Here is a 67,507-nt window from a genome sequence, read left to right as displayed (position 1 = left end):
TCGGTCCACGAATCCCCCTGTTTTTCACCCCAAGTACCAGCCTTACTCAGGCCCCATCCTGCCACATCGCTCGGATGAACATGACCTCATGATGCTGAAGCTGAGCAGTCCTGTGGTACTGACGGCCAGTGTGCATCCCGTGCAACTGCCCTTCCGGTGTGCTCAGCCAGGGCAGGAGTGCCAGGTCGCAGGCTGGGGGACCACAGCATCCCGGAGAGGCAAGAGCTGGACTGGAGGAGTGTACTTTAGGGATGAGGGCGGGACTCCTGGGTTTAAGGGAGGACGCTGTGGCCCGGGTTTCTTGGTCTGGAGGAGAAGGTCGAGCGAGAGCTGGGTTGGGGGGAGGGGGCTGGGGCCAGATCCCCGAGTCTGAGATTAGACGGCTGGAGTTTGTACCCCTGGGTCTGGGGAAGAGGGCTACAGTGTAGACACCTCCGTGTGAGGTCGGAAGGCTGGGGCTGGACTCTGGGGTCCGGAGGGGAGGGCTACCTGGTCCCTGTGTGACTGGCCTCGCCTTCTCAGTGAAGTACAACAGGAGTCTGAGCTGCTCCAGGGTAACTCTGCTCAGCCAGAGGCAGTGTGAGGTCTTCTACCCCGGCGTGATCACCAACAACATGATTTGTGCGGGGCTGGACAGAAACCAGGATTCTTGCCAGGTAAGGGCAAATCAGGAAGCGTGTCTGTCTCCTGGATAGGATGGCAGGAAGACAGTGACAGAGCTGGCTCTGCCTCCCCCTTCCTTTCTCCCTAATCGGCAGTCCCCCCTACTCTTTACCCCCTTTCTCAACCCACTTCCTCAGTCCATTTCATGCCTGGCCAACCCCTATCCCCTGAGCCTCTCAGTCTCCTCGCCACTGATAAGCCACAGTGCCAGCTGCAAACCCATCACATCTCCACTGTCACCCTCCGACTTGACCCCCAATGCCAACATTACTTCTGCCTGCGTCTCCTTAGTACCCCAACCTCTATCTAACATCACCCCAGCCCCATGGGGCATCTGCGGCATTGTCCAGCAGTAGCCCTCCAGACAGTGACAGCTCACCCACTTCATGGTATCTCCCTCCTCCCACCTTCAGAGTGACTCTGGGGGCCCTCTGGTGTGCGACGACACCCTGCATGGCATCCTCTCATGGGGCGTCTACCCATGCGGTGCTGCCCTCCACCCGGCTGTCTTCACGGAGATCTGCAAATACGTCCCTTGGATCCGGAGAGTCATTCGTTCCAAATGACCAGCCTCTCACGCCCTTCATCCCACTCCACCTGCCCACCCCCTCTCCTCCCCTCATGCCCGCCCACACCCCTGAGCATGTATCCTCTTCCCTCACCCCCTGACCACTCCTGTTCTCTGCTCACAATGGCAGAAAATGGTGGCTGAGAAAGTTCTAGTAACTCAAGGAAGCTGGCAGTCTCCCAGTCTCTAAGAGAGTCATTTAACCCGGCTTCCTCTACCTCGCTCCTCTGTGTGACTGGGACGAGCCTGGTACTCTCTCTGAGCCTTGGTTTCTTTGTCTGGAAAATGGGGACAATGAATTGTCTACCTCTTACATATGCAGTATGGAGACCATGATGGGATGTGCGTGTGCGTGGATTTTTACGGTAATTGTCATGGAGACATGAACACAGTCTGGTGAGCACTGATTAAACACTGCCTGATCTGACCTCCAGTGTGTGTGCCTCCGTCTGGGATCAGAGCCGGTGAGGATGCAGAGGGCAGCCTTCCTGTATGTCAGCAACAAGGAAGGGGCAGGCCCCACGCTGCCACCCACAGCTTCCTCCAAGTTCTTTCGTCTTTTAGGGACCTCAGTTCAGGTAAAACTTGATCTCACGACAACACAGAATGCAGTGGCGTTGGAGGCTTTTTTGCTTTTTAAAATCACATTTATTTTATGTGCATGCACACACACACCCACACACACGCACGCACGCACGCACGCACGCACGCACACAGCATGGTACTTGTGCGGAAGTCAGAGGCAGTTGGTTCTTCCCTTCTACCATGCGGGCCCCAGAGTTTGAACTCGGGTCATCCGGCTCAACAGTAAACACCTTTATCACTGAGTGGCTCACCTACCCCGGGAGTGTGGGCTCCTAACTCAGCTCGCTGCTTTTCGCAGCAGGCAGATGGGGTGTTCAATGGGGTTGAAAGTTACCGTCATGTACCAATACGATTGTGTCGTTGCATCTAAATGAGATCACGGGGTGGCTCCCGGGGCATCTGGTGGGGTTACAGCAGAGGGGTGCCACTCCAGATCAGACCTTCCTGAGTTCCCCCGATCTGGAGTCGAACCTTCACTGTTCACGGTCAACAGTCTTGTCTCCGAGGATCCCAGAAAATTCTTAGGAGAGGCGCGAGGCCCCACCCCAGGTCAGATTCTCTCAGGCCTTTGGCCTGGATGGCTGTGATCTCAGAATTCTTTTCTGAAAATATTTCTACACAAAAGAAATACTGGACCAGCCAGTTAGCTCCATGGGTCGCACAGGTGGAAGGAGGAAGCAGACAGATGCAATTTGTTCTCTGACCACCACACGTACACTGTGGCACACTCGTGCATGACCATGCACAAAGTAAGTAAATGTTAAAGCTGAAAGAAGAAAAGAAAAGTCTGGAGAGAGGTTTCAACAGTCAAGAGTATGGGCTGCTCTTCCAGAGGACCTGGACTCAACTCCTAGCATACAAAAGGCAGTTCGTGATGAGCTGTAATTCCTGTTTCAGGGGATCTGACGCTCTCTTCTGGTCCCCAGTCATACATGTGCTGCGCTGACATACATGCAGGCAAAACAACAAAACGCATAAAATTCCAAACATTTAAAATATGGCTGGTGTCTTAGTTAGAGTTTCTATGGCTGCAATGAATCACCATGGCCAAAAAGCAAGTTGAAGCAAAAAGGGTTTATTTGTCTTACACTTCTGAAATATTGCTGTCCATCACCAAAGGAAGTCAGGACAGGAACTCAAGCAGGGCAGGGACCTGGAGGCAGGAGCTGATGCAGAGGCCATGGAGGGGTGCTGCTGACTGGCTTGCCCCCCTCATGGCTTGCTCAGCCTGCTTTCTTATAGAACCCAGGGCTACCAGCCCGGGAATGGCCCCACCCACAATGGGCTGGGCCTTCCCTATTGATCACTAATTGAGAAAATGCCTTAGAGCTGGAGCTCATGGAGGCATTTCCTCATGGAGGCTCCTTCCTCTCTGATGACTCTAGCTTGTGTCAAGTTGACACAAAACCAGTCAGCACAGCTGGAGAGATGGCTCAGTGGTTAAGAGTGTGTACTGCTCTTGCAGAGAAACCTGAGTTTGGTCCCCAGTACACAAGGGGTCAGATGCAGCTGGCCTCTTCAGGCACCTGCACTCATATCCATGTACTCACAGACAGACACACAAATATACATAAGTGAAATAAATAAGCATCACCCTGACCAACAAAAACTAAGACAGAGAAACAAACCAACTAAAACAACTTAGTTAATTGTGCTGGAATCCCTGACTCTTAGCTGGCGAGAACCTTCAGCTAGACTCTGGAGTCAGGAAGTCCTCTTCCATCATTTTCCCTTTCTCTCCTGCCTCTCCTGCCACTACATCCTCAGGACTGATGGGAAAATCAGATTCTCCATTCCTCCAAAGCTTCCAAAAGTGTCTTTTAATCACTTCCTCTTCCTCTCCCATTAGGTCTCATTTCTAGGTCTACCTAGCACTAGTTTTTCCTGCCTTGGCAGGAACCTGACTTTGGGTCACCTGGCACATTCTCTGTCTTCCTAGGGACCCTGGAACTCAGGGGTCCCCATGCATCCCCACCCACTCCCAGCTTCAGCAGAGAGCCCCCATTGCTGAACTCCCATGAAGCCACTGTGAGGTTTAGGGTAAATTGTGTTGTACGTTACAGGGCTGAGGGTTTTGTCAGACAGATTATTTTCCCATCTTGATGTGGCCTGTGGAAAAAATGTTTCTATTTTGAAAGGTGAATGGAGCTCTTCACAGAAGGCCCATGAAATGGAAATGTGTTTGAGCATCCTGACTTAGCCTAGACCTAAATAAAGGGAACACAGAAATCTTGGCAGAGGGGCATTTAGTTTGGGCTTAAAGGATGAATAAGAGTTCATCAGAAGAAGGCTATAGAGAAAGGTATTCACTTATTCAATCGGTGCTTTTTCCTTTCAAGCACCAACTAATTGTGTCCCTGTTACACGCCAGGCCCAGTGTGGGAAGTGTGAGAAATAATGAGGTGGAAAGATCCCTGTTCCCAGCAAAGCCCATGGAGTGTTGCTGCCCAAGTCAGAACATGGGGCCTGACCTACAGCTCCCTTCCGTCAGCATTTTCCCCACCCCGCACCACTAGCACACCCAGGAAATGTCAGACCTGTGTGTCACATGAGGCTCTGAAGCATAGTATGTGGGGTCTTGCAGACTGGCCTCATGTTTGGAGGTAATACATCCATGTCCTCTGCCAGGCCCCAAAGATGACTCCAACCAAACCCTACCCCCCAGGAAGCTGCTCATCAGGTCGGGAGACAGGCAAGTCTCACATTCCTATCATTCAGGTCTCTGTGAGGTCACCTACTCCAGGAGGCCTTCCTGGATTGCCCTAGACAAAGTGTCTCATGTTGGTTGCCAATCTCCATGGCTCAACCCATTTCCTGTGGGATATCTGTGACAGCTGCTGTCATATTGTGTCTTAATAACATCCTCCCATCACTCTCTATGTTAGCCCTACCCTGAAACAGAGATATATGCTACATCAGACGCGTGCATATTAAATGAGATAGGAGAAAGAAACTTATTTCAGTCCAGGCTATCGAGGAGCTGGAGACGGCTCAGTGCTGAAGAGCTCTGGGTGAGCACAGAGAACGCAGGCTCAGTTCCCAGCACGGTGGCCCACAGCCATCTGTCACCACAATTCCAGGGGACCCAAGACCTTCCCTGACCTCCGCAGATGCCAGCTCTGCACGTGCACACACACATCCGGGAAAAAATGTTCATTCGTATAACATAAAATTCTAGAATCTACCTTCTATCATCTGTCTGTCTGTCTGTCTGTCTATCTACCTTCCTGCCTGTTTGCCTATATGAAACCCCGCTCTGGATGACTGACTGGGTTGGAGAGATGGCTCAGTGGACAGAGCTGCCAACGCTGTTGAGCTGAGTCTGATCCCCAGGACCCCATAGTGATGGAGAGAAAGGAAGTTGTCCTTTGACCTCCACATGCATTTCCTATCATACACATACAATAAATCAAATAAATGTACTTTTAAAAAGATAGCCGTTAGAGCACTTTTTAACTGCTTGGCATGAGGACTGCGGTTCATGCCCAGCACGAACACCTGTGACACATGAATACAATAAATCTTTTACTAGAAAGTGTGGCTATTAACATGCATTTTTAAAAGATTAAAAAAAGTTTGTGTGTGTGGATGAGCAAGTACCCTCGGATGCCAGGAGAGGGCATGAGATCCCCGGGATCTGGAACTTACAGAGGCTGCAGCCAGCCACCTGGTGAGGATGTTGAGAACTGAACTCAGGTCCTCTGGAGGAGCAGCACACGCTCGTTATCAATGAGCCACCATCCTCTAACCCCTAAACGGCATTCTTAAAGCATGTAATGTGGTCCTTAGCACAGCGCGTCTACTCCCAGCTTCAGAGACTCCCGCATCCGCACAGGGAGTCATTGTGTCCTTGGCTGACGCGCGCTTTAAGACTGCGGAGCTCTGTGGGGGATGAAGACCGCTTTCTGAGTATTCTTCACGTAGCAGGCACTTCTTTTTGGAATGTGTGTGTTTGTGTTCCATGGGGAGCACGGAGGTCCACATCAATTGTTCCCCTCTACTGATCCCCACCCTTTCTTCTTTCATCTATTCTTCTTCATCCTATCATTCTTTCACCTTTTAAAAAACTGTATTCGTTTATTTAATTTGTATAGGCATTTTGCCTTCTGTGGGTCTGTGCACCATGTGCATGTAGTGCCCAAGAAGGCCAGCAGAGGGCGTCAGAGCCCCTGGAGCTGGGGTTAACAGCTGCGAGCCATCTTCTGGAAGAGCAGCCAGCGCTCTTAACCCCTGAGCTGCCTTCCCAACCCCCTCACCTTTTCTTATTACATTTTATTATTTTTAATTCATGTACATGTGATGGGGGCTGAGAGGTAGTCATGCCACAGTACACACGTAAAAGTCAAAGGTCAACTCACAAAATTCTTTTTTTTTTTTTCCTTCCACCATGTGGGTCCTGGGGATCAAATTCAGGTCAGGTTTGTTAACAAGTGTCTTTACACACTGATCCTTCTCACTTTTGAGACAGGGCTCTCACTGAAACTGGACCTCAAAGACCCCAGCGCACCATCTCTCTAGTGCTGGGTCTAAAAGCCCATGAACCACTGTGCATGTTTCGTTTTGTTGTTGTTGTTGGTGGTGGTGGTATGAGTGGGTGTGTTTTAGACAGGGGACTCGGGTCCTCGGATTTGTACAGCAAGTACTTTACGCACTGAACCATCGCCCCAGCACTCTTAGGAGAGTATTATCTGTTATGAGTGCCGTCTGCCCCCTCACAGCTCTGGTTATTATTGCCGTTTAACAGAACCAGCTACTAAGTCACACATCTGTCTCATCTCTACTCCCAAGAGACTTGGGCACAGATGGTCCAGTGCTGTACCGGGCTCTGCTTCTCCTCAGGAATATCCAGGCACTGTTGTGTATAGATTCTGGACTTGAGGGAATGAAGCTTAGCTGGGCAGGCAGGTGGGTTAGCAAGCTCTCTGTTCAGTGGTGAGTGTGGGGTGGAGTGTTCTTTCCTGGGGAGCATAAGGACTATATAAACCTTGGGGGAGTGGACAGTGGAGTGAGCGTACATCATTGGCTGGGGCTGAGGTGCTGGAAATGCTTCATTTGCATGGAGATGAACTCCAGGTGCCAGCTGGACATGTCCCGAAACCTTGCCACCAAGCTACATGACTACCTCAAGCGTGGCAGAGGTGGGGGTCACAAGGCTACGTGCACCAGGGCACAGAGGCCCAGATCAGGAAGGGAGCAATCCTTACTCGAGATGAGATTTTCAGGGTTTGGACATGCCCGACCTCATTCTTGCTCCAGGCCGGTTCCCCAGGTCCCACAGTCCAGCTCACACTGTAACACCATAGGGAAGGGGTGTTCCAGGGAGCAGATCTCAACTTGACATTCAGGCTCCTGGGCATCAGAAAGCGGACATTCTGGTCAGAGCCAAGTGAGCCTTGGCCTGAAGAAATCACAGAAGGCATGTCAGCAGAGGGGCATTTGGCTTAGATGAGTAAGACTTTATCAAAAAAAAAGAGGGCCATGGAGGAAGACATTCACTCACTCACTAACACCTTTGGAGGACTCCAGAGAGCCCCACCCAGAACAGGGTGATATTGGGGACAGGGATGAGTCAGACCCAGGCTGGGCTCTCCCAGGGGATTCACCCCATGCTGCGGGGGGGGAGGGATGGCTAAGAACATTACAACAGGTGCGAGGTGCTGGGAGTGAAGGTGTCGGGAGACGGGCTTGATTCCGCACCTCCACTGGCGTCCTTTGGGGGACTCTGAGGAAGGGGACAGGTCATGACACGAGTGGGTTAATCCAGATGGGACCAGATTTCTCAACACTAAAGGAGAGGCACGAGGGAAGAAACCCTGATCCCAGTCCCAGAACAGGTTTGGTTTGGTGCAGAGAGCTTCACTGAGAGATTCATTCTCATTCATATATTTATATTCTCTCTCTCTGTCCTCCTTCTCTTCCTCCTTCTCTTCCTTCTCCTCCTCCAAACTACAGAACATTCTGGACCTAGACCTCGCAGCCTGAGGAGACGGGAAGTGAACTCCCACCTTCTTAAGTCACTGACAGAAACTCCCCAAAGCCCGGTACCCTCCCCCCATTTAGCCCATTCTGCTGAACTAGGAGGCTCCATGGAAGTCCCCTTGTGGCCCCCTCCCCTCCCAGAGGACCCTGGCATCAGGCCTTCCCCCTCCCCCGGGGACATTTCCCAACCCTGATTAATCACAGGGGCGGCCCCAGGGAGGAGGAAGGAAGATCTCCTATGGCTTACCATAAAGAAGGCCAGGCACCCAACTGCAGGCCGCTGGACTCGTGCCCGAGGCCATGAAGCTGGGACTCACCTTGGTGTTGCTCTCTCTGTTGGCAGGTGAGAAGCTTAGCCCCACGCTCTCTAATCCCAGGTCCCCTATAAGGTGTCCTCTGCCTTTATCCTTGGTATCCTCCTCCCTGAGCTCTCACCACCCCTCTGGCTCTGACCCCTGTGTCCTCCACCGCACCCCAGGTCACTGTGGAGCTGACACCCGTGCCGTGGGAGCCCGGGAATGCCAGCGCAACTCTCAGCCCTGGCAGGCTGGCCTCTTCTACCTCACCCAGCAGATCTGCGGAGCCACGCTCATCAGTGACCGATGGCTGCTCACAGCTGCTCATTGCCACAAGCCGTGAGTGTCCAGAGCTGGCCAGGCCCAGCAGGGGCTGGAAAAATGGAAGGAGGGGAAGGGCAGGTCTGTGTTTGGGGTAATTGGGGTTGGAGGCAGGAGAGGGCTGACACCAGGCCAAGGCTCTTAGAATCGGAGACCAGATTCTGAGACTCAACACATAGGCTCTTCAGGGTCTCACTGTGTAGTCGTGGCTATCCTGGAACTTGCAATGTAAACCAGACTGACTTGGAGCACAGAGATCTACAGACATCTGCCTCCTCAGAGTTCTGGGGTTAGGGGCATCCTGACCCAACCAGAAATCCAAGATCACCCTCAGTTACATAGAGTTCTAGGCCATCTGAGATACATGTGACTCTGCCTCAAGAATAAAACAAGAGAAAAAAAGGAAAGACTGATAGAGGGAACACAAAAAAAGAGAGAGGATGGGAATAGGAGAGAAAGAGGGGTGAGAGAGGAGAGGCAGAGGGAAGAAAGAAGGATAGAAAAAGACCAAGAGAAAGACAGACAAACATGGAGAGAGAGAGGGAGGAAGGGAGGGAGAGAAAGAGTGGGAAGAAGAAAGGAAGGGAAAAAAATCTAGAAGCCTACAGTCAGAAATTATTAGATTTTCAGCCACAGTGTTTAGAATATAGAGAATTCTAGAAGCTTAGACTGGTGAACCAGTAAAATCTGAGAGGTTTAATATCCCAGAATCCTACGATTACAGTCTTATGGACCAAGAAGGCTTGTCTCAGAGGCCTTTGAACTGTTGATGCTTAACATTTTCTAAATCAAATGTTTACAGATACCTAGAGCCATAAAACTCTTGTCTTGCTGACCTAGAATATTGGGTTTCTAGACTCTTTGAGTGTGAGATCTAATGGAGACAATCTTAAAATCCTGGAGTTTATTTTTGAGACAGGGTTTCACATAGCCCAAGCTGACCTTGAACCTGCCATGTAGCCTACAATGGCCTTAAACACCTATTCTTTTTCCCTCCTCCTGAGTGCTGGGATGATGGGTTTTCAGAATCACGGCACTAAAATCTTGGGCTTTTTGACAAAACGAAATGCAGGATGCTGGAATCATGGCTCTATACAGTTCCCTAAGTTGAAGTTCTTGAATCCCAGAATGCACCCGCAACAAAGTGTTAGACTCTTAGAATTCTAGGATCCTGATTCTGGGTGTTCTAGAGTTCTGGACCCCATGAGGCGAAAGGATCCTTTGTACATTGTCCTCAGACAAGGTCACATAGGTTGTTCCAGTGTTCTCTCCAGGAATTTCCCAACATGCATCACTCTAATATGGACACCATCTTGGGCTGAGGGGTGTTTTGATTTTGCCCCCAAGCTAAGAGGAGAAAAAGCAAGGCTGTAAAAGTGGAGGAGGAGTCAGGGAGGCTAGATGAGGGGCTAGCTTCCCCATCTCCAGGTTGTCAGAGAGGGAGAGACATAGAAATAACACCACATACTCCCCAAGCCTGGAGACCTTAGGAAGTCTCCAAGTGTCCACAGCATGAACTCAGACTAGAACAAGTTTTCTGGGGATGCAGTAAGAGTACCTGAGGTTAGATCTGAGTAAGAAATGCCTGGGCAATAAAGTATATTACAGGTGGGAGTGGCTTAAGGCCTCTTGGAAAACTTGGAAGTTTTCCAGATCCTACCCCTTCCATACACACATTGACAGTACTTAAAGCCGCTCCCACAGAGGCCACCAGACCTGTTGGGAGCGGGGGCGGGGATGTTTTTGTGTGGTAGGTGGGGTCCCCGTGCATCCACAAGGTTCCAATGGACCCAGGTCACCACTGAGGCCTCAGGTGGGATGTGGAAGAAGATGGCTGACTTTGGAAAGTAGGCTGCAAGAAGCAGAGCCTCAGAGAGCGTGTGTGGGTGAGCAGAGGCACACAGTACCTTGGGTGACCTGAGTTCCCCATCCCCAGCCTGACCTCTGAAGTCTATCCTCACAGGTACCTGTGGGTCCGTCTCGGGGAGCATCACCTGTGGCGGTGGGAGGGCCCCGAGAAGCTGTTTCTGGCCACAGACTTCTTCCCCCATCCCGGGTTCAATTCGGATCTCTCTGCCAATGACCACAATGATGATATTATGCTGATCCGGCTACCTAAGAAGGTCCAGTTGAATGCAGCTGTGCAGCCGCTCAACCTCAGCCAGAGCCTGCCGGCCGTGGGCTCCCAATGCCTTATCTCTGGCTGGGGCAGTGTGTCCAGCTCCAAATGTATGGACTTGCCCTTAATCCTTGCTCATCTCGTACTGTCTCCCCTCTCTTCTTGTTCTCTTCCTCCTCCATCATCCTTCTTTCTCCTCCCCCTCTTCCTCCTCTTTCTCCTTTTCTCCCCTTCCTCCTCCTCCTCTCCTCCCCGGGGCCTCCTCCCTAGGATGTTAGCTCCCAGCCTAGCTCCAGGTTCAGCGAGAGACCTTGGTCAAGGGATTATTGAGCAGAGTGCCAGAGCAGGAGACCCAGTGGCCTCCCCTGGCTTCTCTATACAGACACCCGCCAAGCACACAAGTTGCGTTCCACATACATACACAGAATATTCAGGACAGGGTGTGGTGGTGCCTGTCTTTTAATCCCCACACTTGGAAGGCAGAGGCAGACAGATCTCTAGGAACCTGAAGCTAGCCTGGTCAATATAGTAAGTTCTAGGTCAGCCAAGGCTCTATAGTGAGATTCTCTCTTTCTCTCTGTGTGTAAGAATGGGCAAAATGGTACTTACACTCTCAAAATAGTTTCCACTTGGCAGGATCAGTAACACAGGCTACTCCTCAGAGTAGTAGTAGAGGCTACACCCAAGGGCTGTGTATCCACAAGACACCATGTACCCACCCACACTGTGTTATCCAGTTCCTGTTAACATCTCTGGACCCTTTTCTCGGCATGTCTGTCTTGCCATTTGCCTCTGACAGTGGTTTTTCCCACAGAGATGTCTATTCCCTTCCTGGTCTCTATGAGTTACACACACACACACACACACACACACACACACCTTCCTGTTTCTCTTCCTTTCCTTGGCCTTCTGTACGGAAGGTTCTGGGGGTGCTGCCTGGGATTCTGGGGACATCCTCCATCCTCTGCCTTCTTCCCCCACAGTACAGTACCCAATGACGCTGCAGTGTGCCAACATCAGCATCCTGGACCACAAGCTCTGTCGCTGGGCATACCCAGGACACATCAACGAGAAGATGCTGTGTGCTGGCCTGTGGGAGGGTGGCCGGGGCTCCTGCCAGGTGAGGCACCCTGCAGTTTTCTAGACCTTAGGGCAGGAGACGGCTGGAGCCACAGACTCCAGGACCTAGGGATGCTAGCTGGTGGGATGGAGGGTGAGGTCTCTGAGCTTTTATTCCTGGTTCTGAGGGAGGAGAGACTGCAGGTCAGGCCTCCTGGGTGCTGAACGGCAGGACACAGAAGGCTTTCTCAGAAGGAGGAAGCTTCAATTCTCCTGAACAGACCCGGCTAACAGCTCTGCTCTTCACCACCACAGGGTGACTCCGGGGGACCTCTGGTGTGCAACAGAACCCTGGCAGGGATAGTGTCTGGGGGATCTGAGCCTTGTTCCAGACCCCAGAGACCGGCTGTCTACACCAGCGTATCCCACTATGTGGACTGGGTTGAAAGAACCATGGAAGAAAACTGAGTCCCCGCTAAGGACAGACTGGAGAGGAAGATGCTGCAGAACGAGAAGATACTGCAGGGCTCCACAGCCCTGGCTTCCTTCGTCCTAAGACCTCCAGCCCCTGTGTCTCAGTCCTGGACGATGAAACTTCGCCCCCTCAGGCTCTGCCCCTCAGACTTCACTCCTGAGGCTCTGCCTCAAGACTCCACCCACTTAGGTCATCTACCCAATTGGGTTCTGCTCCCAGGCAAATTCGTTATACTAAGACCACGCTCCTTCAGACCCAACTGAGACACTCCTTAGCTCCTGGCATGATTTTAATCACCACCCTCCGGTGTAGCCCAACCCTCAGGATCACCGCCAAGAAAATATCTTTCACGAAACAGCTGCATCCCTCCAAATTTCATCCAATGGGATTTCTTCCCTGTACTCCATCCCGTCTGTCCCCACTCCTAGTTATCTCAGAGCTGCGTTTCCAGCGCCCATGTGGACTTCCGCTGTGTCGTGGCTTTGACTCTTGAGAGAGGACGAAGGGGGGCATTGATTGATCTTACCAGAAGCACTGGATGAATCAGAATAAACCATAGGAGCGGTGACTTCCTATCGTCTGTGGTGTGGGAGGAAGGGTGCGCACGGGAGGGAAGGAAAGGGTAAAGGAAGGAACGGGCACGGGCCGAATTTATTGCAGCACCTTGGGACTTAAGCCAGGGCTGGTCCCGCCGCCCTGGGGGGAAGGGGAAAACAGGTCACAGCGCCACCCGAACCTGCCTACCCACATGCCCCGGGCCGGCTGCCGATCCACCCTCAAAGTCCCCAACCAGAACACACGCCTTCCTTACTTTCCACAAAACCCAGTTCCAAGCCCATCCTTCACGGCGAGCAGAGAACCGCTCCCTGAGACCCTGGGGAACATCCCAGCCCTCCTCCTTCAGATGCAGCCTCCACCCTCAGACTCAGGGCCCCCGATCTTAACCCTCCTCCCGCAGATCCAGAGGTTCAGATGAGGTATTCAAACCCCAACTCACTTCCCTCGGACTCAGGACTCAGGCTTCCACTTTCTTCCCTCAGACTTGGGTCCAGGCTCTGGTTCTCCTCTCAGACCAAAATATCCCAATCCCTCCTCGCCCAGGCCCAGGGGCTCCGACTGCAGCTGCCTCCCTCCGAGGTGGATCCGTGCCTTGCCCCTCAGTCCTCGTCTCGGCTTCCGGGACTCCAGCCCCTCCTCCTAAAGCCTCTCCAGCTCCCGCCCCTCCTCGAGCGTTAGCGGGTTCAGCCGCACCGCGGAGAGGTGCGGGCAGAAGGCGGAGCCGTGGGCGGGGCTTCCTAGTTATAAGGCTGCAAAATCGTGTATCCGACACGCGAAGGGCAGTCCGGGGGCCTCTTCCACCGAGTGCGAGTGACCCCGCCCCCTGCATTCTGGAAGGTGAGGCGCAGAGGTCCCCAGACACTGACCTCAGACGTAGGGACCTCCCCCTCCCCTGAGCCCAGGATCCCCAGCCTCACATCCTTTTCCTCAGGATCTTCAAGTGGATCTCCTAGCACCGTCCTCCCGAGGACACCTCAGATCTTTCTCGCCAATCCCACGAGAAGGCCCGAGCTCCTTCCTTTAGAATGTTGGTGTCTCCGCCAGCAAGCTACTCCGCACACCAAAGTTCCGGAATCTGGAGCTCTGTCCCAGCTTCCTCAGACCCCAACTCCATCCAGCAAGACTCAGGGAGGCTCCGGAAATACCTCCTTCCCCTAGTTCCCAAACCTACAAGATCTCAGGCTCCTCCCTCGGACGTCCTCTCAGTTCCACCCTCTTCCTCACAGGCCACCATGGGACGCCCCCCACCCAGTGCAACCCAGATGTGGATCCTTCTGTTTCTGCTAATGGGAGCGTGGGCAGGTGAGGGGGATAGGCGGCAGCACCCAGGGCCTTCAGTGGGGTGGGGGTGACTGGAGGTGAGCTCCTGCTGATCTGTGGGTGCATGTTGTGGTCTTGTGGACCGGGGAGCTTTCTTGGGATTGGGTAGAGCTAGCAACACATGGTGGGGGGCAAGGGTTGAGTTTCCTATGGGTGCACGGCTGCCCGTCAGGCGAGGGATGGAATTAGAGTATGGGGATGTGTAAGAACCCACCTAGATGTGTGCGGGAGCACGCTGGGGTCTGTGCCTAGTGCTGATTATTAACAGGTTTCAGTGAGCTCACTTGCGTGGCCATGTGGCCATGTTCCAATGGATGCCAGGACTTCATCTGCTGAAGTCCTAAGAGATGGCGCGCAGACGAACTGGCCCGCGTGTCCATTTGAACCCACAGTGGCTTTCCCGGCAGGGGCTCTGCCACCGAGGATGGCGACCCACCGTTCTCCCTCCTGATGCAGGACTCACCAGCGCTCAGGGCTCCAAAATCCTGGGGGGTCAGGAGTGCAAACCGCACTCCCAGCCTTGGCAGGCAGCCTTGTTCCAGGGCGAGAGACTGATCTGCGGGGGTGTCCTGGTGGGAGACAGATGGGTCCTCACTGCGGCCCACTGCAAAAAACCGTGAGTGGAGGGCTGCACAGATGGGTGGAACTGGAGGGAAGAAGGTGAGGGCTCTGTTTGAGGAAGTTGGAGCCCTGGGTCTGAGCGGGGAGGGCTGGGTGAGGGTGACTGGGTCTGAGGCAGGCCCCAACTCCTGGGCTTGGTGGAAATGATCCGTTCTGAGGGAGAAGGGTTGGAGAGAACCCCCATGTAGCTCCAACTCCTGCCTGGGTTCCAGCCTCAACACAGCCCCCACTCTTCCTCGTGCAGAAAGTACTCGGTGCGCCTGGGCGATCATAGCCTGCACAGTAGAGATGAGCCGGAACAGGAGATGCAGGTGGCTCAGTCTATCCAGCATCCTTGCTTCAACAGCAGCAACCCAGAGGATCACAGTCACGACGTAATGCTCATTCGAATGCAGAACTCAGCCGACCTCGGGGACAAAGTGCAGCCCATTAGACTTCCCAATCAGTGTTCCAAAGCTGGCCAGAAGTGTACCATATCAGGCTGGGGCACCGTCACCAGCCCTCGAGGTAAAGGGTAACAGGGTGAAGAGAAGACAGTCAGTCCAGTAGATAGTCAGTCCAGTGGACCCAAGCCACTGCAGATCCCACCCCCAACATACACTGACTTACATCCTAAGAGAAGATAATCAAAGAGGAAAGTGACCACCACAGTGAGTTTTAGGAGGAGGAAATGCTTGGGGAAGGGTTCTGTAAGTAAATGGCTTGCTTAGCAAGTGTGAGGGCCTTGCGTTCAGATTCCTAGCATACACGTCAAAGCCAAGAGGGGCAGCATGCATTAGTAACCCCATTGCCGGGAGGTGGAGATGAGCATAGGTGCAAGCCCCAGCACCCATGCAAAGGTCAGAGGACTGTCTGCTTCCTTCCACCCTTCGGGTCCCAGGGGTGGAGGTCACGTTGTGCCTCTTGGCAGCAAGACCTTCACCAGAGGAGCAGCCCCTGGTATGCACTTGTGACCACAGCTCTGTGGGTTCCTGGGTCTTTCTAGCCAGATGGCTAGCTGAATGGACAGGACACACACACACACACACACACACACACACACACACACAGTCCATGTTAGAAACCTTGAATGCTAGATAATAAATGGGAAAGAGATTAAACAGGTTGTTAACGTTAAGCAGAATTCAAAGAGCGTGGGGGAAAGCCTTTCCTTTATTTTATATGCACTTCTATTGTATAGAGCTTTATATGAACCTCCTAACAGACTTGGGCACAAGCTCCAACCTGAGCTGTCCTTCTTCTCATGCCCTTGGGCTCCAGAATCTTCTTCATCACAGCCTTGACAATCCAAGGGGGCCCAAACCTCCTTCTTACTCATGAGCCCAACACCAGTCTGTTCGGGATTTTGGTCTGTTTGGAATGTTTTGCAGCTTATGACTTCACGGCGGTAACAAGTGGGACTCGGCTCAGGGAAACAATGGGGCCCTCCAGGGATTGCCATGCCAGCAATCAGGTCCCTACATGTCTGACTTCTACTGAGACAGTGTGGCTTGGAAACGCACGCTGAGGAATTGGGTGGATCTTTCCCTCAGCTCTGGGGAGCCACATCCCATCCCCCAGCCTTGCTTTCCTCAGTCATGTCCAAGAAGTCAGCATCCAATGGGCAATAACTTCATGAGGGTTCTGCTTTCTTTAGTTTTTTTTTTTATTACATTTTGTTTATTGTTTGTGTTTGTACAGTGCACAGGTGGAGGCTGGGGAAAATCTGTGGGAATTAGTTCTCTCTTTCCATCTTGATATCCCAAGGCTCAAAGTCAGGCTTTCTTTCTGGGACTCATCTGTTTTCGTCTTTTAGACTTGTTTTTCTTTTATGTGTTTGAGTACACAGATGTCTGTGTGGCCCGTGCGCGTGGGTCAGAAGAAATCCTGGAACTGGAGTTATAGATGGTTTTAAATCACCATGGGATTGCTGGGAACAGAACCTTGGTGCTTTTAGCCACTAAGCACCTCTCTAGACCCCAATCTGACTCTCTAGTGTGTAGCCTTGGCTGTCATGGAACTATGCAGACAAGGCTGGCTTTGAACTCCCAGAGATTTGCCTGCCGCCGCTTCCCAAGTGCGGGGCTTAGAGGTGTTTGCCTCCACTCCTGACCCCATCTGTCGACTTAATGATGTGTTCTTGGTGCTTGGAAGTTACCTGGAATCCTGGAAATGCTTTGTAAATTTTCCTGCATGGATGAATGAGTGATAAAATGAATGAATGCACCCTGACCTCTTCAAAGAGCTTTTGTGAGGGTCACATGAGATTGTGAGCAGACAGATTCTGGATCTTTCCGTCTTCTCCTTAAAGGGGATTGATAGCAAAGCTAACTCTAATTTCAGTCATTAATCTTTTGTCAGTATTAGAGATTGAGCAGAGGGCCTTTCATTGGTCAGGCAGATGCTCTATCACTGAACCACACCCCTGGGCCCTCTCTGGGGATTCTATGCAGGGATTCTACCTCTGAGCCACGCCCACAGTCAGTCATTAGTGTGTATTAAACACGCAGGATGCCCACCACACTGTGTTCAACACGGGCACAACCATAAACTCATAAGCAAATGTGAAGTCTTTCCTGTGATGCTCACGGTAGTTGGGGGAAATAGACAGTCAACAGATGCAAGTAACAAAGCATCAGATAGAGGCAGAAAGTAGTGACGGGTAAAAGGCTATGAAATCCCGAGAGCTAGCACAGACTATCATCCCAGGTACTCAGAAGGCTGAGACAGGAGGATCTCAAGGTCAAGGTCAGTCGAAGCAGTTTAATGAGAGTCATGCCTCAAAACACAAAGTATAATGTGACACCGCAACATTTGGATGGTGGAGGTGGGAGGATCAGGAGTTCAAGCTCACTCAGCGGCAGAGCTGGAAACCAACCTTGGCTACATGAGACCACCTCAAAAGACAAAAATAATGAAAAAGAGGGCTGGGACTGCAACTCAGTTACACAGTGCCTGTCTAGTATGTATGAAGGCTTGAATTCAATCTCAGTTTCTGTCTCTCTCTCTGCCTCCTCCCACAGGTGTGGACAGATAGATGTACTTTAATAGAGTGGTCAGGAAGGGCTTTTAGGAGGAGATTATATTTGGGAAAAGGAGAACGTAGATGAAATTATGAACCTGGTGGCCTAGTGACAAGAAAGCTGGGAGGAGGGCAGGGGCATGTCGCAGAGAAGTATTCCAAAATCTCCCCCCACCCCATCATCTGTCCCTAGATTTAAAGTTAGCTAAAGGCAACAAAAGAAAGGTAAGACTTGAGGGCTCTTGTCTAGACAGAGAAAGATGTGCTGGTGTGAGAAGTCATGGGCCCTGTGAAATGTCAAGTCAACAGACAGAAGGAAGGTTCGGTACCGATGGGATGGAGAGAAAAGGTTCCTGTCTCTTCCTGATTCTCTCTCCCCAGAGAACTTTCCAGACACCCTCAACTGTGCACAAGTGAAAATCTTTTCCCAGAACAAGTGTGAGAGGGCCTACCCGGGGAAGATCAATGACGTCATGATCTGTGCCGGTAGCAGCAATGGGGCTGACACTTGCCAGGTGAGTGACCTCTGAAATAGCCTCTCGTGGTGTGCTGTGGATGACGATGACCCCAAAGATTTAGTAGATAGAGAAGTTGTGCTATCCTGGCAGAGTTCAGAGAAAGCTAGCTACCCCCAGAAGGTCACATAGCAGGGCTGGGGAGCTCAGGAGCCTTGCTGGTCGCTTTCTTGTCAGTCTTTGTCTACAAAATAAGCTGTGGAAAGGTGACCGAGGGTTTGGAGGACAATCTGAAGCTAAGGATTAGGCAATGCTTTACTCCCCACGGTGGCTCTTTGAACTGGTGTGGTTTCTGCTACTGGGTTCCCACTGAAGGCTTCCTTCTGTCATTGCATCCTTGGGGACCAACATTGCCTTCTCAGTCAACTCCCATCCTGCCCTCATGGAACTTTTTTCACAGATGTAATATTCTCTTTCCTGTCAACTTCAGTGCATCTGTGTCCTTAGGACCTCCCCTGGCTTTGACCCCTCGCTCCAGTCCAATCACTAATGATTAGACCCCAAAGGCAGATCTTTCTTCTTCATTGGCCAAGGATGTTGTCGTTCCCATCACTGACAGGCAAGCCTTCCTTAGAGACCCCAATATGTTCTGCATGGATTCCTGCTATTGCCTCGTGGGGGCTGGCTCTGTGCTTGAGTGAGCTATCTTTCAGCCTGTCTCTACAAGGATCCTGTTATTTCTTCTGTGCTCCCCAACTGGAGTCTTCAGCTGAGCCCCATCTTTGAAAGCCTGGTGTCTTCTCTATGAATTACACGTTGGACATTTCACTCTTTTCCCTCATTGGTCGGAAATTTACCTGTCACCCTTTGACCTTTGTCTGCATTGGAAACTCTACTTTCTCCCTCTGGACCACTGAGTCTTATTCCCATTTACTATAAGAAACCAACCGCTCCACCATGTGGAAGACTTGGTTAAAGGACCAGGGATGTGGCAGAGTTGGTAGAGTGCTTGCCTACCACACAAAAATCCCTGGGCTCCACTGACAGCACTTCAGAAACTGGGTGTGGTGGTGCATGTCTGTCATCCTTGTACTTGGGAGGCAGAGGCAGGAGAATCAGAAATTCGAAGTCGACCTCTGCTGCACAGTGGGTTTGAGGCACCTGGCCTACATCCCTCAATGCCGAGGGGTTCAATGCAAAGGTAGCCGATACTCAAGCCCTTCAACCTGAGTTTGATCCCCAGGACCCTCACAGAAGAAAAGAACTGACTCTTGCATGCTTCCCTCTGATCTTCACCTACCACACAAGATAGTGAAATGTAACCCAAAGCTTTAAACGCCTAGTGCAGAAGGGAGGGAGATGTGGGCATTTTAAAGCAAACACCACTCCGCTCCTTCTTAGGGTGACTCGGGCGGTCCTCTGGTGTGCAACGGCATGCTCCAAGGCATCACATCGTGGGGCTCAGACCCCTGCGGGAAGCCGCAGAAGCCGGGCGTCTACACCAACATTTGCCGCTACACTGACTGGATCAGGACGACCATGGACAACAGGGACTGATCCTGCTGGCGGGGGGTCAATAAACCCCACCTTTGGCCAACTCTTTGTGTTTTGGACTGTGTTGAGGGAGAAGGGATAGAGGAGGGGGAAGAATTACACCCTGCTAACAGACTTGGTGGGAGGCACGAAGGGACCCGTGGCTTCGGTGTCCATCACACTGACTGTACAAGGACTTGAAAGACCTTGTCTCTCAGGCACGCGTCTGTCATCCTAGCATTCAGGGGGGAGAGGTTGGAGGATCGAGGGTTTAGGGCCAGCCTTAAGTGACATCGTGAGTTCAGGGCCAGCCTGGGCTATGTGAGACCTTGCTTTAAGAAGGAGGAGGGAAAAGAGGAGGAGAAAAATCAACCTTGATTAGTGGGGGGGGGGGGGGTTGTTTCAAAGGATAAAAATTTAATAATTTCCAAACATCCAGGGTTCTGGTCTATGAAAAAAAAAGTGCTTTTTTTTTTTTCCCTTCCCCTCCTCCTTGTTTTATTTGCTTGTTGTTCTTTTTGGGTTTTGGTTTTTCGAGACAGGGTTTCTCTGTGTAGCCCTGGCTGTCCTGGGCTCACTTTGTAGACCAGGCTGGCCTTGAACACACAGAGATCTATCTGCCTCTGGCTCCTATGCACCACCATGCCCAGCCCCCACTTCTTTCCACAGAGGACCTCCTGTGAGACAGGGTTTCATTATGTAGGGCAGCCTGGCCTCAGAACCGTGATTCTGATGCCCCAGCCTCCTGAGCGTTGGAATGAGAGGAGAACACCATCACACTTAGAGTCTCCATTACGTTTTTTCTGCTCTAAAACTTGGTGTTGGGGTTGATCTTTGCCCATGCCAGGAGAGTGCTTTACCCCAAAATCATGTCCCAGGGCCCTTACTAGGGGATTCTACGTAAAATCTTTACCACTGAGCCATGCACCCAGCCCCTCACTGGTGGGTTTTAGGTAACTCTACTGCTGAAATGCATCCACAGCCCTTTTAATTAAACAAAAAATTAAAAAAAAAAAACTTAGTGTCACTGTGTGTGGTGTGTGTGCACGTAAGACATTCATGTGAAGGTCAGAGGACCACGTCACGAAGCTGTTTCTCTCATTCCCCTTTTACACAGGTTCCAGGAATCCAACAGGAGGCTTGTGCGGCAAACACTTCTATCTGCTGAGCCATTTTGTCAGGCCCACAGGACCCTTTTCATACTTTTTCTTCTTCTTCTAACAGTCCTCACTAGGTTTTCCAGGCTCACTGGGACCTTGAACACACTCTGTAGCCACCACAGGCTTTGCGCTTACAATCCTGCTGCTTCAGCCTCCCCACACCTGAAGTAGCCAGTCTTCACCACCAAGACTGGCTATGTTTTGCATTCGAGAGGGTCTCACCTAGCCTAGGTCGGTTTCAAGCTTGAGCTTGATATGTAGCGAAGCATGCATGGCCTTGAATGCCTGATCTTTCTGTTTCCATCTCCCAAGCGATAGGATGACAGGTGTGTGCCAACATGTCTGGCTATAAACGTCAGGTTTAATATGTCATTTTAATGTGATTTTAAAATAATTTTTATGTGTACGGGTGTTTTGCCTGTGTGTGTATGTATGTATGCGTGTATGTATGTATTGCATATATACAGTGGCCATGGCGGTCAGAAAAGGGCATTAGATCCCTGGAGCTGGAGTTGCAGATGGTTGTAAGCTGCGGTGCCGGTGCTGGGATCGAGACGCAGGTCCTCTGAGAGAGCAGTGCACTGCTCTTACCCACTGAGACATCTCTCCAGCCTCTTAATATAATATTTTAATATGATACCCTAGATTCATTCTTTGAGTATTCACGGATACACAATAGTAGCATGAATGTTATGGAGTGACTAATGGGTTTATAGCTGAAGGTAAGGCCTGTACCCCATGGGAGGAAGTGTGTGCCTAGAACTGTGAATCTGGCCAAGAACTCACAAATTACTAAAAAATAATATTCAGCATTAGAAAAAAACAATTAATTAATTATTTCTCTCTTTGTGTGACACATGCATGAAGCTCTTTGAGAAGGCTAGAAGAGGGCACCAGATTCCCTGGAGCTGGAGTTACACGGATGGTTGTGAGCACCGCATAGTTTCTGAGAACAGACCCTACACCCTCTGCAAAAGCATCACATTCTCTCTTTCTCCTCTCTCTCCTCTCTTTCTGTGCATGCGTATATGCCACTCTCCCTCCTCCCCACCCTGATGCCTCTCTGTGTTTTTTTTATCTTTCTGCCTCTCTTTCTCTTCATATGTCTGAGTATTTGTCTGCATATATGTCTGTGCCCAAGGAAAGAGAGCATCAGACCCTCTAGAATTAAAAGTGGTTGTGGTGAGCTGCCATGGGGTGCTGGGAGTTGAACTCAGGTCCTCTTGAAGAGTGTTAAGTGCTCTGAATGGCCGAGCTATCTTTCCAGACCCAATAATTCATAAATTTTGTTTTTTTAATAAAAGAGAACTCACCTTTTCTGCCTCAGCCACATCATAGATTACTACATGGCTGATAGTTTCACTGAACTTTGTTTAAGAGGCCATCCCTAACCAGCCAGCAGCTGTTTGGTGTCATGCGGTATGAAACATGGCTGCCTGGGCTGTGTGAGGACCATTCTCCTCCTCAGCGTGTGTGGGTGTGCCAAACACTTTGCACAATTAGATTCCAGCTCTGGTCCAGCTTGAAGGGGACCCGCCCCAGGACCCATCACTGTTTTTGGCTTCAGTCCCTGCTAGTGTGGAGGTGGGAGTGGAGGGCTCTGAGGGTGTTCTCATTAGCTGTAGGAGGGAGGCGGATGTTGCTCTAAAATGAAGGCGAATGAGAATGAGGAGATCAGGAGCAATAAGCCGTCAGAAGCTGTGGGTGAGTCCGGAGTTGCGGAGTCAGTGTGTGCAGGGTTCCTCTGGGCAGGGCAGGGCTGAAAGGGTGGCTGGCTCCCAGCTCTTGATGTGATCGTGAGCTGCCATAGGGGTCACCAGCAAAGGCTCAGGATGGAGATCAGAGGACAAGGAAAGACATAAGGCCGAGTGTCTCAATGGGACCTCAGTGACAAGGGCCGGGACTAACTCCAAACACAAATACACTTTTTGTTTGTTGGTTTTTCAAGACAGGGTTTCTCTGTGTAGCCCTGGCTGTCCTAGAACTCTCTCTGTAGACCAGGCTGGCCTGGAACTCAGAGATCCACCTGCTTCTGCCTCCTGTGTTCTGGAATTAACAGTGTGTGCAGGGACGCATATCTTAATAGGATGAACAGCTCTCTCTCTCTCTCTCTCTCTCTCTCTCTCTCTCTCTTTCTCTCAGTGTGTGTGCTCAGTGTGTGTGTGTGTGTGTAGGTCACAGGTCAACCTCAGTTATTCTTCCTCAGGCACAGCTCACCTTCGATCTATTACTGACCCAGGGCTAAGTAGGCTAGGCTGGCCAACAAGAAAACCCCACAGATCCATCTGTCTCTACCTCCCCAGCACTGGGTTCCGATTTTCATGTTCCCAAGGCAATCATTTTTCTGAGCCAGCTCCTCAGTTCCAAAATTCCTCCTTGTGTATGTAGCTACTTATTTTCTTATCTGTGAAATGAGGGTGACAATTTGATGGGCTGGAGAAACAAGTGAGTGGTTAGGAGCATTTGCTACTCTTCCAGGGGATCAGAGTTCAGTTCCCGGCAACCAGGCCAAACGGCACACAAGTACCTGTAACCCCAGCTACAGGGGCTCTGACTCCTTCTGCCCTCCATAGGAACTGTCCTCATGTACACACACACTCATGTAGACAGACACACATAGAAATAAAATTTAAAACAAACAAGCAACAACAACAACAACAAATAGCTACCATGTCTGAGAAGCATCTTCCTTCACTGCCTGTTGGGCACAATATCTCCTCTGTCGCCATGTTTCTCACGCACAACTTTAGGTAACCCTTCCTCTGTGCTTTGCTCTCTCCCACTTTAGAGGACGGCACAGTGAGACTCACAAGAATGAAGTCACTGTCCTGAAGTCACAGGCTGAGCAACTCTGTGTTGGACTGACCTGTGAGGCCACGTTCTTTTCTGTCACACCCTGAGGCAGAATGCCTCAGCACGGCTGAGTGTGAAGGAGGGAGCTCTGTGGGTGCCAGCTGTTTTGCAAAATGCTATTTATTTAAGTACTTCCAGCTGATGTGGGCTTGCCGCTAAAGAAAACAACAGTGAACACCGCACATGTTTCACCTGCCCTAGGGACCGGTGCTTACTCACGGAACCAGCCTTACTAACGAAAACTGTAACCGAGTGCTGGACATGCACAGTAACATCTAGGGATTTCAACGTAAAAAAAAAAAAAAAAAAAAAAAAAAAAAAAAGTTATTTCAAAAACCAGGTGTTTCTTTCTTTCTTTTTTGTTTTTTTTTTTTTTTTTTTTGTTTTTTTTTTGTTTTTTTTTTTTTTTTTTTTTTTTACTACCCCAACCCTTTTGCAGCAGGGTCTCAGGTAGACCAAATAGACTCAAACTACCCATGTAGCCAAGGTTGACCTCGAACTCTCCATCCTCCTGCTTCCTACCTCCCCCGTTGCTAGGACTGCAGGCATGAATCACCACGCCTGGTTTATGCAGTGCTTCCAGGACTCCACTGTTGCTCGATTTGGGAGTCCAAGTCAGGAAGACTTGCAGAGGCCAGAGTCGCATGGCAGGGCCTGCGTTCTGGGGTCTGACTTGGGGCTTGATGGGAGAAAGTGTCTTGAGCCTGAGTAACTTAGTTTGAATATAGTTATCATGGAGTTCTTGTCAGGACAAGGCTGCTTGGCAGAAATTACCTTAGAGCTGGTTTGAAAAGAAGGATCAGAATTGTGTCTGGAAGTCATGGTCAGTGGAACAGGTGTTCGTTCCTGCCACTGGGAAATCAGAGGCTGTGGCTGGAGGATCAGACATTCAGCTATAGAGCAAGTTCAAATTCAGCCTAGGGGAGCAGAGTGAGACACTGTATCAAAATAAAAAGTAAAGAGATATCTCAAAATGTAGCCCAACAGTAGAGACCCTGCCTAGAATACCCCAGTAAGGGGCTGGGCGTGGCTCAGTGGTAGGGCTCCTGCTTAGACTCCCTGAGATGAGTGGCTGGGAACATGGCTGTCAGCGGCCTGCTCCAGTTGCCATGGCCGCCACCCATCATTACGAATGCCAACCCTCTGCACCAACAAGCTCAAATAAACTCTTCTATAAACTACTTTGTTTGTGGCGCTTTGTCACAAGAACGAAAAAGTAACCAATACAACCATATAGGTGGCTACTTCACATCTGTTTCTCTGCGAGCACGTGGGCATGTGGGTACATGTTCCCATGCACACGCTGAGAAGGCTGGAACAGCGTGTAAGGTGCCTTCCTGTACCACTTTCCACCTCAGCATCTTGAGGCAGGCTTTCTCAAAGCACAAGAAGCTAGCCAATCAGCTAGGCTAGCTGACCAGCAATCTCTGATGATCTGCCTGTCTCCACCCACCCCAATAATGGGGTTGCAGGCATGCCCAACATGTTTGCCTTTTTATGTGGGTGCTGAGGATTTGAACTCAGCTCCTCACTGAGCCATCTCCCCAGCCCTATCATAAGTTATTTGATTGTTGTTTTTATGCAAGTCTGTCAACACCTTGAAATAAAAGCGTCTCTATCCAAGCGTGTGCATCTCTGTGTCTTTGATATGTCAGCCAGCCTGGTATACAGCTGATGCTCAATATAGATCTAGCAAGTGTTTGAGGGTTTGGGTTTCTGGGGGAAAAAAGGGAGGAAGAAGATAAGGAGAGGAGTCCAGACCTGGACTGGGCTTCATATGAGGGCCATAGTTGGGTTGCCCTTATAATCAACACCAAGACTGAAAGCTCTAGAAAAGCAGAAGGATGCTCGGGAAGTCAGGAGAGGAAGACGCGCCATTGCTGGTGTGTTCACTGGCTCCGGAACAATATTGGAACCCCGGAAAGTCGCCTAAGTTCATCCACAGTGGGTGGGCCTGGACCATTGCCATGTCCCTTTATAGTTCTAACAAGGCTGCTACAGGCTCCTAGTTGGCACCCAGAAGGGGAACACAATGAGGCAGGATGAGAAATGAGCCACCCTTTTTATTTTTGTGAGACAGTATCTCGTGCGGTCCTTTGAGCCCGCTTAAGTAGCCACCTTGTGAGTGCTGGAGAGACAGGCACGTGGCACCGCATCTCCCTTCCAGTGTCCAGGCTGTGGCTCAGCAGCAGAGCCCTTGCCTACTTTGTACAAGGTTTAATCGCCAATACTTTCCCCACCAAAGGAAGGAGGAGCGGAAGCTTTTCTTTAAAAGTGTTAGGTGGGAGGTGGATGGAGATTTTATTAGATAATGTTTGATACATACATTTTTATTATGAAACATAATATATGCTGTGTAGTGTATGAATAAAGATCACTCTGATGGCTGGAGAGACGGCTCAGTGGGAAAAGGTGCTTGCCCCCAGGTCCCACGTGTTGAAAGGAGACAATAAACTCCCCGAGATTGTCCTCTGAGCTCCACATGCAGACCATAGCACACATGCACACAGACAAGGAATAAATATAATTTACAATTTTTCAAAATGAACAGAGAGTGGACCTCCATCCGTTTGTGCCCCACTGGTTCTCGGTGTGGGATCTTTTTAAAAATTTCTATGTCTGTTTGGGCTGGGAGTGAGTCCAGCCTCAAAGGCAGGGCTTGATCCAGCAGGAGTTCTAACACATCGGTCACAATCATAGTGTGGGGTCTAGGCCACCCCCAAGAGAAGGTTAGAAAATGATTCTCTTAAGGCTCCAAACTGAACCCACCTCTGCCCTCCTCACCTGCTTGGATTCTGCTCCAGGGACCGACCCCTTGACATTCCAAAATGTGTGTGGGTGGCAGTAAAGAGGGTGGAGGGAGAGATCTGTGATACCTACTGTTGGGGCTGCCCCAGGGATTTCAGATAACTCTAAACTCCAAGCAGAGGGAAGGCGCCCAGAGATAGCTCCACCTGTGCCCCAGGGAGCTGGAGGCGGTGCGGGGGCAGAGGAGGTATAAAAGGACCAGCCCTAGAGGAAGCTGAAGGCACTGGGCTCCAGGAGGACACGGAGCTTAACCAAGTCACTCTCCCAGGTGAGAGGAACTCCCAACGGGGGGCGTGCACAAACCGTCCTGGAGACGGGGCTCCAGGGTCCTAGACAGGAGGCTGTGAGGGGCAAAGAGGCTTGGGACCCGCCCACAGGATGGGAGGAAGGAAGTTTAAGCTACCCTGGGACAGGGTCAGAAAGAGGAGGGCTGGGGTCTGGACCCCTAGATCTAAGGGAGGCGGGCTGGGATTGGACTCCAGGGACTGAGAGAAGAGGACTGGGGCCTGAACCTCAAGGTTTGAGGGAGGGGGTCTCTGTCTAGATTTATGAATCCCAGAGAGAGGAGACCTGAGGCCTGGACTCCAAAAAAGAAGGGGTAGGGCTGCATCTTAGGATATCTCTCATCATCCCTAGCTCTGGCGACATTTACCTTTCTCTTCTGGCAGCCGCTGAGCCACCATGGTAAGACTCTGGCTCCCTGTCCTGCTAACTGTGTTGCTGTCCTTAGCCCTGGAAACTGCTGGACAAGGTGAGGGCTTTCCCAGTGTCCCCAACACTCTGAGTCTGAACCCTCTCTCCCAGACAGCTTCCTCTGGGAAGCCTGATGCTGTGACTCAGTGAGCCTGCGCTGTCTTCTCTTCTTGTCTCAATCAAACAGGCTCCCTGGGGCCCCTGCAGGCTCCAGCAGTCTGTGGCTATTTGCCCCTAACCCACTCACTCATCCTCTGCATGATCCTCCATCCCTTCCTCTGCCTTTTTTTCCTGAGTCTTAGAGAACCATCTCTGACTCTGTAAATCCCTGCTCACTGTCTCTTCTCCCTCTGATGCTGAATGCCCATGTGTGCCTGTGCCTCTGTCCAGGTCAGGGTGACAGAAGTGGAGACAGAATTATAGATGGCTACCCTTGCGAGAAGGGCTCCCATCCATGGCAGGTGGCCCTGCTCAGAGGCGATCAGCTTCACTGTGGAGGAGTGCTGGTCAGCGAACAATGGGTGCTCACAGCAGCCCACTGCAAAATGGGGTAGGTGCTGCCGGGGCAGGCGGGGTGAGTCTGTATTCTTTGGGTCTCTCTCTCTCCCCGCCCCCTTGGTTTCCGCCTCTCTTTGTCTCTCTCCCTCCCTTCCCCTCTTCCTCTGCCTTTCTGAGTGTCACCTTTTTCTCTCAGTCAGTACACTGTGCATCTGGGCAGTGATAAGTTAGGGGACGAGAATGCCCAGAAGATTAAGGCTACGAAGTCATTCCGACACCCCGGCTACTCCACAAAAACCCATGCCAATGACATCATGCTTGTGAGAATGGACAAGCCAGTCAAGATGTCGCCCAAAGTGCAGAAAGTCAACCTTCCTACGAAATGTGAGCCCCCAGGGACCTCCTGCACTGTCTCTGGATGGGGTACCACAACCAGCCCAGATGGTAAGTTGCCTCAGGGTGGGATCCGGCAGGGACCTTCTCCCTGAAGTCAAGAGTTCAGGCCCCCGCTCTCCTCCCTCCATCCAGGAATCCAGGTCTCAGCCCTCTTCCCTCAGATCCCTGATCCTCACCCAGCCCCTCAGCTAGGCACCCTCCCCAGGCCCTTACACAGCACTAGCTGAAGCCCTCCTCCCACAGTGACCTTTCCCTCGGATCTGATGTGCTCGGATGTGAAGCTCATCTCCTCCAAGGAGTGCAAGAAGGTGTACAAGGACCTGCTGGGGAAGACCATGCTCTGTGCCGGCATTCCCGACTCCAAGACCAACACCTGCAATGTAAGCCCTCGCTGCCCCTCCCCCCTCAATCCCCTCTCTGTCCTGTCAGCATGAAGCTCCTTGTCCCAGTCTGGCCTGGCCATGCCCCAGGCCCCACTTCTTTAGCTCTCTCACTTTCTGTTGGCTAACACCTACTGTTCATGCATGGAATGAACCAGCCTGAGGTCAGTAGTTTAGTGGAACTGAGAGAGATGGAGGTAGAGATGTACCCAAACTTTGCAGAAGCTTCAAATTTTGGTGATTGATATTATTTCATGTTTTCATTTTTGAGACCGTCTTCCTCTGTGGTACAGGCTAGTCTATAACTCGCTCTGCAACCCAGGTTAGCCCCAAATAACCAAGGCTAACCTAAAACTATATAGCCAAGGCTGGTCCCAAATTTACAGCAATATACCTGCCTCAGCCTCCCAAGCGCAGAGCTTACATGGGTAAACAGTACACTGGACTGACCATTCCTCTTTAGATTTTGTTTCTAAGTTTTATTTAAATTTTTATGTGTATGAATGTTTTGTCTGAGGTAAGTATGCCTGGTACCCAAAAGGGACCAGAAAAGGAAGTCAGATCCCCTGGAACTGAAGTTAGAGGTGGTTATGAGATACCATGTGGGTGCTGGGAATTAAACCCGTGTCCTCTGCAAGAGCAGGCAATGCTATTAACCTCTGAGTCATCTCTCTAGCCCCCGGTTTTGTTTTACAGACAAGGTCATGTAGCCCTGTCTGGTCTTAAACTCACTCTGTATCTGAGGCAGGATTTGAAGCCCTGGTCCTTCTGCCCCGGCTTCTAGAGTATTGGTCCCAGTCTCCTCATGGCTTTTAACTTTTTTTTTTTTTTTTTTTTTTGATGACCCCTGACATTCTCTGCCTAATGCAGATGCCTGTCCATGGACTCGGTCCTGTGACAAGAACAGAGCTTTACAACTGGTCATGTCTTTGAACATTTTTCCACCTTTTTTTTTTTTAATCCTAATTTTATGTTACTCCTTTTCCATTTTGCTGCCTGTCTGTCCTGGGCTGGCTTCTGTCTCCCTCTGCTCTCCCTTCTGCTATCTCCAATCTCCCCAGTCTCCTCTCCTTTTCACCCTTGTTCTTTTTCTCTTCTCCCCCTTCTCATTCTCTCATCTTCTTGTCTCCTTACCCCTCTTCTTTTTCTTCTTCCTCCCTCTCCTGCCCCTCTCCACCTCCTCTTTCTCTCTCCTCTCCTCTTCTTTATCCTCCTTCCTCCCGACCCCCTCAATACTCAGGAAAGATGCTATGGTGTGTGTTGAAAAACTGACTAGTGGGAGACACATTCCTGTCCCTGAGAACAGGGCATCCCTTCCCCAGGTTAGGGTCAACTTCCTGACAGCCCAAGGGTTTACCACCCAATCCCTAGAGAAGACTCCCCTTCTCACCAGCCTTAATCAATAGATTTTATCAGTAAGGAAACTGTGCTTGAATCTGAGGAAGTCCCACCCTTTCCTGCCAAGAAGCTCTAATGGAACCCAGGTCATCATCATGACAGTGTGGATTTCTACTCTTCCATTGGTTCCCAAGTTCGTCCTCATTAGCCAGGGTGGAAGTCAAATCAGCTTATCAGGACAAAATCTGAACTAGAGGATGTCTGACGGTGACCTGAGGGTCACAGAGCTTTCTTCTGAAGCCAAAAACTAACCTCCTCTGTTCCCCATAGGGTGACTCAGGGGGACCCTTGGTGTGCAATGACACTCTTCAAGGTCTGGTGTCCTGGGGAACGTATCCTTGTGGCCAGCCCAATGACCCAGGTGTCTACACTGAAGTCTGCAAGTACAGCCGGTGGTTGGAGCAGACCATGAAAACCTACCGCTAAACACTAGGAGTCAAGCTGCGAGCCTCCGAGGTTCGCAGAGTCAGGACAACCATGGCAGCACTGTGAAGCCCGGTCTTTACCTTTTCTCCAAGACGTAGCCAAGCCTGAACCCTGTGCAAAGTTTACAAACTAATCAGAATCCCAGAGACCCAAAAGCAAATCAAGTCAAGAGACAAGAACCCGAGGGCTGTGGAATCCCTACACTGGACCGTGGCTGGTAGCTCTAAGATTTCATCCACCGCCCGTGGCTCGGGCCACCTGTGTCTAGAGAGTTCTTTAAAAAAAAAATCAAGTTTGGATTCAGCACATCATTTATTTTAGGGAAAAAGAAGAATGATACTGTTAACATGGTCTAAAGTAGTAGATTACTTAAACGGGAGCTCGATTTCTCTCCGAAGACGACGAAGTTGTGAAAAAGAAAGGCCCAGCTGTGAATGGCTAGCCTTGTGCAGGAGTGACTGTCGTCACATGATGCGCAGCAGCTGACCTGAGCTGGACATGCCAAACGAAACAGATACAAATAAAACCCAAGCAATACTGATGCGTGTGTTCGTTGCCTGAAAGATAATGCTGGGAAAGCTGGGAGCATGGAGGGTGGAGGCAGAGACCCATGAGGAAGAGTTTGCTAAGAAGTTGTAGATGGCTCAATGGGTAACAATGGGTAAAGGCACTTGCTGCCATGCCGGACAGGACTTGAGGTCCATCTCTAGGGCCCACACAGTGGAAGGAAATAACTGACCCCTGGATGTTATCATCTGCCTCCAGATGTGCTGTGGCACATGGGTACCTGTACGCACACCTGCACACAAAACCAAATTAAAACATAAATAAATTATTCTTAATATTTTTAATTTTTAAGAACATTGCAGCTGGTTTTCAGCCTGGCCCTGGTGGGTGGTATGTTTTTCTCTATTTCTTGGGTTTCTGTTTTTCTCACACGTAACAAGGGAACGAGAGGAAAGAAGGGAGGAAGAAAGAGTGGACCATAAGTACTTAAGCCATCACTTAGGTGACAAAGGAAGCTTTCAATGAGGGGTGGAGGAGACAGAAACTAGACACTTAGATCCTCTGGGGATCAGCCAAGAGTGAACATTCAGAAACCCAGATCAGAGAAAGATGGTGTTTGTAGGCTTCTCCCAAAAGGTCAGGGGGGCTCTGGAAGGGAGGGGTGCTTTGTGACTCACTTCAGAGCCACACCTAGGCAATCTGCCTTCCTTCTCTGGGCAGTGACACCTTAGAATCTGCTGACAGAGAGATGCAGTCCAGTGGAGGGCCTGCCCCTCCCACCTGTCCTTCCTGTTTTCCTCCCAGAATTCCTTTCCCACAAACATCATTTGGGTCCTTCCCATCACTCTTCAGTGTCTCCACTGACCGCTCTCAGCCAGTCACTCAGAAATGCTGCAGCTACTAAAAGCTGCCCACAGTGACACAGTGACACACAGAACAGACCCCAGCCTCCTCCCCCAGAGCCAGGGGTCTAGGCCACAGCCTTTCTCCCTCAGACCCAGGGATCTGGGTCCCAGCCTCCTCCCTCAGACTCAGAATCCTAGGCTCCTCTCCTTCCACAGACCCTGGAATCCAGACCCAGCCCTCCTTTCTCAGGCTCCAAGGGTCCAAACTTTTTCCCTACTCCCTCAGACATGGGAGTCCCAGCCCTGGCCTTCCTCCATCAGGCTTAAGTCCAGACCTGTTGTTTTCTGGAACTGTGTCTCATTTAAAAATTCCAAGGGAACCTGTCCCTCTATTTCCATGGAGTTTCATCAGCTTTTCCTATCTCTTCAAATCACCCAAATCAGCATTCAATCTAAAAAATTTAAGGGTCTGGTGTTGTGGTGTACATCTTTAATCTCAGAACTTGGGAGGCTGAAGCACGAAGATTTCTATGAGTTTGAGGTCAGCCTTGTCTATACAGCCAGTTCCAGGCCAGTCAAGGCTATACAGTAAGACCCTATCTCAAAAAAGAATGAGAAGAGGGCTTTGAGGATGGCTCAGTGGGTAAATCTCTGGTTATTCAAGCACAAGATCTGAGCTTGGGTCACCAATCACACATAAATGCAGCACATGGCTATGCATGTGTTTGTAATCTTGTTGCTGAAGATGGACAAAATCTGGGGGTGCAGGGCTGGGGATTTCTTGCCAGCCAGTCTATTTATCTCTAGACATTCAGAGAAACTGTCTCGAAAAATAAGGTGAAGACATCCAGTGTCAACATTCACACACACACACACTCACTACTCAGAAATAAAATAAAATATAACTTAAAAAAAAGGTAATCCAGAGTCACTTGACTCAGTTGAGCCTGGCTTCAGCAAGAGTTTGATTGGGTTACAAAGTTCATTCTCTGGTTGTTCAGAAAGGGCTTTGTTTTTTCATTTGGCCAGACCCTAGACTTACAGTTAAAACCAATTGTTTGTGGAACATGGCTTCTTGCCATTAAAAACCTACTTGTGGCACCTACAATCTATTTGCCGTGTGTATGTGTGTCTATCTCTTCTCTTGCTTCCCCTTCCTACTCCCTCTCCTTTCTTTAGGTATCTAAACGGGAATCAACAGCCTCGGAAGCCAGCAAGGGTGGACCTCTCCCTCGTGGTTGCCTTTGAACTCCATCTCCTGTTTTGCTGGTAACATTACAAAGGGAAATATAATCTTTGAGCCCATGTGTGGAGTACCAAGATGTGCAGGTTTCATAAGGGTAACCAGCCACTTTCTGATTGGATTTGAGGCCTGCCTCATGGGAGGGAATTCATGCCTGGTATTGTAAATTGCCCTTGGCTTGGGAGCTCATAGGCCCTGTGGTGGGGGGGAACATGACCATGTTGTCAAACTGCCTTCTGAATATTTGTGTTTATACCCATAGATTAGTGCTGCTTTCAACCTCGACCAGAGAAGCCTCCTTATGCATTGAGCAGAAATACAGAGACTCAAACCTGGTAACAGTGCTTATAGTAGGCGACAGCTGAGGGCTCAGCCCTAAATGGGACAGATCCATCAATAACTAACTACAAGGCTCAGGGACTGCTGAAGAAGAACGTGTCACAACGGTAGAGTGCTGTGAAACGCTGTCCTCTGGACAGGACTGTCTGCTGCTGTTGTGCTCACGAACTCACAGAAAGTATGGTTATCTGCCTAAAAGGAGAGGAAAGAAGAGAGTGGAAAGGAGAGAAAAAAGAGGGGTGGGAGGGATCAAGACAAGATCCATCAATATTTCAACAGGCAGAACTAATCGAACTCAATACCCCACAAAAATAAAAAGGAGGAAAAAAGAGAAAGGAGAGGACATGAAAGTGGGAAGGAGATGAGAGTGGGAGGCAGAATAAGAGGACGTAATCAACATGCCTTGTATGGGTGTATGAAATTATCAGAGGGTAATACAAGGTGCTCTTTAAAACAATACAGGCATGATCTAGGTCATGTCAGCTTTGTAGACATAAAATACCTGGTGTTCATGAACAAGAAGGAAAAAGAAAGGAAAAGATAGAGATAGATAGAGAGAGAAAGAGAGAGAGAAGCAGAGATATCAGGTATTTGTTGAAGACCACTAAGAAGGAATGACTTCCTACTGGTCAAAAGAATGGAATCTCCCTCTGGTCTGGGTGGAGACATGACACTGATCTGCTTCAAAGATTAGAGCATGACAAACTACTGTAGGCTACTATCTCCTCAAGAGTTAATCCAGATGGACCTGTCAATCACCTGGTCAGGAGTCCACCTCACAGGAAATCTGAATCACCCGAAGGCATGCTAAGGTGAAGGGAGGAATAATTATCCCTTTGATGAGACCATGAATTCATCCTTCCCAGAAACCCCTCCTCCATGCAGGAGCTCATGCTGCCTACATGCCGTTCTGAGTTACTTTTCTTTATGTTTCTTTCAGATCCTGGCCAAAACCCAGGTATACTCTCCCTGACACTCTGGGATGTCTCATTCTGTCTCTGAAGGCCCCTTCCCCTTCTCCTTTGCTGCTGCTTGCCAACCTCCATTGCTGAACATTCGAGCAAAAATCACAACTTTTTCTCCATCTCCCTCCAATAGGCAACTTGCCTTCTCTGGGTTTTTGTTGTTGTTGTTTGTTTGTTTGTTTTTGTTTTTTAATACAATATTTTCTTTTGGTTTGGTTTTTCGAGACAGAGTTTCTCTGTGTAGGCTTGGCTGTCCTGAACTTGCTCTGTAGAACAGGCTGGCCTCGAACTCACAGAGATCTGCCTGTCTCTGCCTCCCTGACTACTGGGATTAGAGGCATGTGCCATAGTGCCTGACTAAGACAATATTTATTAAATTTTAAATAATTTCATATGTGCCCTGTTCCCCCTCCAATTTCTAATAAAATTATTCCTCCAAGTCAGTTTTTAAATTTTTTTATTAACAGAACTAAGAATGCCATAAAGAAACCCCAGTTTTTCGAGCAAAACCACCCCTGTGTGTGCTGTTTCTCCTCTTTTATCCCTGCCTTCTCCCCTTCTTCCCCTGGCCTCTTGTTTCTTCTCTTCTCCTCTCCAATACACCTCCTCTCTCCTTCCTTTCCCACCTCTCTTCTCTCTTCTCCCATCCTTTCCTCCTCCCTCTTCTCTTCCTCTCTGCCTATCTTTTTTCTCCTTCCTCTCCTATTATCTCTCTCACTCTCCTCTTCCTCTGTATTCCTTTCTCTGGCTCTCTCCTTTCCCTCTTCTCTTTCTTTTCCATCCTCCCTTTCCCTCCTCCCACAGTAAGTAGAAGTCTGCTGTTTGCCCTTGCTGTCTTCCCCATCTGTGTTCCCACCTCTTGGTTTCCTCATAAAGATTAAACAATTTCATATGTAAACAGTGCCGGAACAGCATCAGACACAGCACCAAGCCCTGGCAAGAGCTCTCTTTCTCTCAGTGTGTACAACTTTTCACAATTTTTTTCTGTTTACTCTCATAAAAATTTTTCCTTTATATTTTTTATTGAATATTTTGGCCGATTAAGTCAATCTAGATAAAACCATTCAAACACTTAAGCATGCATGGCCTGATCAAATATAATGAAGGTTACTGACAGGTGTATGGCTAGGAGGGCTTCACTCTCTCTTTGGAGAGTTTCTGATCCTACCAGTAACATGGGAAAAGAGAGGAGGCAATGGGACAGGAATGGGCATAGGTAGGTCACAGAGACTCAGATTCTCGGTTTCCCCACAAGGATGATTCCTCCTGGGCCCACTTACCCTGTATTGTAGTAAGGAATTGTATTATCATCTTTGGGGAGTTGTAGAGAGATGGGCTGAATCACTGCCATGCTGGAACATGCCCACGTTGGAACATCAGAATGCTGAAATGCTCCATTTTGGAACAATGTTGGAATACATTATATTGGAATATACCATGTCAAGGCAGGCCATCTGAGAATGCTCCATGTTGCATGCTGCCATTTTTGGAACACACTATATTTGGATGCTGCCATTTTGTCTATGTTATGTTGGAATATTATAATGATAGGAGTTGGTTTATAGTTCAAGCTCTGCCACTTCCTGTGTGCTTGTACTTAAGCCATGAACTTCCCCACTCCATGCTTCAGTTTTCCTATCTACAACAGGAGTGGATGTGATGAAGTCATGCTAGTCATGGGTTAACATTTCCTGAGTTCCCTGTGGATATAGTGAGTCAGCACTGTCCATGCCCTCATGGCACTCAAGATCCAGTACGGGAGATGGACACTGACACAAATGGCTCTGGTCCAGGGTAACACCTGGAAGGAGACACCTGTGGAAGCCCACACATGAGAATGACTAACCTGACCATAGCAGGTGGTATTGGGTGTTGTTCAGTGGAAACTTGTTCTAGAGACAATGATCCAGCCAAGACCAAAGGAGAAGAGGTGGTCGACAGGAAAAGGTGAGGAGAGTATGGAGCAAAGTGGAAACCAGAAGCAGAGACTCTAAGGCCACAGGGCACGGAGCACTTGGGACACTTGGTGGGCTCTCCAAAGCTGGAGCACAGGAAGATGGGTAGGGCTGGTCCAAGTGGTATGTAGCCAGGGTGCTTCGGAGCCTTCAAGGGTAAGAGACATAAGATGAGTTCCCACTGAGCGGAGTTCTAAGTATAAAGGCCTATCAGATTCCAAGCATTCCGTATGCCAGCACACGAGGCCAACGGGTCCTTCGATAGCTTTCACATCCTAAAGTCATGTAGCTTTAATGTCTTGAGTTATATAAAGGAACTGGATAAACTCCTGATTTTGTTTTACCATACCTGGGCTCGAACCCAGGGCTTCATACATGCTAAGTCAGTACTGAGCTGTGGAGCTGTGGGGCCAAGTTTCTTTTTAATTTTAACTTTAAGATGGGGTCTCATTCTGTAGCTTAGGCTGGGCTTGAACTTGTAGTGCCCTTGCCTCAGCCTCCACACTGTCTGGGATGACAGGCCCATGTGCCACCAAATTCAGCCACCTGCTTTGTCTTTTTAGCTGTTCTCTTATTTCTTAAATTAAAAAGATAAATTGCTTTATCTTTTTAGCTGCTTTCTTATTTCTTAAATTAACTTTCAAGAAACATGAAAACTACACATGTTTATGGTATTTTAATAAATGTACACATACGAAGTGGAATGGTCAAGCAAAGCGACTTAACGAAGGCATTACTTCACGTTTGTGATAAGGAGGTAGCACCACTTGGTGATGCTGAGGGATGTACCCATGCTAGGAGTGCTCTCAATCTCTGAGCCACACTCTCAGTCCCTCACTGGGGGACTCGGTGCTGATATTCTACCTTCAGCTCCTCACTAGGCTGAAGCAGGTGATATACCACTGAGCCTTACACGCAGAACCCAGCACTGTGGGATCCTAGGCAGGGGGTCTAAAAATAAACCACACCCAAGACCCTAACTGGGGGATTATAGGCAGGTGTTCTACCTCCGAGCCATACCTGCAGCCCTTTGCTATGTGTGTGTGTGGGGGGGGGTTCCAGCAAGAGCCTCTGCAGCTGAGCCATGCCCCCAGTCTCTGGTTGCTGAAGCTCCTCCAGTCTCAGGCTGAGAAGTGGGACTTTGCCCCAAGAGGCATGAGGAATTGGGGCAGATCTGTGAGAAGGGAGGCAAAGTACAGGGCGACCCTTCTTGTAGTCTAGTGAGTGGTTCAGAGAATGGAGAGTGCTGGGGTGGCTGAAGAACCAATCTAAACTAGGGCCAGAACATAGGAACAAAGAGGAGTGGGACCAGCAGCAGGGAAGCAGTGGGACAAGGTTGGATGTCCAGGGAGTTGTGTGAGGAGAACCGACTGTGTCTGAGGAGACAGTAGAGCGCAAGGAGAAGATGTTAAGTTCAGAAAAGAGCTAGTGGGAAGTGCCCAGTGGATCCTCCGTGCTAACTAAAGTCTTCATTAACTGGGGTGATGGGAACTGAGTAATACAAGGAGATCAGGTAAATGAAAGGAGAAGGTCACATGAGTGTCATGCCCGGCAAACGCTGAGGGGCACATTATTCATGCTTGCTGTTGCTATTGCTTGACAGTTTCCTAGTGTGTCCCCATTTTTCCTCTTCATTCCCACACCCTTCCTCAGGTCCCTCCACCCTCCACCTTCTACAAGTCCCTCCCTACAGCCCACACTGACCACTGCCTGCTCTTTCCACATATGCCGGCATCCTCTCTTCTTCACTGACTCTGGCTTCCCAGACCCAAGTTCAAAGGCACCTCCCCATAATTCTCCCAGTTCATGACATAGCTTTCCAGTGCTCTTGCTTATCTTCCTTGGTGTTGCTCCCCAATTTCTGCATGCCAGATTCTCTCTACTTGTGCATCTCTCTGTATACGCAAACATTTTGTCTATGAGTCTGCAAACCCTTCTATACCTCAGTAGCTGCCCACACACACTCCTTGTCATCTCTTCTTTCACCCCAAGAATATAATTGCATACTGCATGCACACACATTTCCCCAAGAAGTACAAGGAAGGAGCCAGAAGAGAAACAGAAGATATAGAGAGTCCAGGGGGCTGGGAAACAGACATTCAGATAGACAGACAGACACAGGCAGACACAGTGACGCAGAGAGAAATCAAGAGGGACAGAGACAAAAATATTGAGAGATACAGAGATGCAGAGAGAAAGGAACAGAGAGATAGAGACAAAATCAGACAGAAACAGAAATGGAGAAAGATACAGACATGGGTAGAAAGGCAAACAGAAAGAGACATTTCTGACGGACAAATAAACTAATGTGCAGAAGGAAAGACACAGATAAAAATATGAATACATACATACATATACAGAGAAAGAGGAAAGAGTTAGAGACAGAGAAAGAAAGAGGGGGAGAAATGGACCTGTGGAAAGAGAGGCAGATACAGAAAGCCTGAGACAGGCACAGGGCAGGAAAAACAAACGAACAAACAAAACAAAACAAAAACAGAGCAAGGGCTTCAGTGATGCAAATACACTGAGATGGAGGGAGACAGACACGGAGAGGGACTGAGCCAGAGAACCCAAAGGTGAGAAGACTTGGAGGAAAAGATCCAGAGCAAGGACCCAGCAGAGCTGTCAGTCACACTGGTACAAAGGGAACTCATTGAGATAGCCTCCTGCCCATCTTCCCGGAAAAGAGGTTGAGAACAGGAGCTGCTGGGAGCATTGCACTAGGTTTCTGGGGATAGACAATGCCTGATTGTTAGAAGTCTCTTTCCCCATATTGCTCACCCTGCTTCCCAGCCCGGGTTAGGGGTGGGGGACAGGTTAGCGAAACACCCTTTCTCAATAGCTGGCTGGCAGTCCCTACTCTCCTGAGGACGCGGAGGTCTTTGGCACCCAGAGAACAACTTACGGGTAGGTGAGTCAGCCTGACCCCACTGAACCTGGGCAGCTGGTTCCAGTGCTCAGAGATGCAAACCCAGGCGGAGGACCTGCAGCCTCCTTACCGGGTGTTGGTGGGGTACTTGTGGAGACTGGGGTGCCACTGGCTAACCTGGGAACTGGCATTCAGCTATCAGTCTGTTATGTCCCAAATCCTACAAATCTAAAACTAAGAATGAGCTCCCATCTCCCTGTACCTCAGTTCCAAAGATTATGGCCCAGCCCTCCTCTTTTGGACCAAGGGTCCAGGCTCATCCATTCACCTCAGACTCAAAAGTCCAGGATCAATACTCCTCCTTTAGGCTTGTGGTTTAGGCCCAGCTCTCTTCCCTCAACCCTGGAGTCCAGGCCCCAGCCCTCCCTCAGACTCAGGAGTCCAAGCCTCTGCCTTCTCATTCGGACCCAGGAGAACAGTCCCAGTTCCTCCCTCAGGACTCAGAGGGTCAGGGTCACTATGGACCAGAGCTGGGCACTGCCTTCCCTGCAGCTATCTGGTGAGGGGTCACCAGGAGCAGAGCCGTGGGGCAGAAAGAATGTATGTGGGAGGCTTGGGTGAAGAAAAGGGTGTGTCTGACTTCCTCCTGGCTCACAGACTAGAAGAGAGAGGGGTTAAAAGGAAGCTGGAAGAGCCTGAGGACAGAGCGCACCTCTTTCTGGGAGGCCATAGACCCAAGCAGGTTTCTGGGAGACAGTCTGCTGCTTGGGACCAGCATCCAGGTGCACCCTATTCTGTGTAGCTTGGATCATAAGGCGACTTTCTGTCAGTCTGCTCTGACCCTTCTCTCTCAGAGCGCCCTGCCTTGCTGACTTTCTCTGCCTCTGGCTTCCTATAATAGGTGGTGTCATTTTTCCCACTTACGTGCTGGCAGGTACACTTGCCGCTAGCCACCAGCAGGTAAGGCCACGGGTGCTTCGGAAGCTGCAGGTGTGGGGTAAGTGTAGGGTTAGGACTGAGACCTGTTAGCAGGAAGGGCGACCAGAGCATGGGGAAACAGGAAGGTTGGTTGTGTTTCCTTCCAAAAGCCACTGAAACCATGGACATGGTCTGTAGCCTGTCTTGCATCTCTTCTCATGGTCCCTCAGATTCAAGGTGTGGGTTGGGAAATGAGAAACCAGGAGGTGAGAGGAGGGCACAGAGGTCAAACAAAGGCAGGAGAGCAGGACCAGACAGGAAGGAGGGAGAGGGTGAGGAAGGAGCAGGGTGGGTTCCTGGGTCATGACTAATGGAATTGTTGGCTTCCCCTCTCAGGACGCCCTTGAAGATGCTGACTGTGAAGACGCTGGCCCTGTGCTTGATTCTTGCTAAGTCAGGTGATAAAAGGAATACAGAACGGACAGAGGATTGGTGGATGGAAGGGTGTTGTTGACAGATGGTGGTTTATGACAGGACTAGAAGGCCCTGAGGGGATTGACTAAGGATAAGAGGAGATAGCCTGCTGTGGTGGCGCACGCCTTTAATCCCAGCATGAGGGAGGCAGAGGCAGGTGGATCTCTGAGTTCATATCCAGGCTAGTCAGGATTACAAGAAACTCAGTCTTAAAAAAAAAAAAAAAAAAAAAAAAGACAGAGGATGGCAGAGCGTGGAGGAAGGGGAGGGAGAATTGGAGCTGAGCATGAGATTAGAGACCTGCTTGACTGCAGTTCATCTCAGAAGGATCAGGGCTCTGAGCTCTTCTCTGACTCCCGCCCTTCCCCCCTCAGCCTGGTCGGAGGAGCAGGACAAGGTGGTACACGGTAGCCCCTGTTTGAAGAACTCGCACCCTTTCCAAGCTGCGCTCTATACCTCGGGTCACTTGCTGTGTGGTGGGGTCCTCGTTGACTCACAGTGGGTTCTCACAGCTGCCCACTGCAAAAAACCGTGAGTTTCTCTGTCTTGGAGAGGTGATGGAAGGGGGTCTAGAGGGTGCCTTGTAGACTTCAGGAGGGAGGCCTGAGCACTCACCACTTTGTTCAATCAGGTATTCATAGGTTCCAGGACCATGCAAGTATCAAGATTTGCAGGTACTCGAAACAGTGTAGCACTTGCTTATAATCTATGGCTATCCTTGCATGAAGTCTCAGTTATATCTGGAGGGGCGGTGTGATAGGTTGTGGAATGATTGCCCTGCATCCCCTAAACTGGGCCCGGCAGTCACCACTGTAGTCTTAGCATTTGAAAGATGGGAGCAGGAGAATCAGAAGCACAGCACATGGAGCTTGAGACCAGCTTGGGCTGCAAATGGCTCCCTCAAAACAAACAAACAAAAAAAAAAAACGGCAGCTGGAGTAATAGCTCAGGAGTTAACTTGCTTCACAATCCTTAAGACTGAAGCTTAGATCTAAGCACTAGTATCATAAGCCAGGTGGCTTGCAAGTGCCCATAACCCCCAACCCAAGAGAAATCCAAAGCTTTCTTCTGGCCTTTGTACATGCACAGCTACACACACACACACACACACACACACACACACACACACACACGAGAGCACACACACACATAAATATAACCTTTTTTAAAAGTAGGGTTAGAGAGATGGATCAGTGGTTAAATCACACACTGCCCTTGCAGAGGATCTGAGTTCAGCCCACAACGGCCTGTAACTCCAGGGTCAGACGATCCAACACCCTCTCTGGCCTTCATGGGCACCTATACTCACATACCCCACCCACACACACATATAACTAAATCTCAAAATAAAAATACATAAATAAAGTTACCTTTAGAGTCCATGTAGTGCCCACGGCGATGTAAATGCTACATAAATAGTTAAATTGTCTTGTTAAAATCTGTATCTGTTTAACACAGGTGCGCTTCTCCCAGGCATATTTTAAAATTTGCATTTATTACTATTCTTTGTGAGGGAGTGCACATGCCATAGTGCACCTGTGCGGTCACAGGACAGCTCTGCGGAGTCAGGTCCTGTCTGTGCACTTTTACGTAGTAGGTTCTGGAGATTGAACTCAGGTCACTAAGAGGAAGCCATCTTGCCAGATCATCCCTCAATATTTTGTCATTGTCTGTTCATTTGTTTTTGGAGACAGGGTCTATGTAGTCCCATTGGCTTGGAATTTACTCTATAGACCAGGCCAGCCTCAAACGCACAGAAATCCCCCGGCCTCTGCCTCCAGAGTGCTGGGATTAAGGGTGTACCCACCATGCTCTGCTGTTTCCCCAATACTTTTGATCTGTGAGCAGCTGAGTCTGTCCCTGTAGAACCTGCAGCTATGGTAGCTGACTGTCAAGTAGTGCAGTGGGAAATTTGTAAGGCAAAATTCTAGAAGAACGAGCTTGCCTTGTAATGAGCTGGGGAAGATTAAGGGAGCAGGGAGGAGTGAGGCAGATGAGCTCTCTGGGAGCCTCGGGTGAAGCCCGGGCCTGTAGGTGAGTCCTCTCTGCCTCTTTCCCAGGAATCTGGAGGTGCGCTTGGGGAAGCACAACCTATGGCAAACAGAGACTTTCCAAAGGCAGATCTCTGTGGATCGGACTGTTGTCCATCCCCGCTACAACCCTGACACCCACGACAATGACATCATGATGGTGCACCTGAACTCTCCAGTCGAATTTTCTCAAAAGATCCAGCCTCTGCCCTTGAAGAAAGACTGCTCTGACGACAATATCAACTGTCAGATCCTGGGCTGGGGCAAGATGGAAAATGGTCAGTGAGGGCTGATGGTTGGGAGTGGTCAAAGAGACCAAAGGGAAGGGGTCTAATGATGGAGGTGGGATGGTAAATGACGGAGGTGGGATAGTAGATGGTGGGCCATGAGAAGATGCTGATGGAGAGGACCAGTAGGCCAGTCTGCTTGTGGTTAAGAGACGAATGGGGAAAGGAGAAGGTTGAGGAGTTGGACCAAATGTGGGTGCTTGAATAACATGGAGGAGATGGCTGTAAAATGAAGGGCCAATGAGAAGAGAACTCGTGAAGCAGTGATGACTAGTGAGGAAGTCAGGCCAAGAATGATGGGAAAGGCGACCAATCAAGAGGCAGTGTCAAGGAAAACGGATTCTAAGCATGACAGGGAAACAAACGAGGAATCCATGGGAAAGAGGGGGAAGAGCAATGAGGATGGCAGGTGAAGACGTGAGAGGAATGTCCCATCTCCCTCCTCCCAGGTGAATTCCCAGACACCATCCAGTGTGCTGATGTCCAACTGGTGCCCCGCAGTGAATGTGAGCTTGCCTACCCTGGTAAGATCACCCGGAACATGGTGTGTGCAGGGGACAAGAAAGAAGGGAACGACTCCTGCCAGGTGAGACCCGGAACAGAGATCTGGAATCAACCACAGATAGGAAGACAGCGACACAGACCAGAGCTGGACAGAGACGGAGAAAGGCAGGCTGGGAGGGCACTGGAAAAGAGACTCCTCACACACGCAGAGACAGATAAGAAAGACACGAGACACCTTGGGGCTGAGAGGTTGGTTCAGTCAGTAAAACACTTGCCATGTGAGTATGAGGACCTGAGCTGAAAGGCATGGTGGTATATGCTTGTCACCCCAGTGCTGGGGGACAGAAGCTGGATCCACAGGGTTCATTGGCCAGCCAGTCTAGCCTAATTGGTGAGCTCAGTGAGAAACCCTGTCTCAAAAAACACAGTGGATGACTCCTGAGAAAGGATGCCTATGACCGCTAGCCTCCACCTGCACACATACATACCTGCATGCACACACACACACTCACATGTTCACACACAGACACACACAAAGACACTCAACAGAAACAGGAAGTTCAGACGTATGGGCAGAGAGGGAGACAGCAACAGCCAGAGAAATACTAACAAGGCTAGCCAAACATGGGTGGACCCAGTAAGCCTGGGAATGTAAGGAACAATCTCAATGAAGGTCACCTTGGTAGGAGTTCTAAACAACTGAGGAGACTCAAGGGCCGGAGAGATGCTACAAAGATGCTTCCTCAGAGCTGTGGCCACAAAGCCCACTTGGAAATGGCTGAGCTCCAAATGAGGAAGCATCCGAGCTGCAAAGAGAGGGTCTCCATGCTCATCCCTCAAAACCTGTAGCTGGGCTCCTTTGAAACTCATTCATAGGCCTTGGCTTATCCCCAGACTCACAGCAATCCTCCTGCATCAGCCTCTGGGGTACTGGGATAACAGACATGCACCACCACACCCATCTAGTCTTCAATACCATACCTGGAGCCTCTCTGCCCATTATCCTTCCAGACTCCTTTTTATGCCAGAATGACACTAGGCCATAGAAGAATGAAGGCAACCTACCCAGAAAGCAAGGGTGAGGGTGGAGAGAGGCCAACAAAGTGAGATAGTGATTTGGGACAAAGAAAGAATAGGTGGACGTGGCTAGCCTGGGAACAAGGGTTGGAGAACATTCAGGTTTCTTGTCTCCCTCTTGAGTGCTGACCTTCCCACCTCACCTGCGGGTCTTGGAATTTTTATCTTTCCCTTGCTCTCTGCCTCCCCTCCATTAATACCCTTTGCTTTTATAAACCTTGGTCTCTCTCTCTCTCTCTCTCTCTCTCTCTCTCTCTCTCTCTCTCTCCCCTGTGACACTCTTCCCGCAGTGATGAGAATATGAGAATAAGCATCTACTCACCCCAGACAGGGAACCAACAACAGACCAAGGAATGGCACCAAAGTCCGACTGGGTGAACCAATGAGTTTTATTGGGGTTACTTACAGAAATATGGGTGAGGGCTTACTTACAAGATCAGAAATGACTCATGGACAACTACATCACCAAAAGCCCACCCCAGCATGGGTGACAGCTCACCAAAGCCAGACTGTAGCACACTGCAAAGCCTGCAGGCAGCTCACCTTGTCTGAGAGAGGCTCCTAGGCATCCTTACAAATTATGTATAATCGGGGAAGGAGGGATCTAGTGAGTTGTGTGCCTATTGAGCTTAAGGATCTTTGCTGTGGGGTGGAGTGTTTCAGCTTCCCTTAGAACATATTGTGTCTTAACAACCTTCCGGCCAGGATGGATGGTTTATCTAAACACCCTCTCTCCCACCTACGCCCTTATGGAACTTAGTGTTCTTGGGTACCATATCTCCTCCTTTTACTAGGAGTTGAATCCAGGCTTTTACGCAAGTGCTCTATCAGTGAGCTACACCCCCATCCCTCTTTCACTTCAAGAACGGGTCTTCCTACAAAGCACAAGCTAGCCTTAAACTTGCAATCCTCCTGCCTCAGCATCATGAGTAGTTGGGACAGGCATGACCACCACACCAGCCTTTCCCTCCATCTCTGAGCATCTCTAACGCTGTCATCCTCCCTCTCCTCCCCCCACTTCTCCTCCTGCTCCTCCACCTCCTCCTCCTTACTGTGTGTGACTTTCTGATTTCCTCTCTCTTCCACATAGGGTGATTCTGGAGGTCCCCTGGTATGTGGGGATCGCCTCCGAGGGCTGGTGTCATGGGGTAACATGCCCTGTGGATCAAAGAAGAAGCCAGGAGTTTACACTGATGTCTGCACTCATACCAGATGGATCCAAAACATCATCAGAAACAAGCGGCTCCGACATGAGACATCCAGTTCTTGACCTGTGTCTCCCCTGACCCTGGATGGCTACAGATCCTGTCTCTAAGAGGCTCTGCCCTACTCTCAGAGCCTTCAGGGGCTCAGATCTGACACTGAGACTTAATAAATGCAGTGACGTGGAGCACAGAACACTGTTAAATGTCCTCTGCTCAATCCTTGCACCCCAGGGAGACAGGGCGATACAGGCTACAGCACTTCCTTATGGGTGTGGGTAGCAGAAGAAATCCTAGTGTGGCCACTTACTCTCTGGGTACCCTTGAGAAGTGCTCTTCTTCATAGTGTGAGTGCTCTTATCTGCAAACTTGGAATACTGTGGGGCTGGAGAAATGCTCAGCGGCTAACAACACTTACTGAAAGAATAAGCAGGAAGTGTTCGTTCACTTCTGCCAGGAGCAGGCACACAGTGGGTGCTTTTCTTGATTCCATTTCTGCTTCTTAGACGCCTACCTTTGCTCGCTGCTTCAAGCCGATTTGATATCCACTCTGGACTCCTCTGCCTTGTTCTATAACCCCTCAGAGGTGACTCTCCCTCAAGCTCTTTCTGTTACGTTATGGTAGAGATGAGAAAGCCACGGCCTACCACCTCAAAAAGAGCCCTTTATTTTGAGTCAGAGACCAAGAGTGCTCTAGCACCTCAGAATGACTGTTGGTGCTGAAGCTCAAGGGTACGGCATTTTTGTGTTGATGTTTGGTTGTGTGTGTGTGTGTGTGTGTGGTTTCTTTGTTTGTTTGAGACAGAGTCACTCTATGTAACTTTGGCTGTCCTGGAACTTGCCATATAGATGAGGCTGGCCTCGAACTCACAGAGACCCACCTACCTCTGCCTCCTGAGTGCTGGATTCAAAGACCTGAGCCACTGCCTAGTGTGGAGGGTTTGGTGCTTTTAAAGGCAAAAAAACAAAACAAAACAACAAAACAAACCACAGTCACATCTTATGAGATGGGGTCAGAGCACAACAGTTTTTGGTAGAACATAGTCGTTATTTCAGACACAACATGACCATTAATTTAATTTATACCTTTTTGGTTATTTTAGCTGATGTTTAGTTTGTATAAATATTAACTACTTCGGTGAATACATCCGGACCATCGTCAGGGTCGCAGAAATTCCAAATGTGTTGCCAAGATGAACAGTAGCTGTTGGTGAGGGAGGTGGGTAGAAGATTGAAGAGTGTAAGCGGACACGGAGTCCGAACAAGATGGTGTTTGACACCTCAGTCACATGAGCAGCTGCAAAAGTAAGGGGGGCGAAGCAGCTGTGCTGGCTCACGCCTTCAATCCCAGCATGCAGGAGCACAGGCAGGTGGATTTCTGTGAGCTTGAGGCCAGCCTGGTCTACAAAGTGAGTTCCAGGACAGCCAGGGTTACATAAAAAAAAAACCAACCAACCAACCAACCAACAAGCAAACAAACAAAAAAGAAGGTGAGAGGATTGTACGATTGTGGTAGGGGTAAGAGTGACAGGAGAGAAATATCATAAGGGGCCTCAGATACCAGCATCTGAGGCAAGGACTGTCTCCCGAAGGTCACGGGAAGACATGCAAAGTCTGAGAACAGCCGTATGCAGGTGAGCCGAAGGGAAAAGACCGTGACTGTGGGGGTGGGGGAGTTTTGGGTAGTGGTGCAGGGAGAGAAGCAGTGAAATCGGGACTAGGGGGGCTGAAGAAAGGTGTCTGGGTGTGGAGGGTGGGTGAGGGAAAATCCTGGGTGTAAGTGTCTGGAGACCACCCCAGACAATGAAGGCTGGGCTGTGGGGCAGGAGAACTAGGCCCAGGCATGGGAACCCGGTTCAACTCTGAGAGGAAAGAACAGTTCTGAGCTGAGAGCCAGAACCTTAAGACTTTCTCTGCGCAGCCAGGATGATCCCCCTGCCTCCATCTACCGAGCGCTGAGATTGCAGACATGCACCGCTGTGCTCAGTCTTATGTGTGGTTCTGGGGAATGAACCTGGGGCTTTGAACATGTCCATCGAGCCCTCTGCTAGAGCTTCAACCTAAGAACCAATGAAATACTAATTTTATAGTCAAGTCACAATGGGGAAAAAGCAGGTGACGTTTTGAGTGAATGAGATGAAATTGGGACACCCAGGCAGTCTCAATCAGCATTCTCTAGTAAATACATGAAACTGACTAGAGTCTCTCTCTCTCTCTCTCTCTCTCTCTCACACACACACACACACACACACACTCACACACAGATGTTGAAAATGGATGTCGAGACCCCTGAGTCAGAGAGAGCTGTCTTTCCCAGGTGGAGAGCAGGTACACAGTGGCCTGATCCAGCTGCACGGGCTTGTTTTAGGATTACTGTTGCTGTGATGAAACACTACAGCCAAGGCAGCTTCTTTTAAAAGGCACTTAACTGGGAGCTTCCTTACAGCCTCAGACGGTGAGTCAACAGCCATCATGGCAAGAGCAGGGTGGGAGGCAGGCAGGCATGGCGCTGGAGCTGAGGCTAAGAGCTTACACCTTGATCCACATCTTGGCGGCTCGGAATGAGATTGGGCCTGGCGTGGGCTCTTGAAACTTCAAAAGGGTTCACAGTTTGGGTCCAACTAGTTTGCACACTTAAACCATTTTTCATTCAGTCTCTTACCTTTTACAGCTGAGTGTGGAAAGACTTAAAATTGGCCCCTGGGTGTAAAACTGTTTTTTAAGTGGAAGTCCACACGACAAGGGGAATTTTCCTGTTACAGGCAGTCCTTAGCTTTAGCTTCGAGTGTATAATTTTTGGGTTCACTCGGACCCTGGCAGCCGCTGTGGCGGCTCGGTTCTTCTGTAGCTCTCTCTGTTTAGTTTCCAGAAACATGGCCTCTGGTGTGGCTGTCTCTGAGGGTGTCATCAAGGTGTTCAATGACACGAAAGGTCCGAGTCCTCGAGCCAGAAGAAGTGAAGAAACGCAGTGCTCTTCTGCCTGGACGAGGCCAAGCAGAACGTCACCCTGGAGGAGGAAGGAGATCCCGCTGGGAGACGTGCCGCGGACTGTGGAGACCCCCCCCCCCCCCCCCCCCGCGCACCGCTTTCGGCAAGATGCTGCCAGACAAGGACTGGCGCTCTGCTCTCTACGATGCAGCCTACCTAGGGGAGCAGGCAGGAGGACCTGGCGTTCATGTTCTGGGCCCCTGAGAGTGCACCCCTGAAGAGCAAACTGATCTATGCCAGCTGCAAGGCTGCCGTTAAGAAGAAGCTGACGGGAATCAAGCAGGACTTACAAGCGAGCTGCCACGAGAAGGTCACAGACCGCTGCACCGCTGCGCTGTGGCAGAGAAGCTAGGTGGCAGCGCGTCATCTCCCCGGAGGGCGAGCCTTTGTGAGCCGCGTCCAGCCCCGCGCCTGCAGCACCTAGCAGCCCCAGACCTGCTCTTGGGTGTTTCAGGCTGCCCCTTTCCTGCCAGACCGAAGGGGTTCAGGGGCGCCCCAGCAGGGGGAAGGCAATCCCTTCTCCCCAGTTGCCAATCGTCCCCCTCCCCCCTGCCGCCGCCCCCTGGACCATTCTCTTTCCTCCATCCCTGCCGGTTCCAGCCTTCCCAAATTGCTTTTGATCTTCTCATTTCTCTAGGGCTGAAGCAGACCAAATTCCATCCCAGGCACCCAGGATGGGTGGAGCCGGTTTTGTTTTGTTTTGCTTTTTTAATGACACCCCTACTCCCCATCCCTCCCCAGCCCATGCTGCCAGCTTCCAACTACAATAGTGACTCTGTGCTGGTCTGTTTAGTTCTGTGTGTAAGGGAAATGTGGAAATGACCCTCCCTGTGACAGCTGGGTGCCCTCCTTTTTCCCTTGATCTTGGCCACTCATGGAAGCAGGACCAGTGAGGGACCTTCAATCAAAACCAAAACAACAATAAAAATGTATAATTTTTGAACTGTGGTTTTCTTGCTTTTCTCTTTTCTGTTTTTAGTGCTGCCACAGATGGAACTCAGGTCCACAGACTCTAAGTCAGACATGCTAGCATATGTCATAATTTCAGCACTCCTGGTGGGATGAAAGAGACAGGAGAATCCATAGAAATGCTAGTCTGGCAACCGTGGTGAAGAAGAGACCTGGACTCAAACAAGGTGGAAAATGAGGACCTGATGTCATCCCCTGAGCTCCATAAGAGATACATCTGCATTCACACCTATGGACATGCTTTCTCTCTCTCTCTCTCTCTCTCTCTCTCTCTCTCACACACACACACACACACACACACACATACACACACACACACACACACACTCTGATTTTTAAACTTTTGTGTAACAGGACAAAAGTTACAGCAAAAGTTAGTGCTCAGCCCCTGTGAGCCAACTCCCAGGCCCTAAATAAATTCCTTTCCTTTTTCTTTTCCTTGTGGTGCTGGGGGTGAAACATCCAGCTTCAAACCTACTAGGAGAGCAGATACACCAAGCCATACTCCCATGCTTTCTTAATGGATGTTTTTTTTTTCTTGGTTTATAACTACAAACATCAAGTTTATGTGGGATATTTGAAAGAACTGCAAGAGCAGTCTATTTTCAAGTATAATGTTCTTGAATAGTAAACTTCACAGAATGTCTAGATTTTTGGTCTACAAACTAAACAGCCTCCACAGAGGATGTGTTCTCTTCAGGAGTGTAGTTTAAAATGTTTGTATGTGTCTAGTCAACTTAGTTTGTAAACAAGACAAAATATATTGTAATGATCTCATAAAAGTGACCCTGAGGAGACCTTTAGGAGGCACAAACTGGCCAAAGTGCAGAAGATTCTCAGTGGTAGAGTGCTCATCCATAAACAGAACTTTTTTTTATCATGTCAGGATCAAATCCTCTTTGACGATAAATATCTACTCTTTGTATTTACACATATGGACATATATAAATGTGTATGTGTTTGTAAACATCGTTTTAAAATATTAGCTGTGTATGAAGTGGATACAATCCTCTTTGATCAAAAGAAATGCAAAAATTCTTATTAATAAATACATCTTGTTTTAAGCAACATTTACAGAAGGTTAGCAAAATTCCACACACTGGGTCCCAGGTTACACACTGAGATGAACTGCAGCATTGCACAGAAGAAGATGATGTTGCAAAGGGGATATTTAAAGGAAAATCTGGACAAATTACTTCATCTGCAAACCTTTGTACTCATTTTTAAATGATACATTCGTGGATTGAATTTTAGTCTTTTTTTATCCTCCCTCTGCTCTCTCCCACTCTCCTTCTTCTCTGGATGAAACCCTCTTCCACGGTGTCTTCTTTTGTGTGTAACCTACCACGTTAAATTGTCTTCCCTGTCTATATACTTGATCAAGAGCAATCGAACAGTACACACACCACTGAAGAAAAAGGAGATGGACTCCCATCCCCTGCTCAGCAACTGTCAGCTGCAACAACTTCTATATCACAAACGATCCCCCCAATTCTCAAAGAATTTACCGAAGGGAGAGTGGAAATGTTTCAAGGGCCAGGAACTGGGGAGGAGTACCGCTGAACAGTGAACTCTAGACGTGGCATGATGGCTGCACCCATGAATTTGTGGTTGCTGTGGTTGCCCTGTATCAAGCCCATCAACCTTCCGACATGAACGGGAGGGAGGTTAACAAGCCTTAGCTCACGCAAAGACGCTGTTGGGTAGCTGGTGGCTGCTGGGGGAGAAAGAATTCGGTTCTGAAGGGGAATGGCCCCTAGCAAATTGCCTGTGTTCCCCTTGATGGCCCCACAGCACTGACTGAACTCAGTGGGTTATTAAAAACAATGATCCCCAGCTCAACCAGAGACCACCATAACTCAAAGTAAGCTGCTGGCCAGAAGACCTTCCTCATTCTTACAGTACTCCCAGCCCCAATTCTATTCTCAGTAACCCCCTTCATCGCCATGTCCCAGCCCCCACCTCAGCAGGAGGACCCCTGCTCCACCAGAGGCCATGCTGACTGCCAGAACTCCAGGCAGGCCACCCCCTCATAAGCCTCCTCATTTCTCTCAATGCCCTCTTCACTGTCCATCTTCACTCCCCACCCTCTTCACATCTATTCAATATAGTACTTGACATTCCAGCTACAATAATGAGACAACTGAACGAGATCAAAGGGATACAAATTGGAAAGGCAGAAGTCAAATTATCGTTATTTACAGATGATATCATAATATGTATAAGTGACCCCAATATTCTACCAGGGAAGACCTACAGCTGATGAACACCTTCAATGAAGTAGCTGGATATAGGATTATCTTAAAAAAATAGCTATATATACGCAATAAACAGGCTGAAAAAGAAATCAGGGAAATGACACCCTTCACAACAGCCACAAATAATATGAAATACCGTGGGATAACTCTAACCAAGCAGGTGAAAGGCCTGTGTGACGAGAACTTCAAGTCTCACATAGGCATACAGGCAGACAAGACATCAATGGACATAAAATAAAAATAAATTAATCACTTTAAAAAAGACCTCTTTAAAGGTTGAGAGAGATGGCTCATCAGTTAAGACCACTGGTACTCTTCCAGAGGACCCGAATTTGGATCCTAGCACCCAAATGTTGGCTCACAACTGCCTGTAACTCCAGTTCCAGGGTTGGTCATCTTCTGCTGGCTTCCATGGCCACCTACAGGCTGTATATACAGATAAGCTGGCAAAACACTCATACATATTAAAAAAAAAAAAAAAAAACTTTAAAAAGAAACAAGATCTTAGTAACGAAAACAATTGAAGCATCATATAGCTCAGTTGGTAGTGCTTGCCTAGAATTCATGAAGTCCTGGATTTGATCCAAAACACTACATCAGACAAGTTGTGGGGTACATACAGCCCCAGCACTCAGGAGGTCCAGGCAGGAGGGTCTGGAGTTCAAGCTATGTAATGATTTCAAAACTAGTGTGGGTTACATGAGACCTTGACTCAAAAAAAAAAAAAAAAAAATGGTGGTTTGTGTCTAAACGTGGTGGTTCATGCCTGGAATCCCAGCCCTTGGAAGACTGAGGAAGGAGGATTGCCAAGAATTAGAGGTGAGCCTGGCCTACAGAATGAGGTCTTGTCTGAAAGAACAGAAACAGGGGCCAAGGAGGTGACCCAGCAGGTAAAAGCTCTTGCTGCTGGGCCTGATGACCTCTGGTCACTCTCTAAGTCCCACGTAACGAACAGAGAGAACCAGTTCACACAGGCTGTTCTCTGACCTCCACTTGAGTATGCGCATACACGCATGCACACAAGCGCCAAATTAAATACGTAAAATGATAAAGTAGCAAGTAAATAAATAAATAAAATACAATACTATTTTAAAAAAGTCAAACATTTAGCAACTGCAAGCTGGCCTTAAAAGACCATGTAAGTGAGAAAAAAGTACCAAGAGAGACATAGGTAGCTGATCTTGTAGCTTCAATACATGAAATACAAATTCCCAGAATCACATTAAACCTCAAGGAAGGTTTTGGTGTGTGTGTGTGTGTGTGTGTGTGTGTGTGTGTGTCTCCTGTGCAGTAGAACTCCCCACACCTTCACACATCCATCAGAATCTTCACATGTTCATGACTGTCATTCCATGTGGAGAAGATTCATGTCTGGCTCACAGATGTAGGGCTCCTGCCTCCCTGTGGGGATAGAGAACGGGAGAATTGGAGTGGGGCGTGGACAGAGAAGCCAGGAGACAGAAGAGAGCAAGAGAGGCTGCCAGGCGGTCAGGATCAGAAAGGGAGGGGTGTTGCTCTATTTCGTATCTAGTGCCCCATTTCCCAAAGTGCTAGGCGCCACCCACCTCTGGTCCTGGCTCTTGGCCTCTTTTTCCATCGACAGGTTGCCCTGCCCAACTGTGTCAGCCATGCCTGGCTGTGCCAGCCAGATCAGGGCACCTGGTGGGGGCAGGCTGCTTCCCTGCCTCCTGCTGACCCTTGGCCTCATACCTAGTGTAAAGGGTGGAGTAAGGTAATGGGATTTCATCTGCAGGTGGCCTTGTCTCCCCTGCCCAAATGACAGGGAGGGGTATAGGGAGACAGAAAAAGCCAGGGAACCAATATTTAGAGAGAGAGTCATGAGAGAGATGAAGATACAAGAGATAGAAAAGACAGACAGGGAGACAAAGAGAAAAAGACAGGGAAAGACATTGACATGCACACAGACAAAAAAAGAGATGAAGCATAGAGAAACAGACAAAAGAGAGAGATAAGGAGAAAAAGAGAGAGAGGAGAGACCAAGAGAACCAGTGACAGGGAGACAGAGGGAGACCAGTGCACAGGGGCAAAGTCGGAGAAACGCACAAAAGCAGGCAGAGAGAAACAGAGACAGAGTGATGGGGAAAGACTCGCTGGCAGAGACTCATTGGGTAACAAGTGTTGACAGACCCATAAAAGGGTCCATGAGGTTCCATGAGGACTGACAGCTAGACCACTAGGTAGAAGAATTTGAAAAACAGAGATGGAAGGAGGGGGGAGAAAGGACACAAAAAGGCATAACGAGTAAGTGAATGTGACACAGGGAAAAGGAAAATTAGAAGTCCATGCTCCGGAAGAGTCCTCTGAGCTGGTGAGAAGCCAGACGAAAGGAGGGCCTGGCCTGCTCTGAGGACCCCTCCCCATCCTTGGGCCAGGGAGGGAGGGAGTGGCAGTAGGCACTGGGTGGGGGGTGTTCTGGGGGTGGAGGGGAGGGGAGGCAGGAAGAGTGAGTGCTGGGGCCCAGACCGGCAGGATCCTCACTGCCCGGGAATGTGCCCCAGGGACCAGTGGGTGGTTATATCACCAGCTGCCAGAGCAGAGGAGGTGGTGGCTGGAAGGCTCAGACCAGCTTGAGAAGTCTGCAGCTATACTGGGAGCCAGACCCCACCACCCACTGCCCAGGGAACAAGGGGACAGTGTCAGGTGAGGCCCAGGGAGGGGTCTCAGCAGGTAAGGAAAGAGAGGGGCCTGACCTGGCTCTGTCTTATCTTGGTTTCACCCTGTTTCCTCACTGTCCATGCTCACAGGGACTGTAGGATGCTTGCAGCCCCTCTCCCACAATGCAGCTGGTCCCTGGGTGCTAACGGAGAGGCAGGGAAGGAGATGGAAGTGGACCAAGACTTCCAGAACCACCTGGGGCCTCTCCAGAACCACATAACCTCATCCTGTATTTCTTATCAGGTGCAGTGGTCATGGCGAGGGCAGGACACCCCTGGAAGTGGACAATGGCCACCCTGATCGCAAGCCTGGTTCTGGGGGTCTCAGGTAACCAGAGTCCCTACGTGGAGGGGGAGACTGCTTCTGTGGACCACTGAGTTGTTGCCAGGACTAGGTGAATGTGTGTTTGTGTCTGTGTGGTTACACAACTAAATGTGGGCCCCATGGCTGTGTATATACTGCGGAGGAGGAAAGAGCTTTTGTTTTGTTTTGAGACAGAGTCTCAGTGTGTAGCCCAGACTGGTCTAGAACTCACTGTCTAGAACAGGCTTCCCTTGAACTTGTGGCCAATCATCTTCTATCTGCCTCCTGAGGGGCAGAATTGCAGTTGTGTGCCATCATGTGTCTTTGCTGTTATTGGTTTGCTTGTGTTTTGTTTATTTTATGTATTTGTACAGACATTTTTCATTATGCATGCCTGGTGCCCAAGGGAGCCAGAAAAGGCTTCAGCTGGAACTGGTGTTGCAAATGGTTCGAGCCATCATGTAGGTGCTGGGAGTCATGCCCAGGTCATGTCAGCCAGTGCTCTTAATTGCAGAGCCACCTCTGCAGACCCCTTATTTTTCGTTCTTGAGACATAATCTCATGTTTGAGCCTAGGCTAGCCTAGAGCCTGTTCTATAACCCAGGATGTCCTGGAACTCACTCTGCAGCTCTGGCTGGCTTTGAATTCTCAGCGATTCTCCTGCCTCACCTTCTTGAGTTCTAGGATTGCAGATGGGGGCAATTCTGCCCGGTGGCGTGTGACTTCTTCCCCTGTAAAGTGACTGCAAGGTAGATGGGACTGACCCCCTGAGACCTTGTGAATGATTGGGTCTCCATGCACTTCAGACCACGTTTGGTGCCGCGAATGTGTGGGCACACACTCCGCCCACACAATTGGTGTGACTGCTACTGTGCGTTTGGCCCGGTGTGCACCTCACTCTCTGCAGTGCAACGCAGCTCTGCTCATCTCTGTGAAAACATGACCCGCGTGCATGCACAGCCCCCTTTCAAGTGTGTGCCTGTGTCTGTGACTGCATTTGTGACTGTGTGACAGGTGGAGCTTCACACTGGAGGACTGTGTGTTTGGGGGGCTGTGAATGCAGCTGCATGTGTCTGTATCTGGGGTTCCTGACCCTGCCTCGAGGAACTGAGTGAAAGGCGCTGGGATTCGGAATGCAAACGTCCTTGGAGTGTGACATGTCAGCATGCCTGTGTTCAGAAGTGCCTGTGCTATTCCCATACACCCTTATCTGCCTGCCGCTCCGATGCTGGTCAGGTGGGTGGGCCCCCGAGGGGCCACTTGTCACTTGGGAGCAGGTATGTTTGAACACAATGTACGGGCTTCTTGGAATGTGCGTGTGGGTGCAGACAGCGCTGAGGCATCCCATCTCTGGACCATCAGTAGGAACATGGCCAGGGACTGTGAGGAGTAAGGGAGGGGAGGTGGGAATTCATAGAGTGAGCCTTGCTGTGCTCCTCCAGAGTCCCCTTTTCCTGTCCCCCTCCCCAAGCTCCAGCAGAGAGCTCTGATTCCATCCACTGTTCTCAACCGAATCCCCAGACTCCACCCGCAGAGCCTGCACCTTTTCGCTAGGCTTCACCCACTTGTCAGTGGCTCCAGAGCTTGGCTCCACCTTCCCTTCCAAAGTCGGGCTTCCTTCTGGGACTGGTCGCCTCAGGTGACCTCAGCCTCAGGTCTCCCTAGACTAATTCAAATTCCCAGCCTGTCAGGTCTTACTTAACTTGCCATCTTGGTGCCTCAGCCTCCTGAATAGGTGCAGTGACAGATAGTGCCACCAGTCCTGGCTTCTGAAAACTTGACTTCGGGAAACTAGGTCTCAGCCCTTAAGCTTGGTCTGTCCTTAAGGCCTTACAGGGTCCAGGGAGCCCACAGGGAGCCAGAGTTCTCTGTCCTAACCTCCAACTCGCTGGTTGAGTTGAAGTTTCTGCTTGTTCTGCAAGCTCCTTCCATGCAGCCTTGGCCCTGCCCATGGTGCTTTGACCTCACCCCTACAGATCTGGTCACACCTCACAGACCTGGCCCCACCTCTACAGTATTGATTCTTCATCTAGAGCCCTGACCCCACCCCTACAGATCTGGTCACACCTCACAGCCCTGGCCCCACCTCTACAGTATTGATTTTTCATCTATAGTCCTGACCTCACCCCTACAGTTCTGGTCACACCTCATAGCCCTGACCCCACCTCTACAGTCTTGGTTCTACTTCTAGAGCCCTGACCCTTCAGTCCTAGCCTCACCCCTGCAGATCTGTTTCCATCTCTAGAGCTCTGATGCCTTGACTACATTCTCGGACTCAGTCCTTCAACTCTTGCCCAGTCCTATAACCCCTGGCCTCCTCTCCACCGTCCTGGTTCCAACTCTTTGTCTAGAAACCTGGATGCCAAGTCAAGTGTTAGTGGCTAGTGTTAGTGGTTAGTCCCAGTTCCTGCTTGTAAGAGCACCCCTGCACCTAAGCCCCTTCCCAAGCCCCACCTCCAGGCCTGTTCTCCACCCACTCTCTGTTCCCAGAGCCTGTTCTTGCCGACGACGGTTCCTCCTGTGACAACCCCTCTGCCACCCAGCCCTCTGGGAAGAACAGAGACGTCAGCACGGAATCCGAGTCAGGGGAGGACAGCCGTTCAGATAGCAGCTCTCGGATTGTGAATGGGTCAGATTGCAAAAGGGACGCAGAGCCGTGGCAGGGGGCCCTGCTGCTCGGGCCCAACAAGCTGTACTGTGGGGCCGTACTGATCAGCCCGCAGTGGCTGCTCACGGCAGCACACTGCAGAAAGCCGTGAGTGTGGCGGGAGAAAAGGCGGTGGGGAAAGCTGGGGCAGAAAGCAGGAGAGGACAGATCTGGGGAGGAAGACTAAAGGACTTCATGGATGGATGGAAAGATGAATGGGTAGAAGAAAGAATGGATGGGTGGGTGGGTGGATGAATGGATGGATACATAGATAGATGGGTGGGAGGATTTAGGAGGAGGATGGAAGGATGGATGGAAAGATGGAAAGACAGATGGAGACAACAGCATAAGGGTGAGATTAGCACTGATGAGAGGGTGATCTGAGCATGGGCGGTAGGGAGAGGTGAGATTGCAAGCTATAAGTGACAGACAAAGAAAGATTGCAACTTCGATAAGGAAGAGAGGTAAGGAGAGGGACCGTGGGCGTGATAAAGACCGTATAGAGACAAAGACATGTTGAGCGGTTTGGAATGGGACTGGGTTAGGACCTATGAAGATGACAATGGGTTTGGGAAGGGACTGGGTGTAGGGCTTAGACTGGAGGCTGGATTGGAAGTAGAGTCAAGGAATGGACTGAACCTGGCTGGGTTTGGAGATAGGCACAGTTGAGTGGGGTCTGAGGGGTCCATGCACATGGTTTGGGGTTGGGAAAAGAGTACTGTCGGGGTTGGGCGCACACACATTGATAGTTCACGGTAAGATAAACTTAGGACGGGATCTAGAATGGAGTTAGTGGGAAGTGCGATGGGCGGAGAGAAAGAGCTGACGGAGCTGAGGGCGAAATGGATGTCAGATGGTGTAGTTGGGTTAGTTTATGGGGTGAGGGATGGATAAGCACTTTTGGGTTGGTTTGTTGTCATATCATTCTTTTGCTGTTTTTGAGAAAAGGTCTCATGTAGGCCAGGGTGGCCTCAAACTAGCTATGCAGCCAAGGATGATCTTGAACTCCTCATCCTCCTGCCTTCATCTCCTAAAATTTGAGCTTATAAACCTGTGCTTCATGCCCTGCTGGGATGGTTACACCAGGTACAGTTACACTGACTATAGGCAAGACACAGTTAGACATGAGGTTGGGACTGCGAATGTCGTAGGTTGCTGGAGGGTGCAGACTTCGGTTTCAAGTTAATGTGCAAGATGGAATGGATAGGCTAGGGGCTGCGTGGGGGATGGAGGTGCACACAGGATAGAGACTGATCGACTCAGGTGCAGGGTTAGGGCTGAGGATGGTAGGGGACTGGGTTTAAAATGGGTGGAGTTGGACACAGGGTTGAGTTGTGGATGAGGAAGGGTGGGAGGGAGGTTAGGGATGGCATGAAGTTGAGTTGAAGATGAGTGGAGTTGAGGTTGAGGATGGGTTAGAGCAGGGATTGAGACTGCCGTGGACAGGGGTGACAAAATTCTGGGCTGGGAGTGATCGTTGCCATGTTCCTCAGAGTGTTCAGAATCCGTCTGGGCCACCATTCCATGTCACCTGTCTATGAATCTGGGCAGCAGATGTTTCAGGGAATCAAATCCATCCCCCACCCTGATTACTCCCACCCTGGCCACTCCAATGATCTGATGCTCATCAAGATGAACAGAAAGATCCGTGACTCTCACTCAGTGAAGCCCATCAAAATTGCTTCCGACTGTCCCGTGGAGGGGACCAGGTGCATGGTGTCAGGCTGGGGGACAACAAGCAGCAGCCAGAGTGAGTATGTGGGTCCCTCCTCTTCCCTGCTCTCCCAGCAGGCTCTCCCACATAGCCCAGGCTATCCCGGAACTCTGTGTCCTCCGGCTACAGCAAGTTTGCACTATCTTGCCCGGCTATGCTCTCATCCTCTGCCCCTCATGGTTCTCTTGTTTGACAGAGAACTTCCCCAAAGTCCTCCAGTGCCTGAATATCACTGTGCTGAGTGAGGAGAGGTGTCAAAAATCTTACCCAGGACAGATAGACAAGACCATGTTCTGTGCTGGTGACGAAGCGGGCAGAGACTCCTGCCAGGTAAGGATTGGACGTGGCTCTGTTTATTCAGAAGAATTCCTGGGTGCTGTTTACACTTATCTTATTTATGTGTGTGCACATATGTCATAGTTTGTGTGTGTGCAGGTCAGAGACAATACTTGGGAGTCCGTTCTCTTCTTCCAGTATGTAGTTCCAGGGATCAGACTTGGGCCATCAGCCTTGGCAGCAAGCACCTTTACCACTGAGTCGGCTCAATAGGCCATCAAGTGCCATTCAGATTACCTGCACTTTATTAAGTACCAGGACCCTTATTTTCACAGAGCTCATGTTCAAGGGCACTGTTCTTTGATGATCAAATGGCTCCGCATTTTTTTTTCAGTTTTCATATAGGCAATTTTTAAAAAATAAAAGAAGCGGGGCATGGCTTGTCATCTCAGATATGTGGGAGGCTGAGTTAGGAAGGATGAAAATCTAAAGGGCAGCCTAGGTTACAAAGTAAGTCCAAGGTTGGCCTGGGTAACGTCCTGAGACCCTATCTCAAAATAAAAAGTGAAAATGAGGCTGGGAGCATGGCTCAGTGGTAGAACCTCTGCCTAGAAGCCCTCCATGAGGGCCTGTGGGCATAGCCCAATGGTATGCTATAAGGCTCGAGTTCTACCTTCTGCACCACAAAACAGTAATTAAGTAACTAATGATGTGGAATTAACATTAATAGTATATTTTATTTAATTCAACATATATGATCTGTGTTCTTAAGTGACATTCTCTGGAATTTAGTCAATATGTAACAATTATAAATATACTGTTTACACCTCCCCAACCCGTAATGCCTTTTATCCTGAAAATCCATTTCAGTTTGCTAGACGTACAGCAGCTACCGTATCACAATTCAAGCCTGGAATGGGACACCAGGGCTGCTGCCTGCGGCCAAATAGGGTGCACATTGCACAAAGCTGCTACATCTCAGGGGCCCCTCTGCATAATGGCTGCCATGGTTTTGCCTAGTTAGGTGGCCTCTTCAAACTTGCAATAGGTGAATGTCTCATTGTAACAGATTTCATTAGGTGACAGTCTTCTAATAGTGCTAATAAGATGTCACTAGGAAAGAAAAAAAGCTGTCTTAAGTATTTTTTAAAAGAGCAGATTGGATAGGCTTCACTGTTAGAAGTGCTGAAGAAGCAGAACTGAGACACAAAACCCTCTGGTGGGGGCTGGAGAGATGGCTCGGCTGCTAAGAGCACTGGCTGCTCTTCCAGGGGCCTCAGGTTATGTCCCTACCACCAACATCTGCAACTCCAGCTCCGGAGGATCTGACACCTTCTGGCTTCCTGTGGAACATGCACTCACTTGCTTATACCCACACACACACACACATACACACACACACACACACACACATGGTTTAACACAGTAGTTCTCAACCCCTTTGGGGGTTGGACAACTCTTTCACAGGGGTCACCTAAGAGCATCCTGAATAGCAGATATTTACATTATGATTTATGACGATAGCGAAATTACAGTAATGAATTAGCAACAAAAATAATTTCACGGTTGGGGGAAGGTCACCACAGCATGAGGCACTGTGTATTAAAGGGTCACAGCACAGGAAGGTTGAAAACCACCGAGTAAACACAATGAATATAAATCATTTAAAAATGTACGGTGATGGAAAAAAAAAAAAAAAACATGGTCAAAAACTTTACAGATAGGGCTATTTCAGAAAGCTATAAGGAGTCAGCAGAAAATAAAACCCAAGGACCAGTCTTCATGGTGATCATGAGGAGGGCTTCCTTATAATGCATATAAGCAGAGACTATAGCACACCCTGGAGCCAGACTCACACAGACTAAGGAAACAGAAGAAAAGTCCCTCGCAGAGGTCCTAAGGCAGCGAGGGGGGAGTTTGGCAAGCACAAAGAATGAGAAGGAAACAATGTTCCTTCACAGAAGTGTTGGAGGAAGCAGTGTGTGAGCTGAGGCAGGGACTGGTGGATTCCTGAGGCTTGCTGGCCAGCCGGCCTAGCTGGAGGTAAGCTCCAGGCCAGCGAAAGACTGAGAAACAAGACAGTGCCTGGGGAATGATAGCTGAGGTTATCTTCCGATTGCCACATGCACAGCACACACAACAAAACAACAGTAATAAACAACGGCAAGATCGGCACCACCAATAAGATCGCTGCAGCGGCTAATTAGGGAACGGCTCCATTTCAAGTCATTTACAGGCACCACAGGCTGACACAGGCGGCAACCATTGTGATCCTCAATCTACAGGCTTCGAGAAGTAACGAATGGACTCTCACAACTCAATGAAAATGAAAAATCAGTGAACTTAAAGAAAAATCAGTGAGAAAGTATCTGGACCTGGTAACAGAAAGCTATGCTCCCAGTTATTCAAGGGGATCACAAGTTCCAGCCCAGCCTGGGCTACCCAGCAGGACCCTATCTCAAAACAACAAAACAAAACAAAAACCGGGAAGAGAAGAGACAAGATGGGTAGGGGAGAGGAGACAAAAGGGAAAGTAGGAAGGGAGGGAAGCAGAGATGGATGATAGATAGATAGATAGATAGATAGATAGATAGATAGTGGGAAGAGGGGAGACAGACTATAAATCTCGTGAGGAGGAAGCAGGAGATGAGGCAGAGCTGGAGGGAGAGCTGGGAGGAGGTTGCCTTGTTGGCTAGTGTCTGGCTGGTGAGCGTGTGACAAGCTGAACCTGAAGTGAAATGCTGACAATGTCCTCTCTCTGAACTTCACTGGGTTTTACGTGCATTAAATCCTGTCTGTCTTCTCACTCTCGTGTGTCCCTTCTGCATTAACACATGGCACTGGATGTCTTGTTCCTCCCAGTTCTGACTTAACACATGCCTGCCTCCCTCTGTGGCCCCATTCTTTCTCAACAGGGTGACTCCGGGGGACCTGTGATCTGCAATGGCCAGCTGCAGGGCCTTGTGTCTTGGGGTGATTACCCCTGTGCCCAGCCCAACAGGCCAGGTGTCTATACCAACCTTTGCAAGTTCCATAATTGGATTGAGAACACCATAAAGTGCAACTAATGAGCTACACCAGGAACCATTAAGCCAGCAACACCCCACTGCAATAAGGAGCACTGTCCCTTTTTGAGGATGCAGAAGATAGATGCCAGTCTCTCTGGGCCTTGCCCCATGTCTCCTGGCAGCAAGGTCCCCGTCCACAATGGTGGACTGGACCCATTTCTATAGCCAGGCCCAAAGGACACTTCCTGGAATGACTAGGGTTGAGTTAAAACCCATCGCTAACTATGGACCATCCACAAACCCAGAGCTGAGCCTTTTCTGCAGTCACAAACCAGATTTTGACCCCAAAATAAAAGAACATGGGAAGAACCCCCTTGGTCTGTCTCCTCCTGTGCTATGCAGTTGTAGGCAAGTGGGTGTCTTAGTGACTTTTCTATCATAGGACAATGACACCATGACCAAAGTAACTTACAGAAGAAAGAGTCTCTATGGGGCTTATAGTTCAAGGGGACGGAGTTCAAAGGGGAGGAGCATCATGGGCAGGAGCACGGCAGCAGGCAGGTAGACATGGTGTGGGAGCGGTAGCTGTGAGCCCACATCTTGAGACAACCACAAGGCAGGGAGAAAGTTAGCTAGGAACGGCATGGGCAATTGAAACCCCAAAGCCCACTCCCAGAGGCACTCCTTTCCCAACAAGGCCACACCTCCTAGTCCTTCCCAAATATTTCCACCCACTGGAGACCAAGCACTCAAATCCACAAACCTGTGGGGACCATTATCCGTCAGACCGCCACAGCAGTCTAGGATGATGCATTTGCCCCCACGGGGTTCCTTGGTGACTTTACAGACAGTAACAACCTTAGCTACTTTTCTCTTGCTGTGGCTGACTACCTGACAAAGGCAACCTAAGGGGGAAAGGGCTTATTCTGGCTCACGGTTCCAGGACACAGCCTGTCACAGCAGGGAAGCGTGCCAGCAAGAGTGTGAGGCGGCGGCTCACAGCGCATCTGGTCAGGAAGCAGAGATGCACACCAGTGTCTCACTGGTGCCCTCCCCTTAGGCAGCCATGACTCCAGCTTCTGGGCTGGGGCGCGCCACATTCAGGGTGGACCTCCCCACCTCGTGAACTCCTTCACAGGTGTTCACAGAGGCTTATCTCCCCGGCGACTCTAGATCTTATCTAGCTAATACATTAGCCAACCGTGACCATAGTCATGTTACAGGAAGCACAGCAGTTCCCCAATTTCAGCTCCACCCTGATTTCTAGAATGTGTGGCTTACCCTAATGCATAGGGTTCCGCTTGGATTTTTTTTTTTTTTTAACTGGACGGTGCTGAAGAAACAATGTACATTCAACAAAAACCACACTTCAAACGTCGAATTTTGATCTCTTGCCACACTAGTGATGTGCAGTCTGATACTGTTATAGTTTGGATATTGACTGTCTCCTGAAGGTTCATGTGTCAAATGGTTGGTCCAGGCTGGTAGTCATCTAGGGAGCTGCAGAGACGAATCCCAGTGAAAGGAAGTTAGGTCACTGGGGATGAGCTGTTAAAGAACAAACATTCCTGCTTTGATGAACTATCTCTCCACACACCTAATGGAGACCCCCCCACCCCCAGGATTAGGCACAAACCACACCCAGGCACTTGTTTTCACAGAGAGATCCTTTCGTTTTTGTTTTTCAAGAGAGGGTTTCTCTGTGTAGCTTTGGCTGTCCGGGAACTCACTCTGTAGACCAGGCTGACCTGGAACTCAGAGATGCACCTGCCTCTTCCTCCTGAGTGCTAGGATTTAAGGTGTGTGCCATCACCGCCCAGCACAGGTAGCACAGGTGTAATATTTAAGAAGAGGGAAAGGGGGAGGTTTGTGTTAGAATGGGCTAAGATTCGGTGGTATCTTTTCATTGAGCATGCTAATTAGGTGAATCAAAGGAGGCTTTTGATTGCTGGACTTCAATACTTTGATGACTAGACCCTGACAGTCAGCTTCAGGAGGAGGAGAGTGGCCAAATAAAGGAATTGACCTTTGTGCTAGCTTTAGGAATGTAATCTAACCATTTTTCAGCAAGGCGGAGGGAACGGGGGAAAAGGACAAGGCCTGCCGGGGTCGTGCTCACCACAGTCAAGCTGGCCAGAGTCTTTGAAGCTGAGTGGCACAGGTGTTCTCTCTCGATGCTGTCAGAGGCCGTGGAGCCAGGCTCACTTGGCCTTGAGGGTAGAGATGGCTGTCGATGCATGGCGTGCTGCCGCTGAGATACGTACTATGCTGTGAGTGAATCTGTAGCCCAAACAGGGGTTTGTTTCTCCTCCTTTTTAAAGAGATACTATTTTATGGGTGTGGGTGTTCTGCCTGCAGGCATTTCTACACACACCGCCTGTGTACAGTGTCCATGGAGGCCAGAAAAGGCATCAGACCCCTTGGGACTAGAATTACGGTTCTGGGGTGTCTTGTGGGTGCTGGGAACAAAGCCCAGGTGTTCTGGGAGAGTAGCCAGTTATCTTAACCTCCGAACCATCACTCCAGCCCCACTTTTATGTTTCTTCTATTTTCTTAACTTTTTTTTTCGGGGGAGGGCGTCTTGTGTGCAGATGTTAAAGAACAATTTTTGACACTTGATTTTTTTTTTTTTTAATCGTGTGAGTTCTGGGATCAAATCCAAGTCATCAGGCTTGGTAAAGAAAGGCTTCACCATCTCACCCCACCTCCAGGTTTCTTTACATTTATTTTTTAATCTATGTGTATCTGTCTGTGGGTACATGCACATGAGTACATGGCCCACAGAGGCCAAAGGAGAGACAGAGCATCTGTTCCCCTGGAACTGTACCTACAGGCTGGTGTGAGCCTGCCAGTGTGTGTTCTGGGAATTAAACAAGTCCGCAGACTTGTCTGAGGTCTGAGCCACTTCTGACCTCCACATTTATTTATTTATTATTTACTTATTTATTTCAGAAGGCTGCATAGTCATGCTAAGCCAAGCATGCACAGTGCAAGGCCCACTGGTTTTCTTGTTGTTTGTTGGTTGGTTGGTTTTTGTTTTTGGTGGTGGTGGTAGCGGTGGTGGGTTTTTTTGTTTTTTTGTTTTGTTTTTTTAAAGACAGGGTCTCTCTGTTATGTAACCCTGGCTATCCTGGAACTTGCTATGTAGACCAGGCTAGCCTCGAGCTCACAGAGATTCACCTGTCTCTGCCTCCTGACCACTGGGATTAACAGCGTGTGCCACCATGCCTGGTTCAACTGGGTTCTTCCCCCCCCCCCACGTTTATTTATTATTTAATCACTTTACAGCCTGACCCCACCCCACTCTCCTGTTCCTAGAGTGAAAGGGTGCTGTGCCTTGTTCTGAGTGGCCACTACGAAAAGGTTGACTGGCTCAGACTGGCACAGATGAGCAACTAATCCAATGCATGAGAAGAGGGTGCAACCTGGATCATGTGTTTTGATGTCAAGAAGTGCTGGCCCTGGAGGAAATTTGAATTTTTGCCAAGCAGGTTTTTTTATTCTATCTTTTAATGGAGTTTTGCCTTTGGTGGAAAAGAGAGCTCATTTTGTTCACATTTCACGCAGAGAGAACATGTGAATCCCCGCACTTTGCTGGCCAGTCAGCCTAACCTAGTCAGTGCCTTCCAGGCCAGTGAGACCCAAACAAGTGGACAGTTCCTGAGGAATGACACCTGACAATGACCTCTGCCCTTTACACACCAACCTACCTTCCTGCACACAAAGACAGTGGGTTAATGACATTTACTGTAACTAATGTGGAAACAGAGCAGCTTGTGGTGGATTCTCTACCTCTCGAAGACGCGGGTCCCATCTACAACCTGCTTGTTGCTTGTGGTGGAGCTATGTACCCCAGCTCAGGACCAGAGTCAAGAGTGCACAGGGAACCCAAGACTTAGGGATATAACAAGGCCAGCGCTGTGACAGTCTGACTCCACACTAGAGAAGCTGGATAAAACTGAGATAATCTCCCCCGATCCCCACTGCTCCGCTGGCCAACCCCAGCTGTCACTGAGGCTAGTTAGCGAGTAAACTGAAACATCAAGGAAGCCAAGGGACCTCGAGCTAAGCAAGAAGATGGAAGCCCCGGGCTACTCACTTCAGGCTCAAGGGGAACTTTTGTTTACGTGGTAGAAGGGAGCATGTAGAGCCAGGAGCACCCCTGTGTACATCTCCCAGTGAGGATTTGGGGTCACAGCTCTGTGGCAGAGCCCCTATGAAGAGTCCCCCAGTGAGTGGCTAAGGGACCGGTTTCCAGGTCACATGTTGGCGTGAGCAGTATCTGGGCTTGGCCAGCAATGAAGTAGGGGTGGTTGGTAAGCTCATTTCAGCTGCACCCATCTTATCTTAAGCATGGAGTCAGGCAAGGTCACAGAATACCTCCTCCTTGCTCCAAGCCATAGAGAGCTTGTCTGGAACGTGCAAGGCCCAGAGTTTAATCATTAGTGCTGAGTTTCAACATTTTTATTACATCTTTATTTATTTTATTTTATGTGCACAGTGGTAGCGGGTGTTGGTTAGAGGCAAGTGCATGTCATAGCCTGTTCTCTCTGAGGACAACTTGCAGGCCTGAAACCTGTGGGTCCCAGGGGTTGAACTCAGGCTGTCAGACTTGGAGGCAGTCACCTTTACCGGCTGAGCCCCCTTCCACTCCCAGCATTGAATTTTTTTTTAAAGCAAAAAGAAGGGAAAGGAAGTTGAGTGTAGAGGTTGACACTTGCCATTCCCACACTAGGGAGGCTAAGGCAGGGAGGATATGGAGATCAAGGCCAGCCTGGGCTACTTAGTGAGAAGCTGTCTCAGTAACAAAACACAAACAAAACTCCTGTGGGTGTAGCTGAGCTGGTGGAGTGCTCACCCAGCACTCATGAGCTGTAAACAGGGCGTGGCAGCGCTTGCTGCAATCCCAGCATTTGGAGAGGGAAGCAGGAGGACTTCAAACTCATCATTGGCTCTCTAGAGAGTTCAAAGCAATCTTGGGATACATGAGACCTTGTCACAAAAACTGTGTGAAAGGAAGAGAGATGGTAAGGTTTGAATAACCCTCCCCCATTTGTCACTCTGAAGGTGAGTATCTGAGGAGGACTAACCATCTTCTATCACAAAAATAAAAGCCATCAAATGATGCTGGGCCAGTTGTAGCCCACCCTCTCAGGAATTTCCTTCCTGTCCCAGCCTTGTATGGGTTTCTCTCACCTCAGTCTGGATCAAGGACTACAAAGCAAGTGTCAGGGATATTGTCTTTGGTTATCTGAGCTTAGGGGAAGGTATGGGAAAAGAAGCTTCCA

General features: G+C 49.7%; 6 protein-coding genes and 1 pseudogene across 11 annotated transcripts in view; all 7 read left to right on the top strand.

Moving 5' to 3' along the window:
- Positions 1-1,658, top strand: part of Klk10 (kallikrein related peptidase 10) — a 3,679-nt gene extending 2,021 nt beyond the window's left edge. Inside the window, exons 4-6 of the mRNA XM_021645811.2 lie at positions 1-218; positions 523-656; positions 1,077-1,658. The exon at positions 1-218 is cut by the window's left edge and continues 57 nt beyond it. Coding sequence (XP_021501486.1) covers positions 1-218; positions 523-656; positions 1,077-1,229 — 505 coding nt within the window. The 3' untranslated portion in view covers positions 1,230-1,658. The remainder of the gene's footprint in view (positions 219-522; positions 657-1,076) is intronic.
- Positions 1,659-7,583: 5,925 nt separating this feature from the next.
- Positions 7,584-12,592, top strand: Klk9 (kallikrein related peptidase 9). The gene is made up of 6 exons (XM_021645786.2): positions 7,584-7,650; positions 8,000-8,138; positions 8,274-8,430; positions 10,376-10,641; positions 11,515-11,651; positions 11,906-12,592. Exons 2-6 carry the CDS (start codon positions 8,096-8,098, stop codon positions 12,056-12,058), a joined length of 756 nt encoding a protein of 251 aa, XP_021501461.1. The 5' UTR covers positions 7,584-7,650; positions 8,000-8,095; the 3' UTR covers positions 12,059-12,592.
- Positions 12,593-13,311: 719 nt separating this feature from the next.
- Positions 13,312-20,576, top strand: Klk8 (kallikrein related peptidase 8). Of its 4 annotated transcripts, none has more exons than XM_021645802.2 (6): positions 13,330-13,460; positions 13,850-13,925; positions 14,400-14,559; positions 14,809-15,071; positions 17,947-18,080; positions 19,422-20,564. In XM_021645802.2, exons 2-6 carry the CDS (start codon positions 13,856-13,858, stop codon positions 19,575-19,577), a joined length of 783 nt encoding a protein of 260 aa, XP_021501477.1. In that variant the 5' UTR covers positions 13,330-13,460; positions 13,850-13,855; the 3' UTR covers positions 19,578-20,564. The 4 variants fall into 4 exon arrangements, with proteins under 4 accessions (XP_060236181.1, XP_021501477.1, XP_060236178.1 ...); XM_060380195.1 differs by lacking the exon at positions 19,422-20,564 and adding an exon at positions 18,640-19,396; XM_060380198.1 differs by lacking the exon at positions 14,400-14,559 and having other exon boundaries at positions 13,312-13,460; positions 19,422-20,576.
- A 6,003-nt stretch (positions 20,577-26,579) lies between these two features.
- Klk7 (kallikrein related peptidase 7) lies at positions 26,580-30,706 on the top strand. Of its 2 annotated transcripts, none has more exons than XM_021645806.1 (6): positions 26,580-26,642; positions 27,043-27,125; positions 27,458-27,617; positions 27,762-28,009; positions 28,205-28,341; positions 30,010-30,706. In XM_021645806.1, exons 2-6 carry the CDS (start codon positions 27,056-27,058, stop codon positions 30,163-30,165), a joined length of 771 nt encoding a protein of 256 aa, XP_021501481.1. In that variant the 5' UTR covers positions 26,580-26,642; positions 27,043-27,055; the 3' UTR covers positions 30,166-30,706. The 2 variants fall into 2 exon arrangements, with proteins under 2 accessions (XP_021501481.1, XP_021501482.1); XM_021645807.1 differs by having other exon boundaries at positions 26,598-26,642; positions 27,011-27,125.
- Positions 30,707-38,982: 8,276 nt separating this feature from the next.
- Klk6 (kallikrein related peptidase 6) lies at positions 38,983-45,448 on the top strand. Its single transcript, XM_060376110.1, has 8 exons — positions 38,983-39,027; positions 39,551-39,670; positions 39,790-39,848; positions 40,203-40,264; positions 40,655-40,811; positions 42,341-42,588; positions 43,047-43,183; positions 45,269-45,448. The coding sequence occupies exons 1-8, from the start codon at positions 38,983-38,985 to the stop codon at positions 45,446-45,448; spliced, it is 1,008 nt and encodes a 335-aa protein (XP_060232093.1).
- Positions 45,449-48,253: 2,805 nt separating this feature from the next.
- LOC132653092 (cofilin-1-like) lies at positions 48,254-49,271 on the top strand (annotated as a pseudogene).
- Positions 49,272-54,104: 4,833 nt separating this feature from the next.
- On the top strand, positions 54,105-62,588 carry Klk5 (kallikrein related peptidase 5). 2 transcript variants are annotated; one of them, XM_021645803.2, is made up of 6 exons: positions 54,105-54,256; positions 54,515-54,598; positions 57,065-57,329; positions 58,715-58,971; positions 59,132-59,265; positions 62,127-62,588. In XM_021645803.2, the coding sequence occupies exons 2-6, from the start codon at positions 54,526-54,528 to the stop codon at positions 62,277-62,279; spliced, it is 882 nt and encodes a 293-aa protein (XP_021501478.1). In that variant the 5' UTR covers positions 54,105-54,256; positions 54,515-54,525; the 3' UTR covers positions 62,280-62,588. The 2 variants fall into 2 exon arrangements, with proteins under 2 accessions (XP_021501478.1, XP_021501480.1); XM_021645805.2 differs by having other exon boundaries at positions 54,105-54,283.
- Positions 62,589-67,507: the final 4,919 nt, after the last annotated feature.

The sequence above is a fragment of the Meriones unguiculatus genome, chromosome 1 (assembly GCF_030254825.1).
Source record: "Meriones unguiculatus strain TT.TT164.6M chromosome 1, Bangor_MerUng_6.1, whole genome shotgun sequence".
Taxonomy (NCBI): Eukaryota; Metazoa; Chordata; class Mammalia; order Rodentia; family Muridae; genus Meriones; species Meriones unguiculatus.
The sequence above is the reverse complement of the archived record's forward strand: the minus strand, read 5'-3'. Positions and strand labels throughout refer to the sequence as shown.

Coding starts and splice junctions, on each gene's coding strand:
- Klk6 (XM_060376110.1), top strand. CDS start 38,983: ATGCAAACCCAGGCGGAGGACCTGCAGCCTCCTTACCGGGTGTTG. Junction 39,028..39,550: donor AGCCTCCTTACCGGGTGTTG/GTGGGGTACTTG, acceptor CTCACAGACTAG/AAGAGAGAGGGGTTAAAAGG. Junction 43,184..45,268: donor AAGGGAACGACTCCTGCCAG/GTGAGACCCGGA, acceptor TCTTCCACATAG/GGTGATTCTGGAGGTCCCCT.
- Klk8 (XM_060380187.1), top strand. CDS start 13,856: ATGGGACGCCCCCCACCCAGTGCAACCCAGATGTGGATCCTTCTGTTT. Junction 13,926..14,399: donor GCTAATGGGAGCGTGGGCAG/GTGAGGGGGATA, acceptor CTCCTGATGCAG/GACTCACCAGCGCTCAGGGC. Junction 15,072..17,946: donor CACCGTCACCAGCCCTCGAG/GTAAAGGGTAAC, acceptor CTCTCTCCCCAG/AGAACTTTCCAGACACCCTC.
- Klk7 (XM_021645806.1), top strand. CDS start 27,056: ATGGTAAGACTCTGGCTCCCTGTCCTGCTAACTGTGTTGCTGTCCTTA. Junction 27,618..27,761: donor GCAGCCCACTGCAAAATGGG/GTAGGTGCTGCC, acceptor TTTTTCTCTCAG/TCAGTACACTGTGCATCTGG. Junction 28,342..30,009: donor CCAAGACCAACACCTGCAAT/GTAAGCCCTCGC, acceptor TGTTCCCCATAG/GGTGACTCAGGGGGACCCTT.
- Klk5 (XM_021645803.2), top strand. CDS start 54,526: ATGGCGAGGGCAGGACACCCCTGGAAGTGGACAATGGCCACCCTGATC. Junction 54,599..57,064: donor CCTGGTTCTGGGGGTCTCAG/GTAACCAGAGTC, acceptor CTCTGTTCCCAG/AGCCTGTTCTTGCCGACGAC. Junction 58,972..59,131: donor GACAACAAGCAGCAGCCAGA/GTGAGTATGTGG, acceptor CTTGTTTGACAG/AGAACTTCCCCAAAGTCCTC.
- Klk9 (XM_021645786.2), top strand. CDS start 8,096: ATGAAGCTGGGACTCACCTTGGTGTTGCTCTCTCTGTTGGCAG. Junction 10,642..11,514: donor CAGTGTGTCCAGCTCCAAAT/GTATGGACTTGC, acceptor CTTCCCCCACAG/TACAGTACCCAATGACGCTG. Junction 11,652..11,905: donor GTGGCCGGGGCTCCTGCCAG/GTGAGGCACCCT, acceptor TCACCACCACAG/GGTGACTCCGGGGGACCTCT.